The 72,089-nt window shown below is 35.4% G+C and overlaps 1 protein-coding gene across 2 annotated transcripts; it reads left to right on the top strand.

The window, feature by feature from the left end:
- Nucleotides 1–41,031: 41,031 nt before the first annotated feature.
- On the top strand, nucleotides 41,032–70,279 carry LOC306861303 (protein shisa-like-1a; the record flags this gene model as incomplete). Of its 2 annotated transcripts, XM_079403504.1 has the most annotated exons (5): nucleotides 41,032–41,257; nucleotides 51,088–51,227; nucleotides 58,099–58,312; nucleotides 61,274–61,567; nucleotides 68,780–70,279. In XM_079403504.1, coding segments are annotated over 4 exons (576 nt in total). The 2 variants fall into 2 exon arrangements, with proteins under 2 accessions (XP_079259630.1, XP_079259629.1); XM_079403503.1 differs by lacking the exons at nucleotides 41,032–41,257; nucleotides 68,780–70,279 and having other exon boundaries at nucleotides 51,161–51,227; nucleotides 61,274–61,571.
- Nucleotides 70,280–72,089: the final 1,810 nt, after the last annotated feature.

The following is a 72,089-nucleotide window of genomic DNA, read 5'->3' as shown; positions in this document are numbered from 1 at the left end:
TAAAGAAATAATTTACAAATATAAATAACCTAATGATGGATGAATGAATGAATGAATGAATAAATAAACCTTTAAATATACAAACATGAATAAATAATGAATCAATATTAATAAAGAAATTAACAGGAATGTATAAATATATACATTTTAATATACAAATATAAATGAATGTATACAAATAAATAAGTTTCTAAAAATACAGTTATAATAAATAAACTGTAATACAAATAAAGTTTGTCTTAAGACTTGAAGTTTTATTATTTTTACTAACAAAAACAATTTCATCATGTTAAATACACATATTGTCTTGATGAATATTACACATAAATATATATTTCACAGTAAATAATTCATAGTTTTTACCTGTCTTTGATGCTTTAAAATGCTGTGTCAGAATTGTGGCCTATAGCATGCCTGGTCTTACCTGTGCTGTTTGTGTGTTTGTAGATAGCAATAGAATAGGGTCTAAAACAAGATAGAAAAAGAAATGCAACAAACCCTCATACTCCGCCCCTAAATGCACTTCTTGTCCTTGGTTTTAGCAATAATCTCTTAAAACTGCTCAAAATCTTCTTTGAATCTGCTCTGACAGCCTTTTATAAGAGAACAGGCAGGCAGGGTGGTCATGGTATTTAAATAGGCCTCCAACACTGAATTATGCAGGAGCTGATGTGTTGTGGAGTTTGTAGGGTTTCGATCTGCTTTCTCAGAGGGGGAGATCAAAGCAAGAAAGCCTGGAATACGATACCTGCCTCCAGCCTCGGTCTGCATGGGGAGAGAATGGAAGAGCGTTTCCCTCGGGGACCTCAGAGAGTCTGCCAGAGACCCAACCCATAGCCACAGATGAGCCACTCACACGCTGACCAGTCTGCACGCTGACATTTGCTTTTGACGGAGGTTTGCATTTTAACAGACAAAGGGAATCTCACATTGGTGCAGATGCTGAAAGTTTTATGTGTTTAATGGCAGTTAGCAAAGTTTGGTGCTTCTGCAAAAATAATCAATAACTACCACTTTTGAATTGCTGTTAATGGAGAAGCATGCTTTTGACTGCAGTAAACATTTACCAAAAGAGGCTGGAAGCAGTAGCAGATCTGGACACACAATCTGATCTCCCTATTTTGTCACACCCCCACCCCCGTATAAATGTCAAATTTCTACAAAAAAAGTAAATAAATAAAATAAATAACAAATACTAAAATTTTCTAAAGAATGTATTTACAGTATAAGCAAATTTATAAATATACACAATAAAATTAATATATTATTAAATAAAGAGAAATGGCAGAAATGACATTTACGCAGTTTATATTTATTATGAATGAATGAATAATTTATTTACAAGAAAATATACATTTGTATAATAAATAAAAAAATAATTCATAAAAAGAAATTATAATGCAATATTATATTTATAATACAATACTGTAGAATTAAAATCTACATAGTGGCAATTTTGTTTTTTATTTGTATGAATATTGTTGCTAATTATCCATTAATTCATCAAAATGTAAAATAGATTATATTTTGAGATTATATTAGTCCACACGACCTAACAAAAACTGAACTAAACAAATACAAATTTTCTAAACAATTTATTTATTAAGCAAATTTAAGCAAATATATACATTTATGTAATAAAATAATACATTAATAAACATAAATTAAATATTTATAAATGTATATATTAGAAATAAACAAATTAATAAACAATTTCATATATTAAATTCATCATTTATTTATAAAAATAAACATTTATATAACAAATACAAATATACATTTATAAAAACGAAATTACACATTTATACATACATATTATAAAAACATACATACAACACAATTCAATAATGTGGAATTAAAATGTCAATAAGAATGTATTGCACCCAATCAATGTTCACTCTTGATGAGAACAAGCCTTTTCTCTCTTGTGCTTTGAAGGTACTATTACACATGTTGTGGGCATGAAACTTCATTCTGACACTTTTTCATGAAAAACAAAAAGAGCACTAGCAATAACATGATGTTATCTAGATCAGACTCAAAGTTGCTATTCTGCTTGAGATTTCCCTAGACACCCTACTACAATACCCCTTAATTAAAAACAAAGCATGATCAATCCGGCTCTTCGCCGATTCAAAGCGTATGCCTCATGCTTTGTGTTTTGTCACTTGCAATTAGGTGGAACAGCTTTGGCTGGTGGCAGATGGTCTGGCAATCAGGGACCGAACTTTCAATACACATCTGCTCGCCAGAGTTTTTACTTTGACTCCTTATTCGCTTCAACACAGGAGTAGATGGAAGCTGCTTTGGAATGAAATAAAGGTTCCTTCACAACAGGGATTCAATGCAAATGCACTGCTTTGACCTCCACATGAAAAGTACTGGAGATAACATCACAAAGGGCAATTTTAATATGTTGCTAGGTAGCTAGAAAGCATGAAGTGTGGGCAATAATCAAATGAAAATGTGTATTTGAGCTTAGAAAAGGTCCATTGTTTGTACATGTTGCAGAAAGAAAAAAAAAAGAAAAGTAATACATTTTATGAACATTTCCATAAGCAAATATATTTATATAATAAATAAAAAACAATGCATTCAATAAACAGACATTGAAAATAAAAAAATCCCAACAAAATTATACATATATTTTATATAAGCAAATATATGCATTAATATAATAAAATTAAAAAAATAATTAATAAACAGAAATTGCATATAATTAAATAAAATCTAAACAAAATCTTTATAAACATCTTCTATAAGCTAATATATCTATATAATAAATAAAAACAATGCATTCATAAACAGAAATGGCTAAAACATTTATGTAATAAACAAAAACATTCATTATTAAACAGAAATTGCATATAAATACCAAAAGAATTCTATAAATATTTTCTATAAACAAATGCATAGATTTATATAATAAATTAAAAGCATTAATAAATAAACAAATTGCATATAAATATAAAATCTAAACAAAATATTTAGAAACATTTTCTAAAAGCAAATATATCTATAAAGTAAATGAAGACAATGCATTCATAAATAAACAGAAATTGCAAATAAATAAATAAAATGAATAAGTCAAAACACATAATTGCATTTGGAAATGCTAAAATGGTTTTTACTGTGTGAAATCAGATGAGTCATGCGAGGTTTCTTCAGTAATTTAGGGCAATGCAAAGAGTTTTTTTTTCCCCATCATGAGCTCATTCGTTTATAATGACAGAAACTGGGAGTCAGATATCCTATAAAAGTGACTGCTAGTCTTTGTGTTTTTCACTTTAGCTGCTGACAGGTTTAAGCAGAGAGAAGTATAAGTGCAGTGAACTCTCCGTTTGGATTAATGGCACTACTGCAGTGAGGACGACTGCAGGCTGACTAAACAAACTAAACATAGTTAACAAGTATGAAGAAGGAGAAAGGACACAGAACATAACCGATGCAAATCAGCTTTTTCAATGGGTGAGATAGATGGGAGATACATTCAAACCCATTGAATTCTCCCTCATTCTCTCACAAACAAACACAGGGCCATTTATATTGACACTACAGATGAGTGAGCATTAGACTTGATAGTCTCAGAAAATGGCACTATGAACTCCAAATCTCTGTAGAAACTGTCGAATAATAAATACAAAAATATGCTGAAGATTAAAGACAATATATGGGCAGGAAAGGTAGTTTTAAACCCATAACAGAAGCAAAAGTTCCTTGGCAGTTTATATAATAGGAAAGAGGACAGTCTATTAACGGTTGATTAAGTGGCTGTCATGCTCACAGAACTCAGCAGAAGAGTCAGCAGAATTGGAAAGGTCATCATTCACAAAGCTTGACACATCCAACGGCCCTTGTATGTTCAATTAGGAAATTTTTTGGAGTAATTTGATAATCATTGTAGAATGATTCCAGCATACGGATTTGGCATGCTATCATAACAGAATCTAAAATGAAATGAAACAAAACAAAATAAAAAATAACAATGTAAAGGAAATATGATATCATGAACAATGCTATCCATAACAGAGACTGCAGTAGATAGTAAAATAAAATAACAAAGGAAATAAGAGACCTTAAATAATAATACACAATAAAAACTACATGAAATTAAAAAATAAAATAAAAATACAAGCAGAACTGAAAAGGTCATTATTCACAAAGCTTGGCAAATCCAATGACCCTTTTATGTTAATTTATTAAATATTTTGATAATCATCTTACCATTTTCAGCATGGGGTTTGGCATTGTCTATCGATAATTGAGACTGTAATAGCTAGCTAGTTAGCAAAAAAACCCATCATAAATTAAAATAAAACAATGGTGTCAGCATACAGATCTGACATGCTATCCATAATGGAGATTGCAGTAGATAGCAAAATATTAAAATAAAATAAAATAGATAACACTTTTTCTTTTTCTTTTTTAAAGTATCTTTTTAAAGCAAATCTGAATGTTTCACTATCATCATTTTCTTACACAATTATTTTGTTCTCATTCTGTTTTCTTCCAGATGTTAATCACTCACAGATGCAGTTTCAGACTTGTAAGACGTCACATTGAGTGAAAATTGACAGCGGTCAGAAAATAAGCAGGTTATTGTTATGAGCGTGAGATGCTTATTGACTCTGTCATGTGAAAACTAACAAAGCATGTCTTGTCAGGACCAAACCGTGTCTCCTGCTGATTTATTCATATTAACAATGACAAAAACAACCACAACACAAAACAGACGAGACAAACTGTTGTCCTTGGTCTTCGAAGATCTGTGTCTGTTGGTCTCCCAACCAGATTTGTAGCCCTTTTATAGGTTCGTTCCACAGTGATTAGAGCATTAGCATAATGCTAACAATGCTAAGGTCAAGGGTTAATGTACATATTTACAACATGTATGGGCTTGAATGTACTTGTGTCTGCTAAAACGCATAGGCTATGTAAGATGAGTAAACATCTTTATTTGGGGTCAAACTCCAGGGGCCACATGAAAGCTGTTATTTTCATGGAGATGTGAATGCATTTTCTGTAATGACTTTGTCCTTTCAGCTGTCATTCAAAATTTACATTGTGCTGTTTTGTTGTGCCTTGTTGGGACTGAGCTTTTGTTTGTTCACAGCTGAAGCTAAAACTGAAAATGTAGCTCATTAAAAGCAGTTGGACTCTGAGGGGAAAGGCCAGCGCACTGCCTGTCTCCCACGGTACCGTTTATCTCTTGTATGGTCGCTCTCATTTGCGTAAGCAACTCTCGGATCCCATAGTGACTGTTGTCAGGGGCTACGGTCGCGCTGCTACCTCAGACTGACCCAAGGAGCAAGGTGAACGCAAACAGCGCCAGGAATAAGAAAGTTTAAGAGGGCACCTCCACCATTAGCACCTCCACCAACGAGAGTCCTTCAGGAAGTCCATTAATTGAAGCGGTTCAAGGAAAGCAGCTGCTTATCGAAGCAGTTAAATGCAAGTGAATGAGTCGGTGCGGTTGCAGGAAGATAAATGTGGATTTTCTTGCAGAGCCTGACAGCTTTCGACTCACCACTGGACTCAGACTGTTTAGAAATTCACCAGAGCTCTCAGGTCCTCAATAAAAGCTGAATACAATCTTCTTTAATTATATATTTTTTGAGGAAAAAAAGCATTAAGGCTGTCTTGCACATTCAGCAAGTTTAAGAATCCAATGAACTACACCACTAAAGCACAATTTGATTTGTTCTCTGTATCAAATGTGCTCAAGTATTGCAAACTATTGCCTTTTTCTCCTATAAACAGCCTTTTGCAACAATAAAATGTTAAATACTACATATACACACTCACTGGCCACTTTATTAGGTACACCTTGCTAGTACCGGGTTGGACCCCCTTTTGCCTTCAGAACTGCCTTAATTATTCGTGGCATAGATTCAACAAGGTGTTGGAAACATTCCTCAGAGATTTTGGTCCATATTGACATGATAACATCCCGCAGTTGTCGGCTGCACATCCATGATGCAAATCTCCTGTTCCACCACATCCCAAAGGTGCTCTATTGGATTGAGGTCTGGTGACTGTGGAGGCCATTTGAGTAAAGTAAACTCATTGTCATGTTCAAGAAACCAGTCTGAGATTATTTGAGCTTTGTGACATGGTGCATTATCCTGCTGGAAGTAGCCATCAGAAGATGGGTACACTGTAGTCATAAAGGGATGGACATGGTCAGCAACAATACTCAGGTAGGCTGTGGTGTTTAAACGATGCTCTGTTGGTACTAAGGGGCCCAAAGTGTGCCAAGAAAATATCCCCCACACCATTACACCACCACCACCAGCCTGAACCGTTGAGACATGGGAGGATGGATCCATGCTTTCATGTTCTTTACGCCAAATTCTGACCCTACCATCTGAATGTTGCAGCAGAAATCGAGACTCATCAGACCAGGCAACGTTTTTCCAATCTTCTATTGTCCAATTTTGGTGAGCCTGTGCGAATTGTAGCCTCCGTTTCTTGTGAGCGGCACCCGGTGTGGTCTTCTGCTGCTGTAGCCCATCTGCTTCAGGGTTCGACGTGTTATGCATTCAGAGATGGTATTCTGCATACCTTGGTTGTAACGAGTGGTTATTTGAGTTACTGTTGCCTTCTATCATCTCATGTCTGTCATGCTGCTGAGAGGTTTGCGATTGTAGATCCGTGTAGCTTCGCTTTTCTGTTGAATCTCTATCTTACTTTCACTCTCTGTTGTTTAAAGTGATAATATATAACTTAATTCCCACCATATTTCTGGTATTTTCTATCAAACTAATCGAACTAATTTGATCGTTTGCTTTTTAGAACCGCGAGTGCAGCACGCGTGCAGCGCGTTAGCATTCGTTAGCCGGTTAGCTTGTCACGCGCAGTTCCATACGCGCCTATTATTGTTTTCTTTTTTTCCTCTCTCCGTTTCATTTCTCTCTCACTCCATTTTTCACGACTTCATCAAACAACAGTGGTAAGTGAATCATTCTTCAATCGCAGTGAGTAATGGCTTCTTCTCCTGCTATAGTTGTTTGCACTGTTTGCCACATGTACAGTTTATCTCTCTCTGTCGGCGGCAAGGGATTCACATGTGATAAATGCAGGGAAATAGTTAGGCTGACAGAGAATATTTCAGAATTAGAGACACACATCCAAACTTTAGATGAGGACAATAAGAATGTGAGGGCTGTAGATACTGCTTTGGATGCGACTAGCTCAGGGAGTCCTGTACATTGTTCGGTTCCGGTAGAGCCCATGCAGCAGGGCAACTGGGTGACTGTGAGGCGGCCTAGTCGCGGGTCAAAACAACACTCTTCCGTTCCGATCAAAACATCAAACAGGTTCTCCCCACTCAGTGACGCACCCACTGAGAAACCTGATAAAAGTGCTCTAGTTATTGGCGATTTATTGTACGGAACGTGAAAACAGAGACATCAGCCACCATGTTTACCAGGAGACAGAGCACCTGACATCTTGGCAAATTTAAAAGTGCTGGCTTATGCTAAACATAAATTCAGTAAGATTGTTATTCACGTCGGCGCTAATGATGTTCAACTTTGCCAGTCGGAGATCACTAAAAATAATGTTAAAGAGGCGTGTGAATTTGCAAGTACCATGTCAGACACTGTAATATGCTCTGGTCCCCTCCCTGCTTACCGGGTCGATGAGATACATAGCAGACTGTCGTCACTCAATGGCTGGATGTCTAAGTGGTGCCCACAGAATAATATAGGTTTCATAGACAATTGGAAGAATTTTTGGGGTAGATCTGACCTGCTGAAAAGAGATGGTCTTCATCTCTCCTGGGGTGGTGCCGCTCTTCTCTCTAGAAATATGGCACATAGTCATAGAGTTCGTATTTGACTAACTGGGGCCCAGGTCAGGAAGCAGACAGACTGGCTAAACCGACCGTCTGCTAGCCACCTCATGTCATAGAAGTCAGTTAATTCTCAGCACATAGAGACTCTTTCACCTAGATATCACGCTATAGAGACTGTGTCTGTTCGCCAAACTAGAAAATATAGAAAACATCCAAACCAAAGTAAGAGTAACAATTTAATTGATGTTATCTGTTGATATTTGTTATCTGTTGAAACAGATATAATACAGATAAACAAATGATAAAGCTTGACTTATTGAATATTAGATCCCTTCCTACAAAAGCACTTTTTGTAAATGATATGATCACTGACCATAAACTAGATGTGCTTTGTTTGACAGAAATCTGGTTAAAACCAGATGACTACATTACTTTAAACGAGTCTACCCCCAAAGATTACAGTTGCAAACATGAACCGTGTCCAAAAGGTAAAGGGGAGGCGTTCTTACAATTAATAGCAATATTTTCAGTATTTCTCAGAGGTCGGGTTTCAAGTATAATTCGTTCGAAATAATGGTGCTTCATATAACGTTATCCAAAGAAACAAGTGTTAATGATAAATTCTCTGTGATGTTTGTGCTGGCTACTGTATACAGGCCACCAGGGCACCATACAGACTTTAAATAATTTGCTGATTTTCTATCTGAGGTAGTGCTGGCTGCAGATAAAGTCCTAATTGTTGGTGATTTTAATATCCATGTTGATAATGAAAGAGATTCGTTGGGATCAGCATTTATAGACATTCTAAACTCCATTGGTGTTAAACAACACGTTTCAGGACCTACTCATTGTCGAAATCATGCTCTAGATTTAATACTGTCATATGGAATTGATGTCAGTGGTGTTGAAATATTGCAGCAGAGCGATGATATCTCAGATCATTATCTAGTTTTGTGTATATTCCATATAACTAAAGCTGTAAAGCCAACTCCTTGTCACAAATATGGTAGAACCAACACTTCTACCACAAAAGACTACTTTATAAATAATCTTCCTGACTTATCTCAATTCCTCAGCATATCCAATAGCTCAGAACAACTTGATGATGTAACAGAAACTACTGACTCTCACTTTTCTAGCACTTTAGATACGGTTGCTCCTTTATTCTTAAGGAAGATTAAGGAAAAGAGTCCAACACCGTGGTATAATGAGCACACTCGGGCCCTAAAGAGAGCAGCCTGAAAAAATAGAGAGCAGCTGGAGAAAAAAAAAATTAGAGGTATTTCGTATTGCTTGGCGGGAAAGTACCCTATCCTACAGAAAATAATTAAAAACTGCTAGATCTGCTTACTTTACGTCTCTTTTAGAAGAAAGCAAACACAACCCCAAGTATTTATTTAATACAGTGGCTAAATTAACAAAAAATATAACATCAGCAGGTGCAGACATTACCCAGCAGCACAGTAGTAATGACTTTATGAACTACTTTACTTCCAAGATCGAAACTATTGCAACTATAACTATATGCAGCTGTCAGCCACAGTATTGCATCAGATAGATCCCCTGAGGAACAATTCCACTCATTCTCTTCTGTTGGAAATGAAAAATTGTAAAAACTTGTTAAATCATCTAAACCAACAACCTGTATTTAATTGAGACTGTAATAGCTAGCTAGTTAGCAAAAAAACCCATCATAAATTAAAATAAAACAATGGTGTCAGCATACAGATCTGACATGCTATCCATAATGGAGATTGCAGTAGATAGCAAAATATTAAAATAAAATAAAATAAAATAGATAACACTTTTTCTTTTTCTTTTTTAAAGTATCTTTTTAAAGCAAATCTGAATGTTTCACTATCATCATTTTCTTACACAATTATTTTGTTCTCATTCTGTTTTCTTCCAGATGTTAATCACTCACAGATGCAGTTTCAGACTTGCAAGACGTCACATTGAGTGAAAATTGACAGCGGTCAGAAAATAAGCAGGTTATTGTTATGAGCGTGAGATGCTTATTGACTCTGTCATGTGAAAACTAACAAAGCATGTCTTGTCAGGACCAAACCGTGTCTCCTGCTGATTTATTCATATTAACAATGACAAAAACAACCACAACACAAAACAGACGAGACAAACTGTTGTCCTTGGTCTTCGAAGATCTGTGTCTGTTGGTCTCCCAACCAGATTTGTAGCCCTTTTATAGGTTCGTTCCGCAGTGATTAGAGCATTAGCATAATGCTAACAATGCTAAGGTCAAGGGTTAATGTACATATTTACAACATGTATGGGCTTGAATGTACTTGTGTCTGCTAAAACGCATAGGCTATGTAAGATGAGTAAACATCTTTATTTGGGGTCAAACTCCAGGGGCCACATGAAAGCTGTTATTTTCATGGAGATGTGAATGCATTTTCTGTAATGACTTTGTCCTTTCAGCTGTCATTCAAAATTTACATTGTGCTGTTTTGTTGTGCCTTGTTGGGACTGAGCTTTTCAACTACTGACTCTCACTTTTCTAGCACTTTAGATACGGTTGCTCCTTTACACTTAAGGAAGATTAAGGAAAAGAGTCCAACACCGTGGTATAATGAGCACACTCGGGCCCTAAAGAGAGCAGCCTGAAAAAATAGAGAGCAGCTGGAGAAAAAAGAAATTAGAGGTATTTCGTATTGCTTGGCGGGAAAGTACCCTATCCTACAGAAAAGCATTAAAAACTGCTAGATCTGCTTACTTTACGTCTCTTTTAGAAGAAAGCAAACACAACCCCAAGTATTTATTTAATACAGTGGCTAAATTAACAAAAAATATAACATCAGCAGGTGCAGACATTACCCAGCAGCACAGTAGTAATGACTTTATGAACTACTTTACTTCCAAGATCGAAACTATTGCAACTATAACTATATGCAGCTGTCAGCCACAGTATTGCATCAGATAGATCCCCTGAGGAACAATTCCACTCATTCTCTTCTATTGGAAATGAAAAATTGTAAAAACTTGTTAAATCATCTAAACCAACAACCTGTATTTTAGACCCTGTTCCATCTAAGCTCCTAAAAGAGGTGCTTCCAGAAGTAATAGATCCTCTTCTGAATATTATTAACTCATCATTGTCATTAGGATATGTCCCAAAAACTTTCAAGCTGGCTGTTATTAAGCCTCTCATTAAAAAAACACAACTTGACCCCAAAGAATTAATTAATTACAGACCGATCTCGAATCTCCCTTTTCTGTCAAAGATATTAGAAAAGGTATTATCATCCCAACTATGTTCCTTCTTAGAGAAAAATGATATATGTGAGGATTTCCAGTCAGCTTTTAGACCATATCATAGTACTGAGACTGCTCTCATTAGAGTTACAAACGACCTCCTTTTATCATCTGATCGTGGTTGTGTCTCTCTATTAGTGCTACTGGATCTTAGCGCCGTATTTGACACTACCTCAACATTCTTTGAAATAGACTAGAAAATGATGTTGGTATTAGAGGAAGTGCACTGGTATGGTTCAAATCGTACTTATCTGACCGCCATCAATTTGTGGCAATAAATGAAGAGGTATCATACCAATAACAAGTGCAGTATGGAGTACCTCAAAGCTCAGTACTTGGCCACTTATTTTTCACGCTTTACATGTTACCCTTGGGAGATATCATTAGGAAACATGGTGTTAGCTTTCACTGTTATGCTGATGATACCCAGCTCTATATTTCTTTGCGACCTGATGAAACTTACCAATTTACAAAACTAACGGAATGTATAGTTGATATCAAAAACTGGATGACCAGCAATTTCTTACTGCTAAATTCAGAAAAAACAGAGGTGTTAATTATTGGACCAAAAAATTTTGCATGTAATAACCTAGATCACTGTCTAATACTTGACAGCTGCTCTGTAAATTCTTCGTTATCAGTTAGGAACCTAGGTGTACTTTTTGATAGCAATCTTTCCTTTGAAAAATATGCTTCTAGCATTTGTAAAACTGCATTTTTCCATCTTAAAAAATATATCTAAATTACGACCTATGCCCTCAATGTCAAATGCAGAAACATTAATTCATGCGTTCATGACCTCGAGTCTAGATTATTGTAATGCTTTATTGGGTGGTTGCTCTGCATGTTTTGTTTTGTTTACAACTTTTTATTGAATTTTCTTCCTAAAACAGCAGTAACAAACAAAAAACAACTCTGCAAATTCAGAACCCACCCCAACCCACAATGAAATAATTTTCACATGGATTCCAGAAAAGATGATACAACATCAAACGCTGAATGACACAAACTTACAGTTTCCACACTAGATCCATGCACACAAGAAATTGAGAGTTCCACCGAGACAATGTCCAGCAAACACACAGTCCAGGTTCGTCCATCCATTCTGTGAGGAGGACTCCAACGGTTGACTAGCAATTTGTGCTGCTGTGAGAGCAGCTAAAAGTAAACATCTTTGTTGGACGGACAAGGTGAAGTCCCAAAAGTCATTCATTAAAAAATGGCGCGGAGTCAAACATATCTCAGTACCCAACAAATTATATAATTATAGTCCTTCACGTCCACTGCGGTCTCAAAACTCTGGCCATTTGATAATACCTAGAATATCACAATCAACTGTGGGCGGGAGATCGTTTTCCTATTTAGCGCCCAAACTCTGGAACAATCTACCTAACACTGTTCGGGAAGCAGACACACTCTGTCAGTTTAAATCTAGATTAAAGACCCATCTCTTTAACCTGGCTTACACATAATACACTTTCGCATTTCTATAATTCAAATCCGTTAAAGGATTGTTAGGCTGCATTAATTAGGTCAACCGGAACCGGGGACACTTCCCAAAACACCCGATGTACTTGTTACATCGTTAGAAGAATGGCATCTACGCTAATATTAGTCTGTTTCTTTCTTATTCTGAGGTCACCGTAGCCACCCAGATCCAGACTTTATCCAGATCAAATGGTCACTGCAGCCACTCGGATCCAGTCCGTATCCAGATCAGATGGTGGATCAGCACCTAGAGATGACCTCTACAGCCACCTAGACGAGCCCCAGAGATTGATACCCAGTGAAGACCCTGTCTCCAAGACGGCTACTGGGACAAGACCACAGGAACCAGATGAGTCCTTTGCACAATCTGACTCTGCTGTAGCTTAGATTTAAACTACTGATTGTGTCTGGCCAGAGGAGAATGACACTATTTCGATAAACTATTTCTCCGTCTAAATACTGTAAAGCGGATATAAAGCCACCTAGCTTTATATCAAGTCGATGTAAAGCTGCTTTGACACAGTTTGCATTGTTAAAAGCGCTATACATATAATATTGACTTGACTTAAATCCCCTTTATTCCCCATTCTGATGCTCGGTTTGAACTTCAGCCAGTCGTCTTCACCACATCTAGATGCCTAAATACATTGAGTTGCTGCCATGTGATTGGCTGATTAGCAATTTGTGTTACCAAGCAATTGAACAGGTGTACCTAATAAAGTGGCCGTGAGTGTGTGTGTGTGTGTGTGTGTGTATGTATATATATATATATATATATATATATATATATATATATATAAAACTTCGTTTTTAGTTGTATGCATGTTGAGCTGGGATAAAATATTATAGATATAAATAGATATATAGATAGATATATATATTTATGTGTGTGTGTGTGTGATTATTTTTAACACAGGCTATAAAAACAATTAATAATAAGTGAATAAAATAACAAGTATTTAAATATTAAGTAAATAAATACTTTTACCAAATTAACTTTATTAAAATAACTTAATAACTTAATAACTTTAATAAATAAATCAATTAAAAATAAATAATTTAGACAAACAAACAAATACTTTTAATTAATGAAGTCCAATAAAATATCCTTTACGTAAATACATTGATTAAAAATTCTTTAAACACAGAAACAATAAATAAATAAATAATTGAAATGACTATATAAATAAATATTCAGTTCGACTCTTTAGTTTGCAAACAGTTAGCTCATTAGCAGTCTAAAAAATTAATGGAATAACAAAAACAACATGACAAATGTGGGGGAGAGAGGGAGAAAGAATGAGCGCTCAAATAAAAGTTGTTACACAGATAGCTAAAGGCTTGCATTTTTCTTCTGTAAATGAAGGACGGTTTCTCTGCTTGAGCAGCTTCAGCTTCTCTGACCCATGGCCTGAAAATGACAGACCAGTCATGACGTGACTATACTGAACTTACAGAATCTGGTTTTGAAACTTTGCCGACAAATTCCCTCAAGAAAATGCTCATTAAAACTTTGATAGTCAATGCTTTTTAGCCTGTTTAGGAGTGTTATTTATTGCCACTCTTATATTTTCAAATAACATCTAGCTATTGCTTTGGCCTGAAATATATTTTTGCTCATCAATTAGTTTATTCCACTTGGTTACATTTTTTGTTTTTGTCAGACAAGAGATTTTTCTTCTTCGCTTGCAGTCAAGTCTAAAGGTTTCTGCTGCAGTTCCTGACATTTAAGCCTGGATATTTCATCATTATAATGCATTATTGGGAAAAATGTCATTATAATCATGCCCACCACATCATAGTCATGTAGCTCAATCTTCAGGAAAAACGTAGACAGGACCACAGGGTTTTCTGTCAGCCACCTGGATTATTACGAGTGTGGGTTTTCCGCTTTTTACTGAGTAGTAGGAGAGGTTTGTCAGCTCCTTCTTCAGTTTAGTGTAATGGGAAGCAGAGGCCAGTCTTAAACATGCTAACAGCTCATAAAGAAACACTTTTACTGTGTTTGTATAGCAACCTCATTCTGCATGTTTGAATGCATCCGTCAAAAGGTCAGACACCCCACATTAGCTTTCATTATCCATTAGCTGTTGATCTATGGCAATGATAAAATCAGTCACTTTTAACACAATTATTTTATTTAACATTATTATAATTTTAATTAAAATTGTTGTAAGTCAGTCATATTAATATGGTTTTGGAAACTTTTTGCCATTAATTAAAATTAATGTATTCATTAATTAAATTATTTCACTCTTGTCCCAGACTTGATCTTAAAATATGAAAATCCATCATTAAAATGTAAATATATAAAAAAATATATCTGATTAAGAGTGAACTAAAAGTCAAATCAATATTGTGTGGGGAAAAAAAGAAGAAAAGTCCTGTTCCTCAGAGTTACTATTATTTCCATCAGAATAATACATGTTCATAAAGTAAGCATCATAAGCACATCAATGTCAAATAAAACCATGCTTATAATGAAAAATCAGATGTGATGTGCTAAAGAAAAATCATAAATGTACATTTTTGTTTGTCATTTTAATCAGATCTCACATGAAAATGCAAGTATTTTTAGCATCATGAGAAAAACAAAAATTAATATTATGTATTAATAGATTTCTGTGAGTATATGTATCTGATAAAGCCGCTGTCCCTTTGGCTCATGAAAGCCTGTGTATTTGACTGGTTTTCACTGTGATGTTACTGTTGCCGTGGAGGACTGTGGCGTTCAGGCCATTCTCTCCCTCTGATCTTCATATTCACATTCGCAGCTCTTCAGATCTTCAGAAGAGCAGGCGTCCACCTGCCTGGCAGGGGAAAGGATTCGGTTAAAGTGGTTTATTGTTTTAATTCTAATTTTGTTCTTTGTTCTTTTGTGTTTTTCATGCATCAATATACAGAGATACATTCAGTTATATAATGACAGCTGGGTGAGATATTCAGAGCTAAGTACTAATTCTAAGCAAAATTTTGTGCAGCGTCAGTTTGTTTGCCAACACAAAACTGATAAACTGATGGTTTCACATGTGAGAAAGAGCAAATGCACACGCACACACACACACACACACACACTCAACCCTCTGTGCCCCATTAATCAAGCTTTAAAAGGTTATATATTGGGCAAAAAACACTTAACTTGTGCAAACCCAATTCACTAGATGTTCTGAGAGCATCCAGTAACTGTCCATAAACAGTGCTGACTAAAAGGGTTTGCATGCTAGTTAGCATCAACTGTTAGCATCAACAAATTTGAACATGCCATTTTCGGAGGGCTCTGATACTTCAGCAGATGATTTTGCTAAACTAACACAACACAAGACAATAGCGTTAGCTAACACGTCATTCAAAAGTTACCATAGTTGAAAAAAACAAGTTGATATAAAAACACAAATCAACATATTCTCACCTATGAAAGGTTATCCCATTTCTTCTGGAATTTAAATGGTGAACTTCAAATCGTATACAATTGTGTGCTAGCAGAGAAACTGCCTTTGAGATGAATGGGAATGCTAACAGATAGCTTTGGCGCTAACTAGTTTAGCCTTTGCACATGACCTTTGCAAAAAGGTTGTTATTCTTCGACATGCCATGCAGTGCGGTTGAAAATCCAGCCCTGAGTGTTTCTTCATGAAGAATGATGAGGAAAAATGCAACAGTGCTTTTCATACAGAACTTTTTGAACAAAAATACGCTAAAATCAACACTTCAACAAAATCTGAGATGAATTTCAGTCAGATAAATCACTACTTTTCTCCATATCTAGCTTAAACATAGAGATAAGGAGCACTAACTGTTACATTGCGACAATCATTTTTCACAGATTCCCACATCGTTTCAACTCTCTCAGCCCACAAACTCATTTAAATTCACTCCACGTTCTCTGTCACTCCCCAGCGATGTGCGAACCCCTGACCTAACGCAAATACTGGCCTCCTACAAAGGTACAACACAATTTATGTGGTCTGTTAGCACTGCTGCGTCTTATTCACCATCCTGTGATACTGGTGCAAATCTCGAAACCTCATTTCCAAAACAACTTCCATTTAGAGCTCAGAACAGCTAATCATAAATGCTTTTCTATAGGATGTGACCTAGTGGGCCATCCTTAAACATAAGATCAACCAATGTTTAGGAGCATTGTCACAATGCATTGTGTCCGTAAATGTATTTTTAATGCTGATGATCAGGGGAATTATACAGCTAAGCTTGTCACATTCATCAGAAACACTGAACGTCAAGTTGTGATCCTGAATTATAAATTGCCTCAGGGAGAGCAAGAGCAGTATGAAGCAACTCCTTGATCACAGAAAGATTCAACACGCTGTAATGGAATTTTTTTTACATTTTGGTGAATCTGTGACGAATTTGTACAATCTCAGTGTATATACAATGTTCTCATGAGGTTTCGGGGTGGACCTTTATGCTTTTTCCTCAAAAATCATAGGTTTTTGTACAAATCGAATCATGAACATACAAATTCATATGAAATTGTTTAACTCATTCACAAAGATCTATTTTTCTCACGAGAGGAATGCTGGAAATAATGTATAGATTTTTTAATAGCACCCTGTAACCATTTACATCCCATTCGATTTTATCTTTTATCTTTTATCGATTTATGCAGTTTCCATTTTGTACCAAACCCATGATAACAGTAATCCTTATACTGATATGCTTTTCTTTTGTTAGCAACGAACTCTGAAGGTCATTCATTCATTCACTTGTTGATGTATTGATGCTACATTCTCAAAAGATAAGCCATTTAGCTGATAAGAGTTGCAGAGGGATCAAGAGAGACAGAGATTTATATAAAAAAAAGGACTACTGCAATGCCAACCAACCAGATAGTCTGAGTCTATGATGAGGTTGATTTGGCCAGCAAGAAGGTTTCATGTATTACTTTTCAAAAAGAAATCTTATCTTTGGCAACGATGTCGTGCATGGTAATAATGCTGAAATGTGAGATTTGAAACATGACTATAGTCGTATTGAAAATGTCTAGGATCATTTTAGCTGGTCAAAACAATGAACATGGGAAGTTGGAGAGCATGAAATAAAAATTTACTGCACACATTTCTGGCATAGTTCACTGGTGCATGTTATTCTAAAGAAATGTGTTAATCTTTTTAAAATTTGCAAAATCTTTTAAAATAACTTTAAAAATACAAACATAAACATATATAAAAAATATCTGACTAACATCACTTAGTCCTAACTAAAAACACTCATTATAAACGTCTTAGAGTCACACATCACTTTTTTTTTTTTTAGTTACACAAAGCATGAGTTAAAAGAACAAACAAAACAAAACAAAACTGACAACATGTTAAAGTTAATGCTAGCTCAATCCACCAGCATTCATGTTCCTCCCCTGAAACCAAGCATTCAAGAGGCTTTTTAAAAACTTGTCAAACCCAATGCAGCTGCCTGTAATTGGCAGTAATTTCAAAGATGTTCTCACTGGTGTTTGAGGAGGGGTATGTGTTGATTGGTCAGTTCCTTCATTACCCACAGGACACACCCACACACTCCTCGGCGTTGGACACGGGAAAGAAAATAACAGACGTGTAATCTTTTCAATAATCTTATACTCAGGGATTTGAAAAATATCTTTTGAAATTTTGGCCTCTGGCCCATTGCTTTATTTTTATCTAAAATATATTATTTAGCTCATTAAGTTAAGTGATTTGGCATGGAGGATCAGACTCATTATCACACAGGAAACTTCAATGAGAGAGAATCACTTCTTAATTCAGCATAGGAGGTACTCAGACTTGGTTTTATGTATATGTAATGCAGTTAATAACTGCAACTGTTTTCTTAAAGATCGGCACCATGTTCTTCAGTCAATATGAATACAAGGTATTTTTCTCAGACGACATCGCCCCCATGAAGAATTCATAAATGATGCTTTGGTTTCTACAATAAGGAAGTTGCTCAGCAACATCCAAATTTAAACCAGTATCTGAATTTTCTCTGACACTGATGGTCTTTGTAAGAGCAATAAATCATTTTTATTCAAATGGAAGCCTTATGTTCTATTCTCTATCAGTCTGTGTCCTATTAGATCTAAATATAACATATTAAAGAGAATCTTTGGTATCCAAAGCAACCAAGAGTACAGTAATTATGAATACAGCACTCTCATGCCTCAAGATGCCAATGACAATTACACATTTGCCTCTACAAATCAAGCCAACGAGAGTTTTGAATTTTGTTGCTTTACAAATTGTTCTGTAATTTATGCTGCCATCAAGCCATTAAATAACCCACAATGCCACGGATCATATTTTGGAGCCCTTGACTTTGAGTTTGAGGGCGTCAATTTAAAAAAAAAACTGTAAGACACATTTTGAGTACTTTTCAGAATCGGAATCATAAAGAGCTTTATTGCCAAGTATGTTTGCGCATACAAGGAATTTGTTTTAGTGTCACAAGCTTCCAGTACACAGAGACAACAATACACAGACAAAAATAGGATGAGAATAAAAATACACACATATGTAAATATAAATAGACAAAAATAGAAAAAAAGTAAATTGAAAAAAATAAAATAATTTGTATGTACAGTTGTGCTATAGATGATATAGGATAGGAATATAATAGATATTAATTTAATTTAATAAAAATAGTGCTAAAGCTGGGAAGAAAATACTTTTCTTTTTTAACGTTTTTTAATGAAGCAACAGGCTTGTATTGGAAAGAATACGACATTTCCCATGATCTGTAGCAACACAATATTGATAAAATACTAAAAGATTCACTTAGACACCTAATGCATCCTTGGTTCATCATTTTATTGCACTGAAAACCTTTCTTTCTTTTGTTAAAAAAAGGGAAAGAAATATGAAATTGCACTTTTTCCGATATTTCATATCATATTCAAGACAGTAAAAGGAAAATTCCCAGGAATACTTGAAGGCTTGTTGTTCTTCATTTCCTACAAGCAAACCCAAACAGTTTAGAACAAATGTTAATATGCTGTCACATTTACCATTGTTCTGTGAATTGTCATGAGCAAAATCTATTTCAATAGGAATCCACATGATCAGGATTTCTGCAGTAAGGTTTCCCCATGCAGATTTCACAGCATGTTCAACTTGTTTAAATGGATTCACCATGCTGACCAACAGAAATCTGCTTGGTTTGAAAATGACTTCTATGTGACCTTTTTGCCTGTAAAATTTCACTAATGTGAACACACCTTTATACTTTAAATACATGCATTGTTATATTCTAACTTTTCAGGTTTTATTACAGAAGCAACTTTCATGACTGAAGTATGCTATCCTCTGCCGATGGCTTTCCAGCCAGCCAGGCCCTGCAGTGACCTCTGAGTTGGCTGCTGAGTTCTATTCGTGTTCTCAGCTGTAGACATAGTGTAAAAGGCGGTCATACATTCCCCAGAGATTGTGATGATTTTAAAGTTTTAATGACCTCTGCGCACACAGCTAACCAACCTGGCAAGCACCCTGTCTTGTTTTATCCTGTCTCTGTGGCTCTCGGTCTCAAAAGTGGGAGAGAATGTCTGGAAAACAACATATTGCTGCCATATACCATGGATAAAAAAATCAGTGCTTAAAAGCATGCACACAATCCTATATACGTCTATATACACTAAAGCTCCTGTTCAGTTGACATTTTTTCCAGCTATTGAAGTCCTTGAGGTAATAAAAAATTAGTTTGTGATTGCAGCGCAGAGAATTTTTCTACTGTAATCACCTGTGCTGTAAATGTAAGCATATTGAAGCCTCAGTTTAGTCTTTTCCCCATTAGCACTCACACAGATAGCTTGAGATGTCTGCAATTTACGTAAACACTGTGACATAAGTGGTCAGAACTGCAAATCGCCTCAGCGAGGAATCCCAAAGCATCCTCAGGCTGTGTGTGCGGAGCAGGAAGAGGTGAGAGAGTCCAGACCCGCGTTTGGCTCTCATTTCTCGGCTTGTATAAACGGGTCCGACTGGAACATCATGCCCGTCTCTCTGTTTAGCACCGTAACTAAAACAAACCTGGCAGTAGCTGTATGTGCCATGAAAAGATCCCAGGCCCGGGCTATTTTTTCTCACTCAGTTTTTCACTTAGCGCTAATGTACTTCAAATGTGTGGTGGTATGGCAACAGATTTACTGTCAGGTGAAACGGGACTTGTGTTTAACTTTGTACTGTATCTATCTAGTGACAAGGACATAGAAAGCAGTCTGTATTGGTGAAAACCTTTCGACTCTAGATTGAAGCTCTCTCCTAAAATCTAGCGAGCTGTCTACGGCTTACATCGGTACCTTTCTAGATGTTGGTGTTCACATTGACAGCAATTAAATCACTGTATGTCACCGAGTCGCTGTGCTGTTGGTTGCTAGGCTGAAGCAAGCAGCAGATCACTGCTCATTTGCATTAAGTTGAGCTCCAATTATGTCGTAAGTGTCATGCGAGATTCTATCCTTTTGCAAAATCTTATCCTCCTTCCTCAGTACCTGATCAAAAACGTGTTTCACATGAGATCAAACAATTTCCACAAGCAGATTTCATAACAGGTTCAAACTAGTCATGTGGATTCACCTCATTAAACAAAAGAGAGCTATGGTTTGAAAGTTAACGTAGCCATTACATTAATCCACTAGTACAGTTCTCTTGAAGGAGTGAATAAAAACAAGTGAGTGAATTCAGACACTAAATGTGACCCTGGACCACAAAACCAGTCATAGGTAGCACGGGTATATTTTTAGCAAAAGCCAAAAATACATTATATGAGACAAAATTTTTAATTTTCCTTTTATGCCAAAAATCATTAGGGTATTACGTACAGATCATGCTCCATTAAGATTTTTTTGTAAATGTCCTACCGTAAATATATCAAAACTTAATTTTTGATTAGTATGCATTGCTAAGAACTTCATTTGGACAAATTTAAAGGCGATTTTCCTCAATATTTAAATTTTTTTGCACCCTCATATTGCAGATCTTTGTATTACAAATAGTTGTATCTCAGCCAAATATTATCCTAACAAACCATACATCATTGGAAAGCTTATTTATTCAACTGCTTTCAGATGATGGATAAATCTCAATTTTGAACAATTTACCCTTATGACTGGTTTTGTGGTCCAGGGTCACAAATGCCCTGGAATGGCTATCGCTTTTGCATTGTTTGTGCTTGTGAGCTCTAGTAGACTAGATCTCTCAATACAGGGTCTTTAGATCTATTTTAAAATCAAGAAACCTGTATAAATCTTGATTTTAAAATCGATTAAAAAGTAACTTACATCTGTATGTTTCAGTTGTGGGTGGCAGGTTTTCGGACTGATTTCAGACAGCTTAGGATTCAGAAATCAGCAACTCCCATTGAAAATAAATGACTTGAGGTCACTTTGTCAGTGCAAATCCAACTTTGTACATCAAAGCATAAAAGTCCTCCTCACAATTCTTGGTTTGCTTGGTTTGAAAGTTGATGTAGCCATAGACTTATTAGACCATTTCATTTTAGAGTTAAATGCTGAGGAGGACTTACCCTCATTCACTGCTCCCTACATTAGTCTACTAGTATTGAAGGAGTGAATAAAAACGAGCGAGCGAAACTACTGCTCTGGAAAAGCTGCGACTCGCATTAGTAATTGCGAGCTCCAGTGGTAACAATCTTTCTTTAAAATTTGTCATGGAAACATGCTTGTATAAATTAAACCATTTTAAAACCCATTAAAAAGTAACTTACATACAGTATATGATTTAGCTGTGGATAACAGGGTATGGGGGCGATTTCAAAAACAGCTTAAAATTTAGCATGGCTTCAGAAGTCGGCAATTCCCATTGAAAAGAAATTACTTGAGGTTGCTTCGTCACTGCAAATCATTGTCAGAGTCAATGTACTTGAAGGCAGCCTCCTATAAGTGATATAAACTGAACTGAAAAGCTACTAACTTTGTACAGCATGCATACCATACATAAAGTCCTACTCCTGTTTACAGAATTGAATGAACTGAATATATTTATAATCAAAGCTATATGATCACTGAGCTTATTGCAATGTGTTTTAGGATTGCCGTCATAAAGCAATGCAAAGTGGCTTCAGTTTTTGGGCAAAAGGTGGTTTCTTACCTCAGACTTTGAGGCTAAAGTGCACCTATGACATCTCTAAAATGCTGTTTAGGTAGTCAGCCCGCAAGATTTTGGAGCAAAGCTGCAGTGGTCTATATTCAGACCTCTTTTCATTGCGTTGTTGTGCTCTGCAAGAAAGGGTGATTGGGAAAGAATGAAATTGTGTATTATTTTCACTTGAGAGCAGTGCTCTCATTCACTCTTTTGTAGTAAGCATGTCAAGGACTGCCTCTCACAGCGTTTTTGGATGGGTGCTCTGTGATCTTGTTTTCACGAACACAGCAAGTACCTACCCATCTTTTCCCCATGGACCCTCTGCTCCACATACACTTGTTCTCTTTAATTTGCTGTCTGCTCTTCTTCTTTTATTTAATGTATATATTCTGTTCAGCCTATTTAGGATGTCTCAAACTCAGCATGTTTCTTTAAATTGTTCTGGACTGGGTTTGTATGTCACCCTCATTACTTTTTCTTCATGATTAGACAATTTAATCAACTTCTCATAGTTTGCTTGCTACTGGGTTTTTTAAATGATGCTTCTGACAGCTGGCGGCAGTCTGAAAGTTATTGCTGCTACTGAAAATGCACCAATTTGCTGAATTATTGCATGTTCAGTGTTTAGAGAAGAAGGCCCAAGGGCATTGCGTTTAAAATTTAAATATTATCTCTTGCCATGTTCCATGCTCCATTACTGACGCAGATTAATAAATCATTTTGTTGCACTCCAAGCCATCATAAGGCACGTTTACTGTAGATAGAATTAAAACATGTTTTGCTAACTGTCCACGCACTCGCTTGTTCTCCAGAGATTAGTTCAGGAACAACAGGAGCACATCGAAACTGAAATTAAAAAGTTGTTTGTAAAACAGATTCCAAATTTTCTTAAGTGCTTCTTTGTGAAACTCCAAATTAAAACATACTGAAAAATGTGCTTCATTTGGTTCCAACTAAATTAACTTTCTGTAAACAAACTAACAGAGGGGTGGAACTGATGTTGTCAAAGATGCTCACTGAGTCTCCAGCCAAACCCAAATGTTTGATAAACAAAGGATTTCCTCCCTCCTGTTTTTAACAGAATCGTCCTCAGCTCTGGAAGTGAGCCTGTATTACTGGGTACATCTTGTAATACCAAATGAAAATCCTTTTAAAACACGGATGATAGCCTGATGGCTGGATGCAAGTCATGTTTTGTATTATTAAAGTGCTGAGTCTGTTTGGAGTGCGTAGGAGATTTAAATTTTCTGTATTTGCCAAGCGCTCCTCAGACTACTGAGTCATGCCTCGGATTTCTGTCAGTGAACTTCAAGAAAATTCAGAAAACCACGCCTGTACACAGCAGCTCGATATTAAACACGCTGATCTTCAAATTCTCATAATAATGATTAATACTGGGGGAAGAGGGAGTGTATCTGCAATACTGGAGCTATATTTAATCATACAATCAAACTATTACCCTACAAAAGGAAAAACTAACAAAGCAAATGAGAACTATTTATCTGTCACTGTCCACAAAGAGTGTACAAATTAGGCCTGTAACTCTTAATGCAGTCAACACTACAATTTGTGTTGAAATCGATAAAATAGAATAAAAGTATTTACTTTCAATCATGCAAAAACAGCTGTGTGCGACAGCAAAATATTACTTATTAGCTATTAAAATGAGTCAATTAAGAATTATTTAAAATGTGCAAAAAACATTATTGTCTCTTTCTCACTCTCAAAAGCTTATTAAATGTCAATGTTTGTTTTCATACAATGGATCTGATCTCTGCCAGCTACCATGGGCTTCTACATGAGACTGACCCCACAAGCCCTCAGCTGTGAGTCACTATTTTCTCATTAAAGGTGTTTCTGAGCACTCCGACAGAAAGACTGAAACCCAGACCAGGGTAAACTGTTGCTTTTGGTCTGCTGACAGTCTGTGTGCAGGGGTCATGCAATGTCTGATAATTTCATGATAATGCTTCACTTGGCCTATTTCAGCATCAAATGCTTCTTCTTTTTACCACACAGCTCAGAGGCTGATATGGTAATATATGGTAATGTGAAATGGCAGTATTCTTTGGAAAAAATATAATAATATTCCTTGTAAATATATTAAACTGACACCAGGCGAATTAAACTCCTCATTATAGCTTATGTTTATGACACCTCTGCACACTCTCATGTCAGAAAACACTGTGCTGTTTTTTTTTTTTTTAATGGAACACAAAAATAGATATTTTACTATCCAAAAACTATTGTGTAAAATAATGTAAACATGAGATCACAATGTAAGATATATGTAACATTGTAAGATATAAAGCCAAAACTCTAATATATAAAGCAACATTGTGAAATATGAAGTCATATTTTGACATATAAAGCCACACTGTGAGATATAAACTCATATTGGGAGATATAAAGCCACATTGTTAGACATTGAGTATATTTTGAGATACAAAGTCACACTGAGATATATAAAGTCATATTTTGAGATATAAAGCCACATTGTGAGATATAAAGTCAAATTTTGAGATTAAAAAAAGCTATTGTAACTGTGACATATAAAGTTACAATTGGGAGACATAAAGTCATATTTTGAGATGTAAAGCCTTGTTGTAAGAAATCCATTTGGAGATAAATATTCACATTTTGATAAATGAAGTCACAACTGTGATAGGCCTATATAGTCATAACTAGAAGATACAAATGTCAAATTTTGAGATATATTGGCACATTTTGAGATAAAAAGTTACAATGAAAAGATAAACTCATATAAAACCACATTGTCCCCCGACCCTAGAGAGAACAAGCAGTTTGGACAATGGATGAATGGATGGATGGAAAACCACACTGTGAGATAGAAAGATATAAAATTGGAATGACAAAAAATATAGTCACAACTATAGTTTTTAGTAGACTATATAACAAGTAGAGCACATCTGTCAAACTATGAAAAAAACACCAACAAATACCATAACTATAGTCCAAATTACTTGTTTGCTACATTCAAAGTTGACAAACAATATTACTTTGCAACTACTTTGGTATTCCATTGACAGAATCACAAAAATGACTGATGAGCATTAGGAAATAATGATGACTGGATTTTCATTTTTAAGTGAACTATCCCTTTAAGCAGAGGCAGGAATGGTTCTCGGTTCATTTCACTCATGCACTGCTGGTGCAAAATCAGACTTCAGGCATTGTGTGTAATTCCAAAGATTAAATGCAGCTGTAAAATGTCAGCCGCTAATACTGAAAAATGAAGAGAAATGCCACTTTCCACAAAGCATAAAAACAAGGGCAGCAAGAAAACCAAATTACAGCAACTTCTCTTAATATTCTTGGTTTTAGTCACAGAACTTCCATCCAGCTTTCAGAGGAAAACATCCAGCTGGCTGATCTAATTATGCTTCACCTCTTTGTCACGGACCACAGACTGGAAGGCCATTGTGTTTGCTGGACTTTTTGTTGGGCGGGTGTGCAGTTGCCGATGACTATGGGCTTTGTCGTGACAGCCTGCTCGGTGACAGTTTCCGTAGTGTTATCTCTCCAAGCAGGCCACTCTATGACAAGCTTATTCTCAAAGCCAGGTGGGCAACAATTTCTTAGCAGTATGACAACAGGTATTGTGTGTATGTCAAAGAGATGAGAGGACACGACAGCTCCATTAATGCCGGTGTAAATAGGACTCGACCGAGAGGTTATGTCTCCGAAATTGAGGCCCCATATCAGCGGCTATGACCAGTAAGCTGCCCATATGCCTGAATGGTCTTTTTATAGCCATCCAGGAGACTGAAATCGGCATCTCATAATGGAGTTCAATAATGCAGGAGAATTTTAACCCTAATCAAACCATTCATGACACTTTCTATCATTTCATAACTTCATCCGTGCGGATTCATTTCTAGCGTCTTCGTATTCAGCTCTGACAGTTTCAAAACCCAGGCCAATCATTGGTTATCCAGGACAGTAATCTGACTTTAATGAATTGGTACATTATTTGAAAAGCTGTGGATGAAACGAAAGCATCCCCCCTTCATCTGAATGACATTTCATCCTTCTTCTCACCACTTGAGCCCACATAATGGATGCCTTTTTAAAGTTCCCATTATCTGGACCCCACAGCGATGCATCAAATTCATACTGAAGGACCAGGTAGAAAATGCCAAATACCCACAAACAGCATGAGCTACATCAGCATAACAATCTCTGAGAGAAGCATCTCTGTCCAAAGATTTATGATTGTTGTTTGGAACAAAGATTGTGACGGAAATTTAGAGGCTGAACATACTGATGTGCCTGCAGCCCATGAGACTGTTTAACTGATTTCACTCAAAAGTTGCAGCTCTTTTATGTGAGATGTTCCATTAAAAAATAAATAAATAAAAAATCATATCCAATAATCACCTCAGTCAAGGTTAAACCAAATGCAAAATATTCTAAATGAGATGTGCACTATTAGTATTTTATAAAGTCGCTGACATTCTCAGTGTAAACACTCCTCCATCCTATGTAAATTTATTCACAAAAGTGAAACATAGGACATATAATATATTTTTGGGGTTTTGCTTTGATTTTGACAAAACATTTCAACTTCAAGGAGAGAAAGGGTTTGGAAAGATCCACAAGCCAGGACTTTAACTTGCCTGAAGCAATGATAAAAAAAAAAAATCTTGAGCAACAAATCAGCATAATAGAATGATTTCTGAAGGATCATGTGACCCTTAAGCCTGAAGTAATGGCTGCTGAAAGCTCAGTTTTGCCTTCGACTGAATATATTATGTTTAAAATATATTAAACTAGAAAACAGATATTTTTAATTATAATAATATTACATGACAATCCTATTTTTTATGTGCTTTTGATAAAATAAATGCAGTCTTGGTGAGCATAAAAGACTTACTTCATTAAAATTAATAACATTAAAAGATCATACCAACTTCAAACGTTTAAAGACAACATAGATTCCCTGTGAATTGAACTCTTGACATTTGTAAGCCCTGCTATTTGAGCTGCAGGAACGCAACATTTGCACCATTACCTGTGTATCATTCCCAAAACACTGCAGATAGAACGTAAAAATATCAGTGGGCACAATTTGCCAACCCTCTTTGAATATTTTCTTTCTTATTTTTGGGGATTGGCTCGAGTTTCTGGTTTCTGTTTATATTGTATTTATAGCAAGCTGCTTGTAATCTACTGCTGTTATTTGGTGAGCCAAGCAGCTAAAAAATAAATAGCGACTTCATGTACATAGGAATAATTTATGGCAAGAAGAATACTGATATTGATTTTAGATCTACTATTATAAGCGAATATATTTTACACAGATGCCAGATGCCAGTGCTTCATCATAGGATGCTTTGCACAAGCAAACGCATTCAGAATGTCTCTCTCTTTCTCTCTCACTCCACAAATCTTCCTGATCGTTGCAGGTCTTATCAGGCAGTCTCTTTGTATTGAAGCCAGATACATAAATTCCTTCCGTGAGCCTAAGTTTAAGTTTCTGTTTATTCTACTGCTGGAGGACAAGTGAAACCAGAGCCCAAGGTTATCACTCTTTTTGGAAGTTTGAGGGATTCGGAGATAACAAATAGAACCAAAACAAATGTGTCTACATCACATATATTACATATATATCTATATTCTGCCAGTTTCAAATCAGACACAGAGATGAAATAGTGTGGTAAGACTACATTTATTTGAATGAATTATAGCATGTATTTCAATTAATTGTCGATTGAGAGAGAGAGAGAGAGAGAGAGAGAGAGAGAGAGAGAGATGACAGTTGTATGTACCTGCTTGCTGCGTCTACGCGTCTCTCTCTACAAACAATTACTTCATAAACAGCGATTTTATCCAATTTCAGCCAATCAGAATCGAGTATTCAGACAGACCATGGCATAAATATATATATTGAATTTATAAATGTGTATGTGTGTAAACACCAATGACTTGCACATACACTATATGGACAAAAGTATTGGGACACCCCCTTCTTTAGAACAGAAGAAGGCACTTCCAAAACTGTGGCAACAAAGATGGAAGCATAATTCACGTATTTAAAAACTGTATTTCCATCTCTGTTGCAACAGTCTAAAATGACTGTACCCATATACAAGTCATTGGTGTTTGGTGATGAGTTTTTGGCTCAAGGTCTGCATTTAAAGTCACACCAGAGGTGTTCAGCTGAGATTAGGACTTTGCTTTATGCAGACCAGTCAAGTTCTTCCACACTGACTGAATCAATCATTTCTTTTTGAACCTTATACACAAAGGAATTGTCATGTTAGACTATAGGGTTCTGTCCAAACTGTTGCAATAAAATTAGAAGCATACAATTCCCTATAATATCATTATATGCTTAAACATTAAGATTTATACTCATGGAGTAAAGTAGTCAAACCTGTTCATTAGAAGGGGGTGACCCAATACTTTTGGCAATATAGTGTATATGTATGTATGTATGTGTGTGTGGTTGTACATATAAATATATATATATATATATATTTTTTTGGCGCTTGGCTTAGTGTTATGTTAGAATCATTATTATACTCTTATACCTTTTGTTCTTTAATATTTGTAATTGTTTTTAGCTTTTTTTCACTTAAATGTTAAGTTTTGAAATTTTGTTGTATGCATTTGTCATTTTTATTTAATTTCTTTATTTTTAAAATGTGTATAGGTAGTATTTATAAAGTTTTAGCTTTTAGTTTTGGATCTGTTTTTATTTGTTTTAGTACTACAATTGATTGCTTCTGTTGTCCTCATTTGTAAGTCACTTTGGAGAAAAGCGTCTGCTAAATGACTAAATAATAATAATAATAATCATGACAAATGCCTTCGTGAGCTTGAAAGATTGGCCTTGAAATGTCCTGTTTTCCCCAACTGTGTAAAATAACAGCCGTCTATTTGTTGAAGCCAGTGTTGTAACAGCAGCAAAGAAGATTAAGACGAATTAAGAGCAGATTAATGATTACTGAGACAGTTTTTTTGCTTCGAATATGCTATCGCTCTCTTTTAAGCTTCATCGAGCTTTAAATATCCTCATTCAGAGCTTAGAGATTTACGGCGCAGAGTTTGAGTGATCTGCCACCCAGTCATGTTTACTCCGACCCTTAACAGCCGGCTCGTTTTGAGAAGCTGTTCACTTCTCTCAGAGCACTTGACCTCTTTCGCAGTCTCTGTGTTCGCGGTACAGTCGCCATGGAATCTCTGGCACTAGCGATCAGGCTCTCAGAAAATGGTAGAAATCCAAATGCCATCTGTCTTCTCAGAGGACATCATCGAAGAGGACTTGGAACAATGTGGCGATATGAAAAGCCTTGTCAATAGCATGAATCTTTCAGTAAGGACGGCCACTTCCTCTCTGACAGAAGGTCGGGCCTTTGGTCTTGCTGCTTAATGAAATGATCGAATATTCAGGAACAACTGAATCTTTTCAACAGGGGCAACATTAGCCAGTTGTCACCATGGAAACCTTTCGGCCAAGAACGAGAGGTAAACAAGTGCCTGCGTACAAATCATCTTAATTGCGTCAACACGGTATCATAATTTAATTTCTTGCTGAAATTAAAAGCCTGGGAAAAGAACTACCTCAGGTTTGCTCTCGAAATGAACGACTAAATGAGTGACTTGTTCGTGTGAATGCAAAAAACTGAATTTCAGAAAAGGTAACTGTAATCACAGCCTTATGTTTACTGTTTTCTACAATATAAACTTAATTGAAAATTGTGCTACTTCCTACAAAAAACAAAACAAAAAAAAAACTTTCCTTTACATACAGTCCAATTCACTGACATTTCCAGCTGAAATGAACACTACAGCAAGAGTAAAATTTATTTTCATAGAAATTCTGATTACAGGACTAGATTATCAATTAATAAAGACTTGTTTATGCATGGTTCTTTAAACAATACCCAAACTAACAGGGAACGTTCTTTATCAATATTTTATATACGTTCTCATAATTCTCAGAGGCAACATCTTTATGATGTTATTTGTACTTGATGAACATGATAAGTAACGTTAATATAACCTTTGAAGAACATTATAAACACAACAAGAAAATTGCCAATTTAATGTTTTAGAATATAAAAAATAAACATTCAAATAACGTTATATTTTGGGTAAACAAAGTTAGTAGAATGTTGTAAGAAATGTTCTTGTACCTTTAAATTATGTTTTAATCAAAACAAGAAAACTGGACATTATAAAGTTCTCATAATATTCTAAATAAATGTTCAAATAATGTTACATTTAGAGTGAAAATAAAGTTAGTAAAATGTTGTAAGAAATGTTTTTGTAACCTTTAAATAACGTTATAACTAGGGCAAGAAAACTGGACATTTCAATCTTTTAGAAACATTTCAAAACAATGTTCCCACATTTTTTATAAACTAAATTTGTTACCTGGCACTAAGCTATGTCCATAAAACACTTTTACCATCAGTGCACTATTTGTAAACTAGCACATTTTGATGTTTGCATCACATAATCAGCTATATATGGCTTTTCTGACTTGGTAAACTTGCTCGGTAGCTCACCTGGTACAGTACTGCACTTGCAATGCCAAGAATTGTCGAAGCAGGCTAAAATGTCATGGTTGCTTCAGCAAATTTATTTTATCTCATGTTTGTTTTTGCCAACACTTGGTTAGGTTTAGGTCAGAATTTAGTGTGGCTGGTACATTATTTTCAAACAAGATAGAGAATTAGCCTTTTAGCGCCACTCACCAGATATTTCATTTTTGAACTGACATGATACGCACAACAACCAACATAATAAAACATTGCCAGATTCACATCTGTATATATCTGTTTTGGATCAAATTTAACAGATGGGTAGTGGCACTCATTGGACATTTCACATTGAAAGTGTGACGAAATGCACAAAAATAAATAATCAGTAATAATCAGAATATCATATTGCAAAACAATTTCTAAAAGGCATGTTTTTCCAGTGAGCTAGGCTTGGTTTTCTTTCTTATTTTCTTATTTTTTTCTTATCTGCATGTTCCTCCATCAACGACATCTATTTAACTTCATAAGCACGGTAATTGTGACACATTCCCAGCAACTGCGGCTCTACGAATCCTTTTAAACGTTATTAATTGTCAATGGTTTTAACATTCCCCTGCTTCTCAGCATTACCTTTCTCAAAATAGCTCCACCTGAATAAGAATATTGACTTTATGGATCTCATTTTCTCATGCGATGCCAGTCAGAGCTTGGTGAAAATAGTTTTCGGCAGAATTCAGCAATGGAAAAAATTATCCATTTAATAGGGCCTTTTTTGTCTCCAGGGATCCAATTGTCCTGTAGCTCCCAAAATTTCCCTCAATCCACATGTTGCCATTTCAGTGATAACATTTTCCGTCCCGAAGCCTGCTCATCTGGTCCAGGGTGACAGATGGTGACCTATCAGCAAATACAATTCACGGGTCAATGATAGACCAGCCATTGGCATAAAGCACTCTCCTGCTGCTCTCGCTCGAACGGCGGAAAATCACTCAGCAAGCTAAAAAGGATGGAAATGTCTGGCTTGTTTTCAAAGGAAGTCAAGTTTCTTTTTGAGAGAAAGAAACCTTGAGAAATGTCAAATTTAGTTTTATTCAGCCTTCAGAATATTAAATGTATTTTTCTGAGCTGCTTGGTGAGACTTGTGTGTTTTTTTTTTTTTTTTATGAGAACATGTATACTAGTAGAAGGCGAGTAGATTTTTAACGCTGATTAGGCCTGATTAAATGCTTGAGAAAGCGAGGGTACTCATGCATACTCCTGATTAGCTGAGAGGAAGCATCATTCATACAAACACCAATCATTAAGATGGACGAAGGTGATGATGATGGTGGTGTTGATGAGGATATTTCTTCAAATCTCAAACCTGCGTTCAGTACAATGCTTATAATCATTTCATCCCTCTTCATCATTCCGTCCCCTCCATCCTTTTTCCTCTTTAATTATTCGTCTGACCTGTTGATTGGAATCTGCCATCAGTGCAAATGAGGCTGTGTGAAGTATCTCCAAGCATCACCTGTTGCCCTGTGTCTCCAGATGAGGGGAGATTAAGAACTGGAAAGGTGAGATGGAAGAAGCTGTTCAGTTCTAGAAATATAGGTTTTTCACATATTCAGAAGGTTCAACTTGGGATAAACTGGATTCTGCATGTCTATCTATGTACACACAGGGATTTTATTATATCTAGACCTGATATGAAAGAAAGATAAACATCATTGTGCAGAGCTCGTGTGACAGACAGCAATATACTGTCTATATTCTATATAATATATTCCTTAACTATCTTTTTAAGGAATTTAAGGAATTTTTCTCTTTTGAAATATATATTTTTAAAATTTATTTGGAATTTATTATTTTTATTTTATTATATATTTTTTTATTTTAATCTAATACACACAATTAATAAATTAATAAAATAAAAATATTAATTTTTAAATATTTAAATATTTCATATTTTTGAATATTTTATTTGATTGTTGTAGAAACATGCTGATTGTTAGGATGACAGAAAATTGGCTCTAAAAGGCCATTTCATTTACTCACCAAGGACTAAACTCTAAACTTCCCTATATATTTAATATTATTCATTTGCCAAGTTCCAGCACTGGTATTTCCTTTAGGAAATGCAAATTTAGTTCATTACTACTTTTCCAGGAGGATAGTATCACATCAGCTGCCCACAACCAATTCCTCTGAAGGAAAAGATGGCGGGTCTGTGAGAGCCTAGTAAAACTAAAGTGTGTTCTTGCCTTGCATTTTGAGTTTTTCTGATAACAGTTCACTTTGAAAAGCCAAGCCACTCAGAGCGTGTATTTCTATAAGTGAAGACACAGGTGAAGAAAAGATATAACTGACACAACATAATGTCATTACATTTCTAGATTCTCCTCAAGCTTCACTCTAATAAGCTCCTAAATGAGTCCATCCCAATGCAATCAGCCTCTAATGAAAAGTAAGAGAAAATAATTTTATGAAATTCCTCTCAAATCCTAAGGCCCACTTTACCAGAGCAGATGCATCACCATGGTAACCTCTACATCCTGTCAACCTTGCAGTGTAGGAAACAGACAAGCTGACCGTGAATACCGACATTTACTGTATTCTCCACCCAATTAATGTTCAAAAACGCTCATTTGCGTCCACTGATTTCCTTGCTCATTTGTGTTGTTTTAGCACCCGATTCAACTAAAGCAATTATGCAAATTAGCTAATGCCACAACAAAAATAATGCCACACTTAAACTTTCAGAGAAAAGTAGATGTGAGAGCGATTGTTTCTGTTTTGCCGTAAGTTAATCTCATAAATACTTTCATTGCGCCATGCACTTTTCTGGGAAAAGCAGGAGCGTAGCAGTAAGCCCCAAACAGCTCTACGACTCAGGCTGCATCTATAAAAGAAATGTGTATTTTTTTAATAAATAAATAAATGAATAACAGTTTTCATGAACGGCAGAATGGGGCCAAAACAGCTGCTTTGTGTTTGCGTGCGCCTTTAAACTCTGTCCTCTTCCAGCACTCTTGGGTTGGATTAATAGGCTTAATCGCATCAAAACGAGGATAGTCTTATAATCATTCCAGGAGTTTTGGATTTCCATTTATTCAAAACTCTTTTTAGATTCTTTTTGGCCCAAAAAGCTCTTGCCCCTTTAGCATCCATTTCCATCCACCTCTAATCTTTTTTCATCCCACATGAGTGGTTAGTAATATCCCATAACCTGCACATATCCATCAGCCAGCTTTCTGCAGGTACCAATAATAAATCATTAGCCGTGTGACAGTCACAATCACAGCAAAAGCATCAGCAATGTCACTTTCTCAGGTCTCGTGTCACCTTCAGTTGTTGTGCAGGTCTGGACATCAGCCAGCGTTCCTTTGGAGCCTGAGGTGATGTATCTATTTATACCAATTGTCCTCGAAGGACATGTTAGCATGCGCTTTCTATGGATCCATGCCTAGATGACCTTGCGAAGGTACTATGCAGCAAACATGAAGACAGCGAGACCTATAGGAAGGAAAGTAGTGGTTATGAGTTTGATGTTTGAACATAAATGGTTAGTGAATGCATGAATTATTAACTGAAATTTCAGCTGAAACCAGCCTAAGGTGGTTGGATAGTCTCCAAACCAGCTGGCAGACCGGCTAAACCAAACTAAACCAGACCAAAAAAACAGTTTAGACTGAATTAAGCAGGGATGCTTATCTAGTTCTGCAGTTTAGTGAAAAAACAAAAACAAAGAAAATCAAAGTGTTTCCATAGTTACTAGAGACAGGCACATAATGTTGTACCGTGTTTGAGCCTGGAAAAGCACTATATTTCTGCATCTTCAGACATGTTCTCCTCAGAGTCCAGCTGTAATGCTTTATAGTCATGTGTTCCAACTCCTGTGTAAAAAAGAAGAACAAAAATAGATCATGTCCTCCACCCACATACCCCTCACACTGGTCCATTCATTTACTTTTCTCCTTTTCTCCTCCCACTTAGATTTAACATTACAGGTGCAGGTGCTGAATGACTTGAATGAAACTCATCATTAGGGAAGTGGATAAATCTTTGCCACCTTCATTGATGTTGGCTGCAGTGAACTGTATCTGATTAAATTATTTTTTGTAAGCATATAGATATACATATATATATATATATATATATATATATATATATATATATATATATATCAAAAATATTTCATGATACTATTGTAGATTATTTGGCAGTGCCCAATTTTTAGCATGTCATGTGAAGACAGAAGATGCTCTGTTTTTGCTTCTGTATAATAAACTGTAGACTGACACTAACACTCATTCAGTCTTTCAAATGAAATCTTGTAAACAGCTGTGTTTGTCTTGCCATGGCAACAGTGCTTGCCATCTCTAAACATATCCAAATAATATCAGAGGGAGGAGTTCTTCTAAATTAAACATTCTCTAAACCCTGACCCTGTGCGTCAATGATCTGCAAACCAGAATATGAATTCACTGAGCTCTGTCTATTGGTACGGGTCAACTGACATCTGGACAAAGCAGAAAACAAAAACATTAATTTAGCAAATGAAGTGCAAACCTTATGATGGAAGTATGATCACAAAATATATACACAACGGTGTATTAATAATAATAGTTAACTATGGTGGTTTCAAATTATTCATCTATTTAAAATGATAAATTATGCATAAATTATTATTTAAAAATTGTTAAAATGTATTATATTATTTATTTACAATTATTTATATTCAGCTATTTTAAATAATTAATCACAATTGTTTAATAATTGTATATAAATATATTATTATTAACTGTTTATAGATATATATATATACATATGTATGTGTGTGTGTGTGTGTATATATATATATATATATATATATATATATTATACATTTATATTTTTAATATACTTTTATTGTTAAGATATTATTACTTCATCTTATATTGTAATATTCTCATTTTTGTAATATATCACTTTTATTATAAAAATTATTAGACTTAATATTTAATATATCAATATAATTTTAAATAATTAAATTGTTTTGTTATTTTATTATTTTCTTTTTCCTTTTTTTTTTATCTATACTATAACTGTATATATTTGAATCACATTGCACATTGTACTTTTAAGACCTGGTGTCTATAGCCCAACCTAAAAAGTATTAGTAGTGACAAACTGACACTTTAAAAGTGCCCCAGCTATTAAACGTTTAAGGTACAGCTGTGAAACTATAGCTGTTTTCTCCTGAGACTCCTTTACCTTGCCCAAAGCCTTCAGCCTTTGTTACTCATTGGTTGTGTTCTGCAGTTCACGGCACACATCCATTCTTACATCCCTCTGTCCTTTTTATAGGACATTTAACACATTGCCTTCAGGAAACCTAATGGAAGAAGAGTATTTGCTCCCACTTCTCCTGATGAGGCCAACGTTAATATAACAATGGCTGTCTGCCTCAAAACTGTGCAGAATAATTCACGTCAGTCTGAAAGCACATTATGCATCAGCACTGACAGATTTTCCACAATAATCATGATTAAATCAGTTATTATAAAATGATTCATCGCAGACGACCAAAATACAATCACAGAAGTAGGACTAATATGTATTTTCTTCCATAGTTGTTCCTCAAAGAAGCACACCATATGCTACAATAAAATACTGGCACATTTACAAGACTGTAAAGCATACACAGCCTCAAATGAGCTAAATGATGTAGATTAGATCGATGCTCTATTAGCACAGAGGTTTACACAGTGCAGACTGATTTACCTTTAATTAGCAATTCTTTGGAGATCAGTAAAAACGTGCTGCTAAATTTATTCTGTGTGATTAGAAAGAGAGCAAGACGCTGTCTTCAGATCACTGATTTTAACCCATCTGTCTCACAAGAACCAAAAGCCTAAATCTAGTAGCTGAAAAAAACTTGAAAGAATTTGATTCCTGCTTTTAAGAAAGCTCTCCCTCAGTATGATTAGGACCGTATTATTTCTGTCTTTTTTGCCAAATCAAGGACAAAAGAACAATCTATAGGACAAAAAATAGTTGCTTTTTCATTTTCAGTCAGTTGGTCCTCCCAGGCGAGCGCTTTTTGTAGCAAAAATTCGATCTACATCACTCACCAATCTGGCTTTTATAGTTGATCTTTTCCTGCTCGTTTTCTTTTTTCAGTCTCTATCTCAGTATGTTCTTCCAGGCAGCTGGTAATCTTGATAAAAGCCAGCTCCACAAACAGGAAGGTGAAGAGGAGGTCTTTGCTAAACTGTATTTCACCTGAAAAACTTTGGCAGGAGCAAATCCCTCCCTCAGGTTCCATCTCTTTCCGTTTGTCTTCCTTGCCATCTTTATCTGTCTCTCTGCCTCTAATTACCTCAGTTTCTTTCTGGGGCTCTTTATAAGTGATGTCCAAATGGTTGGCCACAGTAAACGTTACCACATATATGCTGCGTTGGGGGCAATGAGAAAAAAAAATAACTGTTTCTAACATGTATATTAAACTAATGAGGATAGCATGTACTAACATACATGACAAGACATCAAAATAGTTTTCCTCTTGGGTGTTTGACACCAGTTTTGGCTTGTTTTTATTCTCTCTCTTTCATTCACTTTGTGTATTGTCTGTAATGTATCCTCCTCACCCATTCATTATTTCCCCAGACCTGCTGTTCCTTCAAGAGGTGTGTCATTCTGCTCTACAAAAAAAGAGCTCACAAAAAAAAAAAAAGATCACAAGCCTGTCACACTTGCCTGCTGTGGAACATGAGATGCCACCAACATCTTCATGAAATAATGATGTGGTGCATAGCACAGGGTCTAAAATTCATTCTCGTCAAGTGAAAGGAAAAAATTTTAAGGTTAAGGTAACTTAAGATCTGCAACATAATAAAAAAAAATGCAAAATGAATTAAGAGAGCAAGAGTTTGATGTAAGTGAAATGAGACATACAAACCAATCATCTACTAGAAAACTAATACAATTCACTACAATTCTTTCCATATAATATGATAGCGGCATAGCGATAGATAGATAGATAGATAGATAGATAGATAGATAGATAGATAGATAGATAGATAGATAGATAGATAGATAGATAGATAGATAGATAGATAGATAGATAGATAGATAGATAGATAGATTTAATTATACTTTTTTATATTTGTGAGTATAATATATACATAAAATATGATTTTTAAAAATATATATAAATCTGTTTTGGGTTAAATATTTAGTAAACTATTTGTTGCAAACCATCTCACTTCAAAACCTAATTATGGATCCTGTCTGGACATGCAATGTCATCAATACAGTAGTTGTCTTAGGAAAACATATTGAATTGCTGAGCATTTTCTCTGAAAACTTATTTGAAACTTAACCTCATCAGGACTTTCTCAGGCTGTGCTGACAGACACATTTGCTCATGTGCGATCAGATACTGCTGCGTCTTCACAATTTCACATGTGCAGCTCATCAAAATGAATCATACTCATTTGTGGCCGGGTTTCAGAGTGAATGGTGAATATGTGTTTGTTGATGTGGGTGTGACATTGGAGATATTTTAATAACTGTGAGCAAATGTAAGCCATTAAATGTGAACATGATATTGAAATGTATCTGCTGGCATGTGTGTGTTGGGAGAGAGAGAGATTGAGAACTAGGAAAAACACTTGTAGAAAAGTTTGTGTGGGTATTCATGGTGTGTGTGGAAGTGTGTCGGTGCGTGTCATGTGGACTGCAGAGGTGTGTCATAATGCAGCTGTCCTGCTTCAGGTGCTCGACGCAGTACTGCGTATTGCAGTAGCGAAGCATTCTGCTGCAAAGGTGTGTGAGGGTGTTTTAGTGAATGAATGTGAGACAGTTTCAATGGAAAAACATACCTGTGGAGACATAAATTCTGCTAAATAATATTGCGTTGAATACAACATTTTGTAACACTTTTGAAGTGAAATATCCAGTGAATGACGTACACTAAACCTACTCTAAACTGATCAGATGATGCTAACAAAAGTCAATCAATTTTCTGATGCAACCATGGCATTTTAGCTTGCTTTTATCCTGACTTGTGCTTTAACAGGATGCAATGCTGTACCAGGTGATCTACTGAGCAAGTTTACTATGTCAGGAAAAAGCCATACATTTGGATCTGTTTATTTGACGCAAACATCAAAATGTATTTACAAATCATACACTGTGATAAAAGTGTGTTGAGGTCATTGCATATTTTTGTTCAAGGAACCACGTTAAATAGGTTTTTATTTATTGATAATCTGCACTAATCATAATTTGTGTGAAAAGGATTAAAAGTTGTTGTGTTTAACTACCACTATAGTGTTCAGTTCAGTTAGAAACTGCAGTTGGGATGTTTTTTCAATGAGCCTTGGTTGAAAAAAAATCTGTTTTGTGCTATTAATTTGAATAATAAATCAATGGTAACTGACAGTACCTTTCATGTTTTTCGAACACAAACAGATGGAAAATTAGAAACAGTAACAGTTTAATCTTTCCTGTTATTAGAGGACATTGTGAAAAGTTGAATTTTTTCCTTGCTTTTTTTAGACTGACCTCACAAATTCATTTGTAATCTCCAAACCTGGATCGAGCCATTGTGTTCCCATAAAGTCTAAATGATTATTTTAGCATCTATGTGAATAAAGATATATTCATGATGTTCTTTTGATTTTAAGAGAAACATACGTTTCTTGTTTCGCTGCAGCTCAGCCTAAGATACTAAGACGAGTCCTCAAATGGCATCTAAAAAGAGCAATTTCATTCTGGGTTTGGGAGTGTGGGCAATGATGTGCACACATTTTTATATCTTTACTAAATATTTAACATATGTTACCTGAATGTATAAATCTAACCATCTTCCATTATCCTGCAATGACCAATGTTCACCTTCCTTTTTGTAGCCAATCATTTATGACCTTTCTAGCTCTTAAGCTTCTGTTTCATATTCCAGCTTCACACAGAGATCAAGCAGAATAAATGCGATACTGATGCTTTACAACTGAGAGAGCTGAACTGAACTGTATTACTGTTGGGTTTTGAATGTTCTCACTTGGTTCATATGAGGACAGAAAGATCTTGACCTCACGCACACACATGCAATTCATCTCGCTCTCTTTCTCCTTTTTCTATCAGGAAGGGAAGATCTTCGTCCATGGAACAGATGATTTTGAGCTACACCAAGGAGGAGAATTGTGTGTGTGTGTGTTTGAGAAAGACTGGTTGATTGAGCTCTAGCAAGCTGTCAGAATCACACCCAGACCATCCCTCATTAGTGAGCCAATACTGACCTTCTGCCTTCAACTGTTGGACTATTTCCAGATCCTGCTACACATGTTGAAGAACTCACCCACTCACTCTCTCTCTCGCTCTCTCTTTCTCTCTCTCTCTCTCTCACACACACACACACACACACATGCACAGATTCAGCAGCATTCACCCACTCACAAACACACGCATAGGTGTTTAAATCATGTTTCTATCTATCTATCTATCTATCTATCTATCTATCTATCTATCTATCTATCTATCTATCTATCTATCTATCTATCTATCTATCTATCTATCTATCAGGAGCGATGCTCCAATTGTACAATTCAGGTTAGCACCAATACATTTTTTTTTTAAAGTTATCGCTGAATATTAAAATGGTATACTATTTAAATGAATTGGTGGTGTGGTGTACTTCAAGAATTTAAAATATTTTCAGCATTTTTTAATTTTGCTTTTTTTTTCATGGACATGAACCTTTGACTGCTCTACACTATGTAGGTGATTTCAGGTTTTACTATCCTTTCAATATAAGCAGAACCTAACCCACACACACACACACACCTCCCTCCCTCTTCCTCTCACTCTCTAACTCGCTCTGTCTGCGCTCAGTTTAAGTGCAGGGTCCCAGCGCATGGAAGGTAGAGGGCAGAAGTGCGTGTTTCCTCTCCTCTCCTTTACCTCCGTTCATCTTCTCTTTCAGATGACAGGCTGAACGCCCAGTGGAAACAGCAGGATGATTGTGTACCTGTGTGTGTGTGCCGTTCTCCATCAGAGACCCTCATTCAGCATGCTGTAACATCAGGAAAACTGGCTCCACAAGAGAGAAAGAGACACAGAAAGAGGTAAGACTGACTCTCTGTTTCTCATTAACGAAAAAACGTGCACTTTTTCTTTCTGTTTTCAAAAGCGCAGCCAAATGTTTAACTCACATGTGCTGAACTTGGAACAGACCTTTTTGGTTTTATTGACCTCACAGGCAAGTTGCGGTACGTTATTGATATTTCTGAGCATTGATTGGGTGAAGAGGTTGACTGTTTTGAGCTAATGTGGAATATTGTGGGAACGGATATGTTTGGTCACAGGATAACAATACATCAGGGCTTCAAGCTTTAGATAATTAGACAGGTTAAAGAGGAACTGCTAATGATTTGTGTTTCTTGAGTGTCTGAATTTTCCTTTTGCTCGGCACAGGAAAGGGAACATCTAGAGAGATGATAACTTGGAAACAAGCGAGTTTCTTGTTTATACAAGGGATCATGGGGAAATGTAATGAACTTGTCTTTGTCAACAGCAGATGGGCATCCAATCAGCCTCTGTGTGTATTTGTAGATGACAGAAGCATCCCAGCAGCGCTTCACAACTACTAATTGGGTTCCTCACCTCTGTTATTTCTCAGACTGTGTGCGAGTCTGCGTGTGTTTGACCGCTCGTTTGTCTGTGAGAGGTTGGGATGTCAGTTGGTGTACTCAAGCATACTTTAGTTTATCAGAATGCGTCCTCAGCTGAGCAGTGATGAGTGATTTTGGACGGAGCCCTCGAGCTGGTTTTTATAGAGTGCCACAGCATGCTGTCAGAAACCCTCACAGCTTGATCAGACGCATCTAGTGTCAACACGACCAGAATATACTACTGTTTCTGGGTTTGGGTTCGAATTATTAATTTTAATAATTAAAATAAATTTTTGTGGTAAATAATTTTGTTTTTATATTTTCTTTTTTAAATGTATTTCTATGTATTTAAATAGTTTTTAATCATTTTCAAATGTTTTAAATCTAAATAATACAAATTCTTCAAATAGATTATAATTTAGTCTTTATAAAAAAACAGAGCGGGTGAGACATACTTGAAATGAAATATTAATTATATTACTATTTGTGGATATTTATATATATATATATATATATATATATATATATATATATATATATATATATATATATATATATATATATATATATAATTGGATATAAATTAATGCTATATTATATTTCATTATCATACTTGTATATTATGTAGATAAAATGCATTTAATAATAAAGAAGACAAAACAAAAAGAACAATATAATAATAATAATAATATTACAGTAATATTATTACTGAAGACCTCTGAGGTCTTTCTCACTACAGCAGCATTATTAAATTATGTTATGTTATGTTGTTATATTATGTTATATTATAGGGCCTAATATTTATAAAAATTTTGAATTAGTTAATATTTGATATTGTCATTTTTTTCACGTTTGTTATTATTTTTACACAATTTTTAATTATTTTTTTTTTTTACAATATTTCTATTTAGCTTTTTATTTCATTTTTAGTAATTGTAGTACTTAAAACGTTTCCAGTTAGTTGCTTAAGGTAAAAGTTTTAATTTTCACTTAAGTTTTCCATCTAATATTTATATACTATAAATATATACTATAAATATAAATAATACTATAATACAATTTTTTGTTACAATAACAACCCTGCACTATACAGTCAGTGATGTTCAGTTACCCAGATGTGCTGTCTGATAGCACTGCCATGGACAACAGCATATATTAGGAAATATCTGCTGAATGCTGTGACTGACCAATCGGAATCAAGTACTTCATAAAGTCATAATATTAAATATCAATTGTTGATCTTTAATAGCAGCTATCTTTAATAGCCCAGGTGAGTCACGGCGGATTCAGCTTTTGTTACTCAACAAAAGTCGTGGCCTAATGGTTAGAGAGGGGAAGTCGGGAATGGTTAAAGGGGGAAGTCGTGGCCTAATGGTTAGAGAGTCGGACTCGTAATCCAAAGGCTTGTAGGTGGGGGGAGTGAATGTCCAGCGCTCTCTCCACCCTCAATACCACGACTGAGGTGCCCTTGAGCAAGGCACCGAACCCCCAACTGCTCCCCGGGCGCCGCAGCATAAATGGCTGCCCACTGCTCCGGGTGTGTGTTCACGGTGTGTGTGTGTTCACTGCTGTGTGTGTGCACGTTGGATGGGTTAAATGCAGAGCACGAATTCCGAGTATGGGTCACCATACTTGGCAGTATGTCACTTCACTATTTTTTTTTTTTTTTTCAACCTGGATTACCAGCATGGGGTTAAAGGCTTTTGAAATACTAAAGTTTAAATTCAGAAATGTGGCATTATTATTTATTCTCAAACCTTTAGGAAACACTGTCTAGGAAATGTTCTCTCGGAATCAGAAGCCAAATTTAGGCTCCTAATTTTAGTCTCGACACGTCATCTCTCTGAGGTGAGAAATACATTTAGGAGGAGAACAAAGGGGCTAGTATTAATGAGAGCCATATTTCAGCCCCTTTTGCCCCAGCAGCATTGGTTATCTGCCTTTCACAGAGACAGAGAGAAAAAGAGATTCTTCTCAATTACAAACAACCCGCTCTGGATGTCTCTGACCAGTTTGCTTTGAATACATGACTTGAAAGGCAAAAATCTTCTAATTTCTCTGAGTCTGTCCAAGTCTTACACCTGATGCTCTGCTTTAAACACCAATCCGCCTGAGGCAGTAATAGCTTAAAGCTAACAGCAGTCGATCACACTGCAGGTAACTCTTCCCTCGGGTTCACGATGTACACAGAGCCACCTGAGTCGCTTAAAGACAATTTGTGTTAATGTGTTTAATGAATAAGCCTTTCTCCATCATACTCACATTTCAGCAGAAAACTGACACGGAGAAGCAATAAAAGAGCTCTTTAGTAACACAGCAACGGATAACAATAGAGGGCTGAATTGGACAGAGAACTGGGTAAATGGACAGAGGAAGTGGGGATATAAAAGCTATTTGCTGTTTATCTCTCACTTAAATGGACAATCAGTGCAGTCAACCTTTCAGACTGAAAAATGTAGGATCAAAAGCAGGTCATAGTAAAACAACCAATTTATGACCATATTCTCCCTATGCTCACATTTTTAGGATGGTTTCCACCAATGGGCCAATTTATAATAAAATTGTTTAAAGTATAGTTTTATTATTAATACAGACAAAACATTTAAATAATACAAAAATAATAATATTTAATAATAATAAAACACATTTTAATTTAGTAATAAAACAGCAACAATAGTTATTTTATTAGTATAATAATAAAAACGAATTATTACATTATAAATAAATAAAAAGATAAAAAAGTATCATCATTATTATTATTATTAATTTATTAATTATGATATTTGTCATGTTTAGTTTTACTTTTATTATAGACAAATTATATTTTAATAAGATTTAAAAATAGTATTCTGTTATTAGATTTTTTAATAATTTCTTTAAAAGGCTCATGATAACATATGTAATGTCAATAATAATAATAATAATCGCCATCATCATAATCATAATACATTGTATTATTGTTGCTGTTGTTGTTTATGGCCATACTGTTCCCAGACTTCCCTGATTTTCAGGTTTTTGAAGGTGTTAGATGCTTATCCCTGTGCCATTCTTTGTGATTTTTGGTAAGGGGTATTGATGGTAACTATGGGGATGAGCAGAGAACAGACTGTACCATCTGCAGTGCTAATGACGTTAGTTCATGTTATCTAAATGTACCCTTCCCTCTCCTCAGCACACATTCTCAATTCATCCCAACACATTAATCCCTGGACGCAATCTAGATTTTAGTTTTTTTTTAGACTACCAAATGCATAAAAGTACAAATCTGACATTTTGGAAAATAATTTTTCCATTACCCTCATAGATTTGCATTTACTAAAATTGACTTTTTTTCTTAAGCTGACAGTTGACTTTATATTTTCACAGTAAAGTTGCTAGAGTGATAGTGTACGTTTTTTTTGCAGTTTCAAATTGCCAGGCAGAAAGCATTTTTGAAATTCTGTATCACTTTGCATTTGGTCCTGCGGTGCTTTTGAATATGAATAATGTGGTCGCATAGTGAGCGTTGAGCTCTGTAAAGCTCTGCTCTTTTTCCGCGCCAGATCCGTCTCATGCACATTTCAGAGGCCTCAGAGAATATCAGTCAGATTTAACGAGCAAAACAATCCAAAATCATGATGTAGTGACTGACGTTTGAATATAGTATTACTTTCACATTAATTTTCCTTTAAAGGGAATGTCTATAGAGTCTGTCCAGTCATATTAGCTGCTTTACGCAAGTTTGGCTAGTAAGCATGATCCAGTTAGCAGCTGCCAATAGCATTTTGTGAACAAAAAAAAGCATCTTTCTCCATAGACGGACATTAAAAAGTAGAAATGTATGCTGTGCAAGTAGCATATATATATATATATATATATATATATATATATATTCTTTGTTGTATATTTTTACCTGTCTACTACTTCTGGGAGTCCTGCACCAAAAGCTGCCACTGAGATGAATGGGAATGGTAACGGATACCTCTCTTCAGGTATTACAGACCTCTTCTACCCAATTCTGTCAAAATCTCCCCTTGAAACCAAAAGAACAGAAAGGAACTTGTCTCAAAGAATGATGTTGAATCTTCTCACAATCTGGCATTGTTTCCCTCTAAACTGACATTAGTTTACAAAGCATTCTGTAATAAAAAATGAACAAGCAACAGAACATTCACAAACAATTAGTAAGTAGCTACTCTATTATTCCATAGTCAGAGGCAGCGGGTGTGTGGAGGAGCATATGAATATAAATATTAATTGATCTTCAGAGAGGAACAATGACTTCAGCACAGCTCAAGGAGAATTTTGTGATTTCTCGTTTGCTCAAAGACAACAGGAGCGTCTCCCATTCTCTCCTACATTCTCACACATGCACAAGAGTCTGGAGGGGATAGATAAACACAATGTAGTGTAGCTCTGGGAGAAGAAAGTCCTTCACACTCTTCTGTGCTTCTGTGAAGCGCTATGTGATGTACTGCCAGGAGAGCCACTGCTAGTAGATTTGGACACAAATGTCAGAGATTTCAGAGCCATATGTACCACACTTCTGTTTCTGAGGGACTCATCCATGAGGAACACAATGTATCTTTCTTTGTTTTCAGTTTTGCTGAAAATACTAAAACCTTTAAGGTTTAAATGGTGGAAATCACAGAATTTCACCTGCAAAGCAGGAGCCATTCTGATTACTACAACTGATACCAAAAGATGATGTTTTTAAAATCTTGCTTTATAAAGAAGAATTATAAGAAAATATTTTGAAAAATAGGTTTATTATTATTTATTTATTTAAATTTTTTATTGATTTATTTTTTATTGTAATATCATATATACAGTTAATAAATATATTATTATTTATTAGTATAATATACATTTTTATATAATTATTCAATTAAATTAATAATTAGTATTTATTACATAATATTTTAATACATTAAGTATCATCATATTTAAAATATGTGTATATATATATATACATATTATGTATACTATTTAAATCAATATTAATATATTAGAAATGAATTGATATATTGATATATATTGATGATTGAATATATTAATATTATATATAAAACATATGTAATATTAATTTTACAAAGCAGAATAAAAATAAGATATTTCGAGAAACTGATTTTCACTGTATGAAAAAACAGCTTAACATTCTTCAAAATATCTTCTTTTGAAAAAAATAATGAATGATGATTAATAAATTAATAAAATTATTCAATATTACATTAATAAATTCATAATTACATTATTATACAATTTATAATTATTAAAGTAATATCATATATATAATAAATACATTATTATTCATTAATATACTTTAAATGTATGATTATTAAAATCAAATGAATCATTTTAATTTATTAAATAATATTATATTCATAATTATTTTTACGTATATCATATTTTAAATATGCATATGTATGTATAATATTTAAACCAATATTAATATATTATATATAAATGAATAGATATTAATATTGTATATAAACATTTAATATTAATTTTCTTATTTACAAAGCAGAATTTAAAAACAATTCTGAAAAACATTTTAGTCTTCTATTGTTGTTGTCATTGTTTGTTTTGTCTTGTTTTTACTATACAAAACTCCACAGACTTTTCCTGTGGACAAAACAGTCTTGAAACAGTCTTCAAAATATATTTTCTGTGTTACAAAAAGAAAAAGGCATACTGGTTTGGAACGCCATGACGTCATTTTCATTTTTGGCTAAACTGTCCATTTATTGTTCACATACTTTCTGAATGTCTCTGAGTTTCCGCGGTAACACTAAAGCTGTTTGCATGTGCAACAATGATTTTTTTTCACTGTATGTTTTTTGTTTTATGATTTTAGCATATAAAAGTGCAACTTTGGTTTCAAACAGCAGATGTTCGGTATCTCCTCAGACCTCAGTGGAGTATTAAAGCAACAATAAACACAAACAGAGCTGCTTTCTTTATACGATTAAGATATGAAGATATCAGCTTTGACTTAAGGCATAATGACTGAGTAAACAATCATTACCTCATTTGTAATTCAGAAAAAGAGGGAAATCTGATTGTTGAGACTCAAGGGTGTTTTTTTGCGCAATATGATTCTGTAACTGCACAGTAATATACGATTTCTGTAAAAACATGAGGCAATATATAATAACACACAGTGTTGATTATTGATTATTTCCACACTGGATACAAACAAACATACCTTATCTGTTACCAGGAGGATTTGAAATCAAATAGATATGTCTGGAAGCTAATATTTTAGGGTGTGTTTATCTGTGCCATAGGCCTATCCGAATATGAATGCATATTGATACACGTTATTAGCTTCTGGTGCGTGTGTGTGTGTGTGTGGTTTGGTTTCTTCATGTTGGCAAAAGGGAGTGTTTCTCACTGCCAACAAGCCATTCAGAGGCCTGTATGGGTGACAGAGGCGGATTGGCATGGTGACGTGTTATGACAGACGGCCAGCTTTGAGCGAGTGTAGCTGTAAACCAAATACAGACATGCTGACTGCTGTATAAACACAGAGAGAAAGATAAGAAAGATTAATGATAAATATATATCTGGAGAGACACACACACACACATATTCAGAATCAGAATGAGCTTTATTGGCCAGGTATGTTTACACACAAGGAATTTGTTGTAGTGACAGAAGCTCCACGGTGCAACAGAAAGACAGCAACAGGACAGGACACAGATAATAAAAGAATAATATACAAATATACAAATAGGCAATGTGCAAAACAGCAAAAAAGAGTTGTGTGTTCCATGTTTAGTTTCAAGTGTTCATGAGATGGATTGCCTGAGGGAAGAAACTGTTCCTGTGTCTGGTCGTTCTAGTGCTCAGAGCTCTGTAACGTCGACCAGACGGTAACAGTTCAAAGAGGGAGTGTGCTGGATGTGAGGGGTCCAGAGTGATTTTACCAGCCCTTTTGCTCACTCTGGATAAGTACAGTTCTTGGAGAGTGGGGAGGGTTGTACCAATGATTCGCTCAGCAGTCCGAACTACCTTCTGTAGTCTTCTGAGGTCAGATTTGGTAGCTGAACTGAACCAGACAGTTATTGAAGTGCAGAGGATGGATTCAGTGATAGCGGAGTAGAACTGTTTCAGCAAGTCCTGTGGCAAGTTGAACTTCCTCAGCTGGCGAATAAAGTACAACCTCTGCTGGGCCTTTTTCACAATGGACTCAATGTGATTGTCCCACTTCAAGTCCTGAGAAATTGTGGTGCCCAGGAATCACACAATATACAGGTGTTTAACCTTTATATTCTCTGAGCAAGACTTAATAATTCAGTCATCATTTACTAACCCTCATGTTGTTCCAACATGAAATGGAATAGAGTGAACAACGCGTGCATTATTTCAACAAAGACATCTGTTGGGCTTGAGTTACACATGTAATAATTCAAGGAATTCAAACCCCTTTTGTCCAATGTATGCATAATGCAGTGCAGCTCCATTTAGTGGTTGTGCTTAGGGAACATATTTCCTCACTTCCTGAATGAAGATCTCTGTCTTAGCTAGGTCAGATGCATCTATTCCATGTGGTCCTCCTGTTGGCCCCTTTCAGCGTCCATTGCTAGTCTCTAGGTACTGTATAGCATACTGCTTTCACTAATTTTGAATCATGAAGAACACATGCTGTGCACAGTATGTGAAGTTTCTGTATGCATGGGAAGCCTGGATGACCTACAACATTTGACAAAATGTGCCAGGATAGAGTGTTCCAGAATACAATATGCTTGACTTGTCTTTATATTTAACTACACTACAGGCAGACAATGACAAATAGACCATAAATGATAGTGACTTTATCTATTTATGTATGTATGTATTTATTTTAGGTTTTTTGACTGCACTTGCAAATCCAAATTTAATAAATCAAGTGATTTAAAAAATATATATATATATATATTAAATTTGATTATTAAATTAATATTAAATTAATTAATTATCCATTAAAGTAAATATTTATTGAGCATTATAGTTTATAAATTAATCACAATTATTCTAATAAATATATAACATTTAATCAATATTAATATAAATAGAACACACACACACACGAAAATATTAGAAAATTTCAAATGTTGCCCACATGAAGCAATAACATAAACCAGAACTTAATATGATTGATTGATTGATTGATTGATTGATTGATTGATTGATTGATTGACTGCCAAACATTAGAACATTTTCCATTTGGCTATATCTAATGGGAAAACAAATTTCAATTCAATAAATTAAATAAATTAAAATAAAAAATAATCAATTAAAATAAATTAATGATACAAAATCTAAATATTTGACAATTAAACATTCATAATTTGATATTTACTTTAAAAATGTATTGTAATAATTAAACAATTATTAATTATTAAATTCATATCTAAAACATATACACCTGTAGTATCTAAATTAACCAATATTAATGTATGATCGCCAAAATATATATTTCCTATTATTTATCTTATTTTACAAAGCATTGTTTTTGGCAAAAATGCTCTTTTTTGGCACTTTTTAAAAAATAAAAACTGCACTAGTAGTGGAAAAAAAATACACAAGCCGGATTTGAGCTCATGCCCACATTGTGCACATGATGTAATAACCACAAGGCCATGGCTCTGACCATATACAATACGAAAAAAAAAGTATGCAGCTATACTGCATGGCATGCAGTAGCAAGTATGTTAGTATTCTATTCCAAACACACCCTCTTTGGCGCATTTTTTCTTATGTGTCTCACGACAGTTGCACAAGGGTCTGGGAGGATACGGAGGCTTTGAAAAGGCTTTAGACAGAGAGATTTGATTTGATATGTTGTGTTGGGACTGGAGAGCTTTATTCATATCGCTCTGTTATAAAATGTGCTTTTCATCAGAGAGAGCACATGCAGAGACAAGCACGGACGGAATCATCAATAAGGAATTATCGCATTTAATCCTTTGCAACATGCTGTATCTATTTATCAAGAGCGCGTATTGTGTGGCATTTTTCAAACCAAGATTCTCCTCATCAATATTCTCAAATCTCAAGTCTTCATCATTAATCTCTCACTGTTCCCTTTTGACAGCAATAATGAACGGATCGGTGTAACACCAGCCGTAGCTCTATCTTAACAGTCATTACATGTGTAACTCAAGCCCAACAGATGTCTTTGTTAAAATAATGCACGAGTTGTTCACTCAACAAAGTGAGGGTTAGTAAATGATGAATTATTAAGTCTTGTTCAGAGAATATAAAGGTTAAACGCCTGTATATTCTGTGTGTGTGTGTGTGTGTGTGTTTTCTTCCAGAGCTTGCCGAGTAAAATGACCACCAGGCGGTGAGAAATGAGCGTGTGTTGACTTTCTTCATGAGGGCTGAGAGATGACCATGAACGGCCGCTGGTCCTTCAACACCCTGGCCGTCATCTTTATCCTGCTGTCCACTGCAGGTAAGACCAGATCAAACAGGAATTGCATATTTTCTATGCAGGTTTGCATTTTACATTAGAACACAATCTCAGTCAGGCACATGCCCTCAGAAGTCATGACTTGGACGTGTTGCAGTATGAGTCACAATTTTAAGGATCTGACTTGGTAGAAACTCTTATTCAACTTTGACTTTCTCACAGTTACTGATGACTGCATTTGGACTGATTACTCGACATGAGTCATTTAAGATTGAAAACTGGCCTATTTGTTCTTTCTGCCCGACAAAGTGTGCAGTGATTTGTTAGACAAGCATCAAACACGTGCAGAGGGTAAAGTAATGTCTATGATGTCACTGAAAGCAATTCATGGGCCATCCAGCATGTGCAAAATAAACTGAAACGTCTTAAAAAGTTAGTTTACCATTTGTGTAGTAATTCCAAGAAGCAATTGCCATTTTTGGTCAGGTAATGGCACAAATATATATATATATATATATATATATATATATTTACAGATTATTATTTTATTTTATCCCCCCCAAAAAAAATCAATCCATAACCATCCTGGAATAAAAACCTGCAAACATTGTCACTGTCTTCATTATGAAGATTCGATCACATACTTAAAGCTGTGGAGTTCATACATGGTTTATTCTGGCAAATTTGACATACAAATAATCTCATCTGTACTGAAAGTCTTTTCTGACTTTTTAATAAACCTCTGGTTCAACAACTTGCATGCAATTTACATTCAACTGAATTCAATATGAATCTAATCTACTTTTTTCACTCTTCAACTTAACTCCCAGCAAAACTCACTAAATGGAAATCTTTATGCAAAGCATAAGCCGCTACTACTGTTCATCTACTCAATAGAATCTTGCCAAACATTTCATCAAATGGTCCTCAGATGAATTCAATACCTACATCCACATTTCCCATAAGACAAACAGCCAGTACAAAAGCCTCAAGCATGATTCTGCCATTATATTAAAGGCCAGGGCGATGACAGAAGTGTGTTTGGATCCAGCTCTGAAGACTATGCTGTTGTAACAGGATGTAAGAGAGGGAGAAGAACCGAATGAGAGAAATATTTAGAGAAAAATTTGTATTTATACAAATACCTTTTTTGTAGTCCCGTTCACTCGCTCTGTAATGTTTCAAGACAAGCGGAGCCAGATGTACCGCACTCAGGGGGAATTCACTAAGAATGAATTGTGCCTGTTGATAGTCGTTTATTTGCAAATGCTATTTGTGTTGTTTTAGCACCCGATTCACTAAAGGAATTATGCAAATCAGGTAACAGCCCAAACACGGCCAAAAAATTGTCTGAATGCAATTTGCACAGAGCAATTGCCAATCTTGTAAGTGAGGTTTGAACGCTAGGTTATGGATAATTCAGGAGACTACGGCAATCTGGCATATTTGACTGTACAGCATTGCTCCACTATGATATATATATATATATATATATATATATATATATATATATATATATATATATATATATATACATATACACTCCAATTCAAAAGTTTAGGATCAGTTTTTTTTATTAAAGGGTTTTTTTTTTCAGCAAAAATGCATCATTATATTGATAAAAGTGACAGACATTTATAATATTACTTTTTTTGTTGTTGTTGTTGTTGTTCAAATACATTTCTTTTCAAAGAATCCAGAAATAAAAAAATTATATGGTTTCCACAAAAATATTCAGCAGCACAACTGTTTTCAACACTGATAATAATAAGAAATCTTGAGCACTAAAGCAGCATATATATGATTTCTAAAGGAACATGTGATACTGAAAATTCAAAAGACCAAAAAATCTGATTTGCCATGACAGGAATAAATTTTGAAGTGACGTGTGACCAAGTATGGTGACCCATACTCGGAATTTGTGCTCTGCATTTAACCCATCCAAGTGCACACACACAGTATTGAACACACACCTGGAGCAGTAGGTAGCCAATGCTGTGGTGCCCAGGGAAGCAGTCGGGAGTTCGGTGCCTTGCTCAAGGGTCTCACCTCAGTCGTGGTATTGAAGGTGGAGAGAGCGCTTGTTCACTCCCCCACTGACTATTCCTGCCAGACCTGAGACTAGAAACCGCAACTTCAGGTTACAAGTCCGATGCTCTATCCATTAGGCCACGACTGCCCCTTATAATTAATTTAAATGATATTAATATTAAGAAATTATATTTTTAAATATATTAAAACAAATATTTTAAATTGTAATCTTACTTCACAATATTACTGTTGTTACTGTGTTTTATTTATAAATAAAAGCAGCCTTAGTGAGCATGTGAGACTTGAAAAAAAAATTCAAAGTCATACCAACCCCAAAATATTTAATAGCATTATGTATATATTTTTGCATAAAAGTTGATATTTACATATAAATGTAATTTTGTGGCTGTTTTTGACTGCCAAAAAGCAAAGATTTTCTTTATAAACAATTCAATTAAACCAAGATTCTTAAAATTCTTAAAAGATTGTAAAATTCTTAAAAGATTGTAAATGCAATGAAAATATTTTTGTTGTGATTAATACATTAAATGCTAATTTATCAAATTTGATACATACACACATTTTTATCATTATTATTACATATTTTGTCTAAAGGTTTAGTTTCAATAAACTTCAAGTTACTCAAAATGTCACATTTCAATGCATTTAGCATCTGCTTAAACTGGATTGAGAGTGTTTTTATGCTAAATTAGTGCACACTGATGTGGCACGACTGTTTAGTGAATTCACCCCAGGATATTTCAACAGACAAGCGGAGCCAGAAGTATCACACACAGACTTTTGAGAATGTTTATATAACTCCTGAGCCATATCTCACCCGACACAGAAGAGATAAATATCTCAAATGAAGCGAAACCTGTCCCCAAAGTGAGCATGGCAAGAAGCAGAGAACAGAGTTCTTTTTTTTTCCACAAACCTAATGGCTGAACATCATGGAGAAATGGCGCACAGTGTCATTCTTAAACCATTTTGCTGCCATTCTCCAGTGAGTGCAGTTCATGTTAATTCTAACATAGACTTACACAATTTCCCAAAAGTTACTTGAGAACAAAACCCTTATTCAAACATCTGTGAATATTTAATATTTCTTTCATGCATTGTTCTTTGCAGTCATGTAACTAGTTATAATGAGCGAGAGCTACAGTCCACCGTCATTATAAAACACAACCAGGTAGATCTGCACTCTCTGCCAGAAAACACATGCTGACTCCCACAAGAGGGTGAACTTTCACCTTTACGACTCCACACAGCTCGTGTTTGGCTTCATGAGGCATTCTACCCCATCCAAAATCTGCCGTTCCCTGAGGTTAATAGTCATAAACCTATCCATTTACGGTAACGTGAGTATCCTTAAAACATTTAGTAGACTCTCTTGACTAAGCTCACTTCAATAAGCAAGAAAGAGTTTGGTAATTATCTTTGGTTTTATCTGAGCAAATGTCTTGTGTGACTTTTGTATGCAAAGAGATGTCATGGTGCACTTTTTAGCATTCAGACATATCTCTCTCAGCTGAATCTGAAAGAGCAGAAGTCTGAGGAAGAGCACTTGCCAAGCTCAGTGTTAAGTAGGTCTGGGTACCGGTTCTATGGTTTAAAAAACACCTGAACTAAATGATTTATGACTTTTGGTTATGTTTACGGTTCCTGAATGTGCATTCTTCCACCAACACGTAAAAAAACACTGTACTTTTGCACTTGTATAGAACCCAGGAATTCACAAAACATACAGCAGACACAACAGTTTGGTTGTTTTTCAGTGAATCAAAAACTTATGTCTGAATGGCTACTGAATACATTTTTCTCACTTACTGAGCACAAGTCATTAAATCAGTGTTGCTTTTGACTAGTTGTTTATATGACCATGTTTATTTACTGATAACACATTTGAGTTTTATTGCATAAAGGAGTTATTATACTCTAAAAGTGACTTAATTATTCAATGAACAAATAAACAAGTGAACAATGTTTTTATTCATTCAGGATTAATTAACAGATTGCATTAACACACATTTGTGCTGAATTAAAAAGATGAATTTAAAAAAAATCATGGTGTTGCTCTTTGCATATCTATTTTGTTGAAGACTAAAATATTCTCATCATTTGTCATCAGACTGCTGAAGGCAGTAAAGATTACATCACTTATTTACAAATATTTATTTTACTAATGAGACTAACGCCAAACCAACATTAAGCTATGGAAGCCTGTTTCCACCTTAGAGTACATGATAAAAATGGTAATCGTGAGAACAAGTTAAAAAATAATAAATAAAGTCACACTGTGAAACATAAAGCCACATTGTGAGACATAAAATCACAATTAAAATACATTAAAAACTGTAATATTGTGAAATAATATTACAATTTAAATGAGCTGTTTTATATTTTAATAGATTTTAAAATGTAATTTATTCCTGTGATGACAAAGCTGAATTTTCAGCATCATTACTCCAGTCTTCAGTGTAACATGATCCCTCAGAAATCATTCTAATATTGATTCGGTGCTCAAGAAACATTTCTTTTTATTATCAATGTTGAAAACAGCTGATAATAAAATTGCTGATAATAAAACAGCTGATAATAAAACTGAATATTTTTTGTGAAAACAGTGATGAATTTTTGATAAATAGAACGTTTGAAAAATCAGCATTCATTTGAAATGGAAATCTTTTCTAACAATAGAAAAAAAAATTATCGACCCCAAATCTTTGAACAGTAGTGTAAACACCAAAAATGATTTCTGTGGTAAACTTCGGCCCTCAAAGAGGCAGCCATACATGATTTTATGGGTTGATGTTATGGTACCTGTTAGAAAGGTGTTTGTCCGCCTGGGCACATCGCACATACATTCGCATTTCATTCTCACTTTATTTCTGGTGAAATGAGCATGAACCAAGGTGTTGCGTGTCAGCACAGAAAACCATAGTGGGTGCTGATCATGTGGCGTACCAAAATAAAAACACTTAAACACTCCCGCTGCCACAGTGGAAAATAGAGCGAAAAAAATCTCCAACAGGTGGTTTTCATTTCACACCCCAGCCTTTTCTTTTGTTCTTTTTCCCCCTTTCCAAATATGAGAGACCTGCCTTATTGCCTGACTTTTTGGTTGATGGATACATAGCCTGAGCACTGCCAAATAACTTCCCCTGTAATACTGAGCTCTTTATAGGGTCAAAGGTGGCACTGGAGGGCTCTCTGGCCCACACTACTGTCAGCGCTGATTTATTCCAATCATTACCAGGCTCTCTGTATGCCTGCGCACTCACGTAATTGAAAGTTTTGGTCATTAGCAAGGGGTCAAATGCGGCAAACATTAAATTGTTTCCTGAGTCATAATATTTTTTGCCTCTCTTATTCAACTTCGATTCACGGCAATTAACATTAAAAGCTCTTGTTTCTATTCCAGTTCTTGCGAGTCTTTTCCAAGCCAGAACCCCTTCTCTGCTCATTCATTGTGAATCAGAATAATTGCCTTGAAATAACTGTAAAACTTAAAAAAAAAATAATAATAAAATAGTCCACCCTAAATTAAAAATTGCTGACATTTTATTCACTCACAGGTCATCCAAGATGTAGATGAGTGTTTCTTCATCAGAATATATTTGGAAAAATGTAGCATTACATCACTTGCCCACCAATGCATCCTCTGAATGGGTGCCGTCAGAATTAGAGTCCAAACATCTGATAAAAACATCACAATACAAAAGTAATCCACACAATCGATTAAAATCTTGTGAAGTAAAAAGAAAAAATGTTTGTAACAAACAATTTCATTGTACTAAAACATATATCCTCTATCAATAATGCTCCTATCTCCAGTGGAAAAAGTTATCTCGTCTGAATCAGGAGAGAAATATGCACAGATCAGGCACTGTTTACAAGTGGAAACGGTCTAAAATTGTTCTAAACAAATCCGTAAAGTGGATTTTGATGTGAGAGGACAACAGGGGATGGACTTTTTCACTGGAGGAAATGTTCTCAGATTTTGTCCAGAACTGACAGTTTAAAGTTAAAAAGCCTTAATGATGGAGTTGTTTCTTACAAACAGAGATTTTCAGACATTATTTGACAGACTCTCAGGTGTACAGTTCAGAGCAAGAACGCCTCCGGCACAAATATTAATACACTGTGCAAACGGACAGCGAGGTCCATCAAATTCACAGAGAACCAACTCTAGTGTTCCTGTCCATTCCACTTACCAATAGTGCATTCTCAGACAGCTCTCATCTATATGCAAATGACGGCACGGTGCTTTCTTCTTTTCCGTAAGGCTCAATATGAAGCTTTAGAGATGAGCAGGTGCACTTTGAGAGTGAGTCTATGGACATTGCTGTTGAGCACAGAATTTTACATTGAGAAAAAGAGGAATGGCCAAGATACTTGATCATTCATTAGCCGTGCCATTAGAATGTTTTCTAAGACTCTGTGAACTTCATTATCTGAGCAATTACTGGTGCCAAGATTGTTTGACAGTGAGTTAGTTCATGAGTTGAGAAGCTCTCCGCTTTGGAGCGAGACAAACATGTTTGTTATGTCACTTATGATATTAAAAACTCTCACTTTTACAGTGCTTATGGTTGTGGAGTTGAAATGTGCCACATGACAGACTTCAGAAAGTCAGAAAGGACGTATTTAATGAATCTGCCAGCGTTTAGCAGCCAGAGCTCTAATTACTGAAGACATGAAAGATCTGCTCCGTAAATCTCTCCCTCTGTTCCACCCCAATAATCTCTATCTTGCACATATCAGAAGTCATTCATCCTACCTTGAATCGGATCACGAGCTGTTTGAAATCACTCAGCTCTATCGACCCATGAAAGACTTGCTTTATTCACTCATACTGCACCATTTTATCTCTCCGCAGCTCTCTCTGCACACTTCAGGGTGTGTGAGCCTTACTCCGACCACAAGGGACGCTATCACTTTGGTTTCCACTGCCCTCGACTCTCGGACAACAAGACCTACATATTCTGCTGTCACCATAACAACACGGCCTTCAAGTACTGCTGCAACGAAACTGAATTTCAGAGCGTGATGCAGCTCAACCTCACCACCAACTCTGACGGCTTTGCCCACAAGTGAGTAACTTTTTTGCTAGCATACACTTTGCTTTGTTGGGCTCTTAACCATAACAATAATAAAATAAAAATAATATTCAAAAATAAATCATGTGTGGAGTCTTCACATTTTTTAAATGCTGATAATTGTTTATTTGCATAAAATGTTTGATTATTTATTTATATATATTTATTTATTTATTTTGTCAACTTATATTAGATGCCATTTGAGTAACACTGACTAAAATTATTATGACATGATAAAATATTGACAATTTTTCAAATAAATATATAATAAAATACTGTATCAAGTATAACATTGTAAAATATGATTATCATACAGAAGAAGATATATTAAAAATATGCAGATTCATCTTTAATTGACTAAGTTAAACTATGGTTTCAGTAAAATAAAACAATTGTATAATTGATTCATAATTGCAATTTCTAGATTTCAAAAAAAAAAAAGGTAAATATTGCGTTCAAAATATTTAATATATGAAAGTTGTCATTAAAATATGAAGTACATATTAAGCTTATCCTATATATTCATTTTGTAAATATTTTAAGCAACCTCTTTGAAAATCCTTGAATTAAATGACACTAATAATTTTTAATAGATTAATAAACATATGATTAATGAGAGATTAATAAACGTATTTTAATTTGCTTATACTGAGAAAAACTAATAACTGAAAGTGATGTATGATTGTATTGTCGTGGCCAAATATTCAAACAAATTATTAATTTTGAAAATTGAGTATAACTAACTAAATTTAATGAATAGGCATGATATAATACTGACAGTTTTAAATATATTTTTGTCAAAACACAAAAACTCTGACTAAAAAAATAGATGCAGTTGCAGAAAATTACACTGTTTTAAGCATATTCCTCACACTTATATAGTGAGTATACCAATTACTGCATGCGATAGTCTCCATCTCCATTTCAAACTCTTCACAGCTTTAAACATGGCAAACAACCTCTGGTGTTGCTATTGTGTGAAATAATTAGCAATTCTCTGAACATTTCTTATCCACACTTTCTCTTCTGGTTTTTATTTTATTTATTGTGTGATAAGAGATAAAAGATAGACAGTGTAATCTGCCCTCAGCGCACACTTCTAAAAATGGGCCTTGATTAATCCTTCCTACATATTCATTCTTAGCTGGTCCATCCGTCCAAAACCTATCACAGCCAGCCTGCACCCAACCAAAACTCCTTCTGACAGGGTCCTGACCTGTACACTGTGTTGTGAAAGCCCTCCCTGTGCTGTAATGACCACAGAAGGTTAGCAGTGCCGTTCAGATTTTCCCACAGGCTGTTAAAGTAACAAAGTCTGAAAAATGACTCCCGGTCTCTGGTGCAGTGAACCAGACCAGAGATCAGTAGAGTGACACCTTTCTTCTGAATATCATCACGGCTTGTTTATCCCTCCATCTGACTGAGAGGGAGGTTAGAAAAATGTGACAAACAGATGGACTTGCTTATTTGCAGCAGGCCTGATTGTGTCTGCCATCCTCAGACATATGCAAACATGGATCAAAATGCATAATGCAGCAGATTCAAATCACATGCATGCAAAAGATACGGAAATATCTGACAGTACAGGTTAAATGCAGGTTCATTTAAAATATTTTTCATTAAATCAGGGGTTTACAAACTTTTTGATGTCAAAAGGCCTGCAAATATCATTACCCACCTGTGAGGGACCACCTAAAATATAAAGGCAGCTATTTATTTTTTTTATATATACAGACCCATTTATACTGTGTAAGAAAAATATGTGATGATATGAAACCTTTCAAAATTCAATCACTGTAATTGGCCAGAAATTAAGTATATTATTAAGTTAAAATGTATTAATATACTTTATTAAGTATAGAATGTGAATATAAATCAAGTGAATATCATATTGAAGGAGAGAACTTAGAAATAAGCATTTTTCACAAAATATATGCATATGTGTGTGTGTGTGTGTGTGTGTTATGTGTATGTGTATAGTTGTAAATAGAAAAGAATAAACAAACATGTTTTATAAGAAAATACTATTATTTAATTAATAGTTAATAAGTTGTTAATATAATATGTACATTACTTTTATTCTAATATATATATATTTTTTTTTTTACTATTTTGTAAATATTAAGTGTCATGAATTCATTTTTTAATCACCTCCTAATCTTGAATATTTTAGCACATCCATGACTAGGAAATTGCATGAATGCATTAGAAAAGGATTTGAAAATGTCAGCACAATATCTTTATAAAAACAAAAGTGATGTATGATTGTACTGTTGCTGCCTGCGTCAGCAGTTTCCGAAACATCTCTGTTGATGCCTGCTGTGTGCACAATTTCATAATCACTATTCCCGAGTGAACCATACATCTAGATCAAATTGTCTGTTCCAATGATGAAAGAATTCCTCTGACAATAAGCCTCTGACAATCTCCGCAGGCTGCAATATCTTACTCAGTCACAGCCTCAGGTGTATGCATGAAAAACCAAGCCCTGTTGTTTCAGTCAAGCTTCTCTGCGAGAAACATGGCAGTACTAATCCAAAACAAATCAATTAATCTTCAACCCCACGATGGGACTTGAACAATGAAGCAGTGACATAAAGGCCAGTCTGTCACCATGCCCTGACCCAGGTCAAGCATGAAAATTTTATTTCAACACTCAAGATCAGATTGATCCCTCTATAGAATCCCAAACCACTGGGTAGCTGTGCAAAGTCTGCCCAACCTGCACACTATCCAAAGCAATCAGAAAGGCCAGTGAAAAGCAATTACAGCACTTTACTTCCACTGCATGGGCACTGACCTCTCTTTTCATTGCACTGGTTGATTTAAATGAGGAGAAAATCAGGCCCATTCTTCCTTGTAATGATATGATTATTCCTGTTTCCTTTTTTCCCCTTCTTTGTAGAGCATAAGCACTGCCACTAACTTCCATCATCATCCTTTCTTTCGCTTTAGTAACTACACCGCTCTCATCGGCGTGTGGATTTATGGCTTTTTCGTCATGGTCCTCCTGGCTTTGGACTTCCTGTACTATTCAGCTATGAACTATGAGTTGTGCCGGGTCTACCTGGAGAAATGGGGTCTGGGAGGACGGTGGCTCAAACAGGCCAGGAGTCAATGGCACAGCGTGGCTCAGGAGGGTGAACACAACATGGGAACAGGCCTGAGCCAGCACCACCATGCGCGGCACAGTTTGAGAGGAGAAGCACAGAGCCCTACGCTCTTGACCTTCCAGACCTCAACAGCCTGGTGAGTCAACCAATAGGGATAAAGGAGAACTCCCAGATAACTAAACACCCTTATGTTATGTGCAGAGAGTCAATGTAGCAGAACACTAACGTATTTCTAATCTTGGCTATCGGTGGACCGTATGGAAGCCCGTTTTCGCCACTGAATAAAAAATAAAAAAGGGAATTGCGACTTTTTATCAGACAATTCTGACTTTTTTCTCTTTTTTCTAAACTTGCAATTATAAGTTCTAAAGTGAGAATTGTGCAATATAAAGTCGCAATTTTGTTTATTAACATTTATTTCATAATGATATTTCCCCCCATTTTAAATTCTTATTATCCAATGAAAGGTTAGATTTGTGATTTAAAAAAAAATAAAAGATCAGAAGGATTAACAATGCAGATTAATTTTCACAGCCCTCTTTGATTATATTTACCAAGGGTGCCGATATTTTTGGTCATGACTGTATATATGGCTCATACAGAGCTTATGGCCTGTCCACACCACAATAACAGTGCAGAGGGATAAAATTGTTGGAATGGAATGACTTTCAGAATGTTTTTTTGTTTTTTTTCCAATCTTAAAACAATAACAGCCAAATAGAATTGATCCTGCTTTAAAGAGCTCAAGCATTCAAAATGGCATTCAACCTTTATGACTGCAGCATGCACTTATAATAAACAGAATGATATTGTGCATTGGTGTGGACACTAATAAAGAGTATTTATCATTATAGTTATATCAAAGAGTCTTCAGGCAAATCAACCAAACTAATGAATGTGAATGGACAATGAGACTAAATTGATGTCATTTCTGCAATATCCATCTTGTAGACTGCGTATATACGAGACTAAATATTTGTTGTTTGTTCGCACGTGATCTCTGTACTTCATGTAGAGGAAATGTGTTAAAACTGTGTAGCAGATCCTTCAACATCTGGTAGGTGTTCCTAGTTCACAGTGAGCATTGGTGATTTTCAAGTAGACTGACGTCTGATAAACACTAGGATACACTTAAAAGACTTAAAATTTACCAGCTGAGCATACATGGGTAATAAAAGAAGGGTGTAGAGCTGACCTTCCCAAAAGCCTGCAAATTCTTGGCTCAAGAAGAGGAACTACTCAGACACCACAGAAATCGTTTCAGATGAGATTGAAGGGGAAACTTCTACCCACTGCAGGTGTTGGCCACATGAGTCTCTGATGGCTAATCTGGCTCAGTATGAGGTAGCATTTGCTCTGCCATCTGTTGCATCTGTCGCTGACTGTTGCCTGACATGACCTTGACATGGCGACCCTTGGTCGCCCCTGTCAAAACAAAGCCATTGCACCTTTGCCCATGCAATATTGTAAAAAAAAAAAATTTATACTGTAGGACGCTATCAGCATTCTTGAATCAAATACTACAAAATACTTACCAAATGACAAATGAATTGCTTTTGTCGGAAGGCATTACAGTGTCTTGTCTGTATGATATGCTACATACATATTTCCTGTCACACTATGATAGTACTTTCAAAATCAAGATATCAAGAAATCAGTGCTGTTAATCGTGACTTAAAGGGACAGTTCACCCAAAAATGAAAATTCAGTCATTAATTATGCACCCTCATGTCGTTCCAAACCCGTAAGAGCTTCGTTCATCTTCGGAACACAAATGAAGATATTTTTGATGAAATTCAAGAGCTTTCTGACCCTGCATAGACAGCAATGCAAGTGACATGTTCAAGGACCAGAAAGGTAGAATATCAATAGAATAGTCCATGTGACATCAGTGGTTCAACCGTAATACTATTTGCGTACAAAGAAAACAAAAATAAGGACTTTATTCAACAATTTCTTCTCTTCCATGTCAGTCTTCGATGCACGTTCACAAGAGTACCACGACAAATACTTGTGGTGCTGCTGACAAAAAACACCATTGACATCTGTCTTGGCTCTTACCCAAGATATCACCCAGATTGCACAAACTGACAGACAAGAAACGTAAAAGCCGGAAAAAATTACAACGTACGTCCAAATCTTGAGTTATTTTTTAAGCTAGTTTTTTTTGGCCAGTCATTTTGAAATGCAAACCGAACTCTGAAACAAGCCAATGAGCTTTCCATTCTCTCATTCTCGCCCCTCCCATTCCACACCTGTCCTGTCAACTGAGAGAGAAACGTCTGGAGGCAGGCGAGTGGAATCTAGCGTGTAATATGATGATGATGCATCTCGCACTTTGAAGATCCTGGAGAAATGGAGCTCTTGCAGCTCAGAGATAAGACAGATGGATACACGAGCGCAATAAGTTTGTCTGGCTTTTTGACTCCAAAAGAATTTCGAAGGATAAGGTTAATTGAATATTGGCAAACTTGAGATGTAATTCACAACAAAGCATTTGAAACGCAGCTTCTCCCATGTCTGCGTTCACGATGGTTGTGCTAAAATGTGCTTCAATCAACACCCTGAGCTTATACTACAAATGACAGGACAATGATCACTTTAAAAGTGGATAGCAATCTCAACAGCGCTGACATAAAGCCCAAAATGTAATTTAATATGCAAGTGAAATTACATGATTTTCTCTGCCCCTTTCTGCCTGGTTGATCTTCATCATGTGTGTGTTGTGCAGGTGCTGCTAATTAAAGTCCTGCACCTGCATGCTGTTGACAGGAGATCATTTAGAAGTTAAAGCCTCCCTATGCCCTCCTTTAGACTGTCTACTGTGTCTAGATTCTCTTCCAGCTAGTCAACTATTTTTGAATGATTATTTAAAAAAAAAAATCAAAAATTGTCATTACTTTGAATTTGCAGGCACACAAATTATTATCTCAAAACCCCATTATCTCAAACCCCCATTTGTGTAATATGGAATTTAGTTGGAGTCTAGATGGATTTTTCCAAATCTAAGCTGCAGCAGAAAATTAGCCCATTGAATCACCAATGTTAAAGCAGTGGTTCTCAACCTTTTTGACTCAAGATCATATTTAAAAGTCCCCCAAGATATTTCTGGTACTTACAATGAAATAACAAAGCTACTATTTTTCATTTTTAATCAAACTGAGGGTGCAAATATATTAAAAGAACACTGCCCTGCATCATTTGCTGAATGAAATACAATACTTGCTTCTTACTAATTTTGGGGTGCTGATTTTAAAAAAAGAATAATAATTGTGCCAGTTTTTCCTCTAGCACTGCACACTTTCTCACAAAATATATGAATTTATTTTGTAGAATTTTTGCTTTTGACCACCATTTGTAAGGTTATGAAGTCTTGTGTTGTATTTTGTCCATTCTCTGCTGATTTTCACATGTATAGATGATTCTGAAGATAACATTTTATAGTCCTGATTTCCACTTTTTCTATTTTTTTTCTAGATTGTAAGTTAAATTATACATTTAGTCATTTGTCATATGTTTTTGTAATTTAAACCGAAACTTTTGACAACACTGACTTTTAGTCTATGAACAAAGACAGAAATTAGCTAGCAGCAATATAAACATTGCACTGGGGTTCACAGGCAGTAATAACAGTCTACAGGTGTCTAATACAAGTGGTCATCAACTTGGGGTGGGTACATTTTGATAATAGTGTAATTTCCGAGTATAATTTGAGGGGTCAGATTCATTCTCATAGTAAGAGACAACAATAATCAAATATCCTGCTGGGTATGCCAAACGAAAAACACTTGTTCTACATGGGCTTATCAGAGTTATGTTTAGAGTTTTACAGTGAACAGTACATCTACCTGCAGGCTGTGGACTATTGTTGGAAGCAAACCAAATAGCGTCACTGAATAAAATTATTTTTTTCATAGAATTGCATAAGAGAGAATCCATCTGATAATAATTAAACAATTTCCCGACCAGTGGTGAGTGAAGATAGCGGTTTCCCGTAGCTTTCGTGATTGCATTGCTTGTCTGTTTTGGAGTTTTCTCATCATGGTTCCAGATGGCATTGGTATTACGTTGGCAGATCCAGGTTTTTTTATATAAATAAAGAAATTAAGAAAAAATGGGAATATTTTGAATACCCTAAAGGCTTTAATGAAATTACAGACAATTGCTGGCTTATGGCAAATGCATCATTACATCTTCAACAGGCATTTAATAAGAATAATGAGGCGGTAAGCGACGTTAGGAGCACAAGCCTTTAAGCCAATTAAAATGCGTAAAAGGCTGAGAATTTGATACACTATGCAAACCCGACACTCAATTTTCATTATGTAATAGAGTGTAGCAGCAAGCATTGTTTTAAAATTACCAGATAATTTGCCTTTGATACTGAGAGCCGAAGTCCTCTGAAATTCAAACATATTAATTTTGCTATTTCTCTTTGAAAACTGATATTTTGGATTTGAATGTCACCAACTCGGAGCACTTCCCATCAGAACGCCTCTGCCTCATTTCCCAAAACAATCATCTCTCAGGGTCAGGGGTTGTGGAGTGGAGGCAGGCCCAGTGGGGGCAGTTGATATTTCTATTGCACACAGAGGACTGTGCTCATCTTGTGTAAATATCTCAGCATGAAGTGACTCACCATTGTCTCGGCTCTCATACGCACAGAGTTTGGTTTGATTTAAGACCTTCTTTCTTTCAGATATGTAGTCATAATCAGCTGCTTCTGTCTGCTTTTCAAATTAACTTTAAATACAATTTTTTACTATTACTATCACAGGGCTAAACAAAAATGATAGCTCACTGACCCCCGAGGCCAATGAGAGAGAGTTTTGAGGCTAATGAATATTTTATATTCACTGATTTAGTTGATAATTCATTTTTATGCTATGCAACTTACTCTTCTACTGATATTGTCAAATGAGGTTTTGACCCAATTTTGAAATTGACGTGATTGTCTTGACAAAAACAGTGGTGGAAAACCATATCAATCCATAATGGAGCCACAAGCAGCATTATATAATAGGCAGCTTGTTGCAAATATTCTTTTTGTTAAGTACAATTTTTTTTACTGAACATAAAAGTAATAAAGAAAACTTAATATTTGAACAAATAAATGAATATAAAAACAAATATAAATATATATATATATGGTAATTAAAGTATTTTTTTTTAAATAACTCTAAAACATAACACAAAGCATAGCAAAATTTAAAATACAGCTGAAACACATGTAAAAAAAAGTACACTAGTATTACAGATTTTTTTAGGATGTATATATTAATAATAATATATCTAGCTTTTTATAACCATGTTTTCTTTTTGCAAATAGTTTTTTTAGGATATATATTATTTATTTATTGCTAAAAACATTTAATATTTACATTTATATGTTACATTTAAAGCAACAGGCACCTATCTTCAACAGGCATGTAATGAAAAGCAGAGCACGTATATTCATAAAAACCTTTTTTTTTGAGCCCTTCTAATATCAATGCTATTCTCACAGTTTTTTCTTTTGGAGGAGGGTGTGAAGACCAAATCTGGAGAGCTCCATTTTGAGTATTTTCCAGGATGCCTGTGGCGTTAAGGGAAACCTGTGTGTGACATTTCAACTGCATGAACAGTGGTGTGTTCTTCAGAGGCGTGTTAAGACCAACAAACCTGTCTGTGCTCCTGGCCTACATTGCTTAAAAGCGTTCTGTAATGCATTATAAATGAGCACGGCGCTCAGTGCAGACAGCCCCTTCTCTAAAGTAGGCCAAAGCTCTGGACATTCCCGAAACTTTCGCCAAGACTAAATTCTTAAAAATCTGACCACATCCAGAGGAGTGCAAGGATCAGTTAGTCGAATGAAGTCAGGCATTCATCATTACAAACAGGATTAGCTTGTAGGAACGAGTTGATTAAATGTTCTGTCTTTATCTGACATTTCCATTTATGAGACTCACAAGTCTCACTCGAGTGGCAGTGGGATCTAAATGTTTATGCTCTTTCTAAGTAACTCAAGTCAAGTGTACCAGCAGTCAAGTGCACGCTCAAGCTCTGCCAAGATGGACATTTACTAAACAACACTTCCAGAGAGAACATTTTTAGCTTTTATCCAAATCAACTAACAAAAGCAATTCTTTAAGAAACCAGCAACATTCATAAGATATTTGCTATTATTAATTACAAACTCACATGACTTTCTTCCTTCCAAGAAACACAAAAGCAGTTTTTGAAGACATGGTCAATATTTTTTTCAATATAATTATGGGAAATGGAAAAGAGCAACATAAATGTACAAATGCGTGCTCATTGGTTGATTTCTTGCTTATTTGTATTTGTTTAACAGCTGACCTTTTTTGTTGCCCACACCTATTCAGGTTACCATATTTAAAGACTTTCAAGTTTGAAAGTTTTTGACATCCTGACAAAGACTGAAAAGGTTTGTCAATCATTAAATATGTTTTGAGAACGGTGTACTGTTCTTTTCTTTTTTTCATAAAGCAAAAATTAAGGTTACAGTGGAAGTATTTTATAAAAGCACTTACCTAAATTATTCCTTTAAATAGTTTGAACTATAAAGCTGTTCTCCTCATTTTAGGTTCATGTTAGAGTTTACTGGTTATGTTGCCATGGCAGCAAAGTTGTAAAATTAGATGGCTTTACACAGGATTGTTTCACACTAAAATCATGTTAACATGCATGTTGTTTATGTCTTGTGGTTATACTTTTGACACAGTGAGCATTTTAACATTTACAGATTGGAAACTTGCATCAACATTATGCAAGTGCTGTCACTTTAAGACGAAATTGTATTGAACATACTTGTACTGAACTTCTATTGAACCCACACAAGTGTGTCACATCAGCTCGTATTTATAGAGAAAAGTATGTTTACAGAGTTCAGCTGAGGTTCCCAAAATAAATTATATTGATTTTGTTTATGAAAGTTTTGGGAAGGATCTGTGTTGTGTCACTTCTGTATTAGGCCTTATTAGCAATCCAAAGTCTCTCTGTACGGTGATGTAGATCAGCTTGTAAACAGATTGTTTGTGAACGCAAGGCTCAATCGTGCTCCGGCTTGCCCATGGCTACAGAGCTGTTGTCTGATTATAGTAAAGCATCCACAAGGGCATAATCAACACATCCGTTCCACTGGGAGATCCTGTTTTCCCTTTTAAGATCATCATACATCACTGACAGAGAATACATGCTTGCATTCTAAAAAGTATTTAAAACTCTTAATAAAACTTCTGATGCCTCCATGAGCCACAACAAATATGGGTGTCAATGGACAGATCTTTATAATAAGATTATTTAACATTTTAATCTTGATCTCCTCTCTCTCTCTCTGTTTCTCTAGATTTTGATCCCAAGGATATACATTGAATGACAAAGGAGGAACAGCCAGGAAATGGAAATTTAAATTCAGAGACTCTTTTCCTGGTCCCATCTACATTTAGGGCACGGACTGTGCCGGCTACCTCCTGCAGCTCTGCTGGATGGCATTTTCTCCACATGAAGACGCTGATGCTGAGACTGACAGCTGCAAATGAGTTTCTCTGCCCAATCAGAGGAGGCTTGTTCAGCTGGATCTACTTTTCGACAGCTGTTGAAGGACTTTAATGAGACTGTTGTCTTAGATGCCCACTACCTTGCCTTGTCATTTCGGAAGTTAGGACTTAGATGCAGGGAAAAGGAATTTTGCGAAAAGATAGAGAAGAGGCCGTTGTGTCCATAAATCTCTATATGTCATGTTTGCACAGCTCTGAAGCCATTGGTTGGCTTTTCTTGAAGTAGCGAAAAAGATTATTTTGATTTCAGTTTGTCCCAATAGGATCAAACACATCCGTTTCAAATTTAAGGTGCGGTCACATTTACCTTTGTTCTGTGAAGTTTTGTGGGCAAAATCCAGACATTTTAGGGCGAAATATCATGAGGGAGAAATGTTTTTCAATGCATTTTCCCATCCATGTTGACCAACAGGTTGGTTTGGAAGCATATAAATATAAACTATAATAGGCAATGGACCTTTGTTGTCCACAAAATTTTGCAGAATTTTCGCTAATATGACCAAACCTATAGACTACTTTGGATTAAACATGATTTGGAATTTTCTAATTCTGTTTCCAAGAAGTGGCATCACCATCTCAGAATACTTTGCAACCACTGAGATTTCAGGATGGGGAAATCATTTCTACATAAAGAAATAGATAATAAAGAAGAACATTCATTTATTCACTATAAGAACCTGAAACTTGACTTCATGGAGTGTAGATCTGGATAGTCAGATGCCTGTGGGTCACTTCATTGTAGAAATACAGCAACATCATGTTTTATCCTTATTGAACTTGTGCACCGAGTCGAAACCAACTAGACATAGGTAATAGTAGCCACTGTTAGGCTGTGAGTATTCACCTGCAATAACACACAGCGTTGTGCTGAGTTGTGTTGTGTATAGAGGAGAACTTGTCGTGATCTTGTTTATCTATTTAAGGTGAAACTAATAGTTTTCCCCTCATTGAGGGAAGAGAGATGTGTTATGTTTTGGAGTAATAAGTTATAATGGTTATAAATTGCCTTACGGTAAATCTGTAGTCAGAGGTGGGTAGAGTAGCCAAAAACTGTACTCAAGTAAAAGTAAAAGTACTTCTAGAAATATTTACTCAAGTAAAAGTAAAAGTAATAGTCTGAATAGTTACTTGAGTAAGAGTAAAAAAGTATCGGATAAAAAAACTACTCAAGTAGTTAGTTACTAGTTACTTTGGATCATATAGGTACTGAATATAGTCTATTTTTATTTAGATATATAGATTACATTTATGTAATGTGTATGTGCATACACACACACACACAGCCGTTCAAAAAAAATAAAATAAATATATATATATATATTTTAATGTAATTTATTTCAGTGATGCAAATCAGAATTTTCATCAGCCTTTACCCCAGTTTTCAGAGTCACATAATCCTTCAGAAATCATGTTGATTTATTATCAGTGCTGCTCTTTTTAGCTTTCTATTCATCAAAGAATCCTGAACAAAATGTCACAGGTTTCAAAAAATATTAAGCAGGGAAACTGTTTCCAACACTGGTAATAAATCGATATATTATAATGATTTCTGAAGGATCATATGACTCCGAAAACTGGAGTAACAGCTGATGAAAATTCTGATTTGCATCACTGAATTAAATTATATTTTAAAGTAAATTAATTATGTATTATGCTATAACCTCTGACACTGAAACCTCTGAAATCACATGACTGCTCTGAACATAACGAAACAAATGCATAGTGACGGATCTTCTGTTCTGCAAAATGTAAACAAATGTAGCCTATATTTTTGCAAGCGTAAATATTGTAAAAATATGAATATTAATTGTGTCTAGAACAGGCCGCGCGCCGCTGCGCAGAGCTAACGCGGGCTCCGCGGGTGTTCATTTCATACTCTGTGACAGACAGCTTATTTAATGTATAAATTATACATTGTATTTAATGTAAGGTACAAACTGGTGATGTCATAGTGGTATCGTGGCCTATACCTGTGGAACAGTAGACAGCACACGCGGTGTTCATCTAATAAAAGATCTTCATATAGCTCTAGCAAGCAAGCCTTTGCAGATTTGCTTTCAACTGACTGTAGATCCAAAGCCACGTCTTCAGCGCTCTTGATGTTCTTAAACTCTCTGTTATCTGAGTGAGAACCGCTTCAGAGACTCAGCGCGTGCGGCAGGGAACTGAACGAATCATTCAAACTGATTCGCGAACCGATTCACTGGTTTGCCAACTGGTTTGATAAAGCCTTTAAACAGAATCGACTCAAAAGAATGAATCATTCGCGAATGGGCATCGTTCATTGCCCAGAGAAAAGTAGACGGCGCGTTTGGAATAAACTGAAGCATTTTTAACTTGTATTGCATTAAGATACAGTAACGAGAGGAGAGTCGCCCACAGTAACGAAGTAAAAGTACCGTTTTTCTCTAAAAATATACTTGAGTAAGAGTAAAAGTACCCATTTTAAAATATACTCTAAAAGTATTAGTTACCCAAAAAATGTACTCAAGTAAATGTAACGAAGTAAATGTAACTCGTTACTACCCACCTCTGTCTGTAGTACATGCCTAGCACCTTGTTCTGTGATAGTGGTTGGTACCTCAGTTGAAGTGTGATATGGCCGTCCACCTGTTAATCTCTCCGTTTTTATTATGGGGTCCGTGGGTGGGATGGGGGGCAGCACAGTTGTAATTGCACTTGTTAACTTTTTACTGTTACAATCTGGGAGAAATAAAGATTTATCTTTTGCAGTGTTTTTGGACGTCTATCAGATCTCTTGCTATCTCGTTCTTATCCTCGAAATGCACTACTGTTTCTAATAAGTGCTGTTTTTTTTAACCGTTTATTCATAAAAGTATCCTGAAAAAATATAATGTTTTACACAAATATATTAAAGTAGCACAACTGTTTTCAACATTAATAAGAAGAAATGTTTAACGAACACCAAATCAGCATGTTAGAATTATTTCTGAAGGATCATGTGACACTGAAGACATGAGAGTATGATGCTGAAAGTTTTGCCATCACAGGAATAAAATTTTAACATTTTAAAATATATTAAAACAGAAAACAGTTATATATAATATATATATATATATATATATTTATTTATTCATT

The sequence above is a fragment of the Barbus barbus genome, assembly GCF_936440315.1.
Source record: "Barbus barbus genome assembly, chromosome: 42".
NCBI classification, from domain to species: Eukaryota; Metazoa; Chordata; class Actinopteri; order Cypriniformes; family Cyprinidae; genus Barbus; species Barbus barbus.
The sequence above is the reverse complement of the archived record's forward strand: the minus strand, read 5'-3'. Positions and strand labels throughout refer to the sequence as shown.